Source organism: Trematomus bernacchii, unplaced genomic scaffold (genome assembly GCF_902827165.1).
Source record: "Trematomus bernacchii unplaced genomic scaffold, fTreBer1.1, whole genome shotgun sequence".
NCBI lineage: Eukaryota > Metazoa > Chordata > Actinopteri > Perciformes > Nototheniidae > Trematomus > Trematomus bernacchii.
Genome location: NW_022987564.1, coordinates 17253719 through 17314666, shown reverse-complemented (window position 1 = coordinate 17314666; position 60948 = coordinate 17253719). Strand labels below are relative to the sequence as shown.

The following is a 60948-nucleotide window of genomic DNA, read 5'->3' as shown; positions in this document are numbered from 1 at the left end:
TGGGAGTGCGGAGGAAGCGGTCAGCCGGGGCCCTGCGGTCCTGCTGGACTGAGGAGATCAGCAACATTTCTCCAGGACAGAGGGAGTTTGGACACTTCAACTCATGGACAGTGAGTGGGTGATATATATGGAGCCACAATGAAATTAGCACACTGTAATGTTCAACCCACAGTGCGTTAAAGGCGTATGTAGCTGTAATTAAAGGTCATTTTCATTTAAATCTTTCAATATTCATTTGACATCATTTAGCTTGATAACAAAATACTTTGCAGTGTTTGAAATGACTTGTGCGAAAAATAATAAATAAAAAACACTTGACATACAGTATTAAAACCTTTACTCGGACATGATACAACAACAGAAACAAGATTTAGAATTAATGACTGAAAAAGTATTCATATTTTTTTCTTCTTCTTTCAATCCCCGAAGCACACGATAGTCACTCAGCTCCATGTGTACGATGGAGTCGGATACAAACAGGACAAAGGACTGACACGAGAGAAAGAGAGGGTGACATATTCCATTTCTGATTTTACAGTTCTTGCTTTTGTTTAATACTTTGTCGCCTAATAAACAAAATATGAATATCATAGCTGGAGAAGAGGGAGACACAAAGAAACAGTGTGAATTGTTTTTTTAAGGTGAAGAAGAGTAGACAATTAAGGAAGATTCGAGTTCTACCAGAAAATAGGTTCTGCTTTTCTTCTTGAGCGACTTAACGACACCTGATCTGAGTTGTGTTTCAGTCCTTACCTCTTTGACTTCCAAATATCATCACACCTAAAACATGATCAACAACCTCCTCTTTAAAGTGAGCAATCATATTCCTTCCATCAAGTTCAATACATGTAACCAGATTCTGCTCAGAGGTGCCTCCTGCAACCAGACCTCTTCACTGCGTCTTCAAAGAGCCACGGTTTCTCCCTCATGTTCTAAATGGTGGTATCCAGCTGCAGCCACATGTGACTGACACAGTAGAACAGGACACAGTAGAACAGGGCGTAGTAGAACAGGACACAGTAGAACAGGGCGTAGTAGAACAGGACACAGTAGAACAGGACACAGTAGAACAGGGCGCAGTAGAACAGGGCGCAGTGGACCCGATTGCAGAAAACAACCAAACAAATGCAAATAAAGAAGAGCAGGGCTAGGCTATCCCTGTTTTAACCGTTCCCTATTTGCATTTCAGTCATATATGCATTTCCCTGTGTCATGGAAACCAGAGCAGACGTTTTAAGGGCCGGGGGGGACCCTATAAAAAAAAAAAGCACCAATGAACAGCGTGAGCACCAAGAGGGGGCCACACACTGGTGCACTACTGTCTCCAGCGAACAGCCCTTCCCCTCTCCACACAAACTGTCACTCCGATCCTCTTAGGGTCCCTCTTTAGTATGCACTACACAGCCTAAGGTTAGCACACACTCTTTAGTCTGCAGCACAATTAACACAACATACATGACAAACAAGCACAGGGGACTGAGGCCCTGCATTAAAAAGAAGAAGCCCAAATCGGCGTACAGCTTGGCAGTGATAAACCAGTGAGGGTGGTACAAAGGCGGCATAGCACACACTGCCTCCTTGATCATAATGGGATAGGCCTTGGCTCCAGGGGGCCTGTGTCAATAGGTACAAATGCCGCCCTGATATCTATTCTATACACGATGATCAACTCTTCAGTCACAGCCAGCCATCTTATTAAGAAAAGCATGTTTAATCAATGTCCTTATTTTCAGAAAGCGATTCATTTCAAAATGTAACAAAGATGGCGACAACAATACTGCTACACAGTCAAAAGGTCACAGCATGCGTCTGCCTTGAGTGCACACCGTTGCAACGATAAACATTTGTGGGCGGCGCGGTGGGATATAGCGGTCTCCCGCGGATCGTCGCTGCCATCAAGTAAAGTAAGCAAAGAGGGACACGCGGCACTGAATCCCTTCCTTACAGCTCTCCGATGCTCGTCCCGAGGAAAGCTTCACATCCTTTTCAAAACAGTCCAAGAATAAGAGGATTATTTTACAAAAACCTTTCCAATGCAAAGCCAAGTTCAGCCCAGTGAGTGGACGAGCATTTGTTAGGGTTAAAGTAAAGCAGTGGAGACGGGGTAAAGTGGAGGAAGGGAGGAGGCCGTGTTGATAAAGCATCAGGTCAACACAGCTTTTCATCAGCCCTCCAGCTTGGCTCCTCTTCCTCTGTGCATCAAGTCTATCATCACACCGCACATCACCACCAAAGCTATATTATCTGCCAGTCAAAAGGCGTAGCTGCAGACAGATTCCTTACACAAGTGCATAAAAAGCATACACATGTGGCCACACATACCCTATAACAAATGTTAAAAAATAATTAATACCCAACCACCAGCTCTTACTCAAACCGTCGGCCTGATCAGCAGAGCGGCAAGTGGCTTAGCATTCAGAACCTGCATGGACTTCTCTTTCAAATGTGTTTACTGCATCAGTTCATTATTCTCTTAATGACATACACTCGTAGTGCAATGTTAAGAAATATAGAAATTGGGAATTTTTAACACATTGCTGTTATTTATATGAGGGATGGGAATTCTAAATCCTTTCACTGCCAATTCACTTATGTAACAGATAAAGCAACAATGTGCAGCAATTAGCATACTGTTACTTCTTGATGATTCTTGGCATTTGCTCAGTCAGCTGTGTGCATGACTGGTTTAATAATTAGTCCCATCTCCAGGTATGAACATGATGCAGTAGAACTCCAAACACTAAAATCCTGCACACATGATAAAGTCAGCCTACTCTCTGAGAGACAAGAAGGTTGCACTCACATTCATTCCAAACAGTCTTAGGACAGCTGTGCTATAATCCAGATCACAAAGCTCAACGTTTGGTGGCCACATATTCCTTGTTCACTCAAAAAACTCAGACTGCTAGTTTAGGCTAATCTGAACACTCCAGATACTAAAGCACTGAGACCACACCGCATCTTAAACAGTGCAAGAATGCTAGCAAATGTCGGTGCCCGTCACCTAAACCATAAGCTTGGCACCAGCTTGCGTTTCTTTGCAGACACTCCAAAATAATGGATCAAGGGGTCGACTTTTCTCTACATGTAGGAAATGAACAGACATCAGGAGAATACTTCATATGTTGAATGCATGGATGGAGAACAACTGAAACAACACTTCTATGGTTAGACCAACACACTGACATTAAACAAAGCCACCTGTCTTACAGGTCATCTAACTGCCAACCTCCAATCCGCATTTCATGGGGGAGGCCAAGGGTCCTCTTTCAGAAGTATTTGGACTATCTGCAGTGCAGGAAGCTCAATGCTAATTCTGGTCAAAGTATTTCATCTTACCTTTCATCTTTTCACCAGCCTAACTGATTTCTAAAATACAAGAGACACTGGCTGTGTTTTGTAGAGTACTAAGATTTGTCAGCCACAGTCAAAATGTACAAGCTGGTGTTCATTTTCCGTAGTCTGCAATAACATAAGGGGTCTTAAAGTAATAATAAAAAAACTCTACAAGGGAATCCTGCATCTTAAGAAGAAGGTTCAATAAGTGGAGAATGATTTTCCTGTGTACTTGCATACTTTGTTTGCATTGATGTGAATCAAAAGTATTATTTAGCACCTGGTAGAGGACAGCTGTACCTCTTCCCTGCAGAATGATACTGTAAAATATATGTTGCTAGTTGCTATTAATTGCGGAGCGTATACCTAACAGAAAACGTTAAATATGAACATAAAAGGTAATAAATCTGTGTGAAACCCCAGTATTGCTCACCTTTGAGCATGTGTACATAGATTATTTCATAGTTTATCTCCTGATCATGTGGTAGCTGCATTTCATATTTCACTGTGACGCTTCAGATTCAGTTGCACACAAATTTCAATCACAGTAAATGCCAAGTGCCATTGTCAATTAAATCCAGCCAATCAATTACCAGGAACAACAGGAAGCATTGGCAGAAGATGGTGCAAAAGCAGCAGTGAGGTGTGGTTTGGCCCTGGGCTCAATAATAATCATTTCTTGTTGATGTCCTTAATGCTAATGTTGATTCAACAGCAAAAAATAGAGCTTTTTAATTTGACATATTTCACATTCACATTGACTGTGAACAGGCCTTTGTTTCTACACGAATCCTGTGTTTTTCTTTTTGTAGTATTTACATCAACTGTACAAAAGTTGCAAGCATTGAGCCAATACACACTGAATAAAGTTTCCAAAGTTGCAGGTAGTAGGTGTAGGATTTCCATTATATAACTGATATCATTGTTGCATTACATGAACGCGACACGCTAGTTATTCAGCCAGGTGCATTGTTTACCAGACTATATTCACATCCAGCAATCCTTCATGAGTAGCAGGATAGCAGAGAATTTGATTGATTGATGATCAGGTGAAATGTTGCATTACTGCCAATTTGAAATAATTTCATCTGGTCTTAACAATTCTTGCTGCTGCTCTTAGTGTAGCTCTTCTTGTTGAGTCTGGTTTTACATAGGGGACCGGCTGCAGCATCCTAAATACAAAGCTGTGTGATGCAGAAACTTTTTGATTTTCTTCCAATGGGCAGTTGATGTAAAGAAGATATTTTGGAATAAAAATAGACTGTCAGCTCGACTGGGTGTTTTGACAGGCGATCATACCGGCTCAACTGTTTCAAAGGGATCAGTCCCAAACTTCCTTATTGTCTGAACAGGAACTGGGCAATCATTTAGCATGTTCTATAATAAATCATCACATCTGATTCAACAATGATGCAATAATGACAAAATCCTACACATAGTAGCTTCAAGGTCATCTTAGGTGTCTGAGAATAGATGGTCATTTCTAGGAAACAGGAACATTTACACAGTAACAATTCACAAAAGTGCATAAATGACCACCAGCAAAAGGAGGATTTGGGAGAAAAGGAGATACAAGAAACTAGGATTTAGTCATGCAGGAAGCTGTACTTCCTGTGAGCCTCAAAATGATTTCAATTGCCAACCAACTGCCCAAATAGAGAAAAGGATGAAATCAAAACTAGGAAAAAAAAACAAAAATTCAAGTCATTCTTCTAGTCTTACAAAGCCCGCTGTGCGCATCACGGTGGGAGGGACACAGCTCGCCTGTTAGACAAAGTGCTCCCACTCCCCTTTTCCTGGATTTCAATGCCTTGGAAAAAGCTCTCATTTCATGAGTACAGTACTTCAAAAAAGAAACTCAAACCAGTTTCAGCATGAATATATATATATATATATATATGTATATATATATATAAAAAAAAGCATAAAATATTTCAATATTTACGGGATTGGATGAACTCACTGGGAGGCTAAGTCTGGCTGATCGTTAAAGGACACCTCCTGACCAATCAGAAGTGATGATGATGGACAGTTGATTGAGATTGAGCACCGTATGTTAAGCTAAAACCATACATGAACAACTAACCGGATAGTGAAGGATAGAATATATAGAGGTGCAGCTAGCAGTGTAAGATATTACCGAAGTGAAAATGGGGAACGTTTACCAGTTACGCAGAAGCAAAAACCCACAGTGAGATGAAGATGTGAAAACTGAAGGCTAACTTAAAATTAAGACATTTACTGTACATGTGTGACAAGAAGGGGGGATATATTCCTTGATTCATAACCCCTATGGTGGAAAATGAGGGATAACGGTTAAAAGAGTGTGTGTATGTGTGGTAGCATAATATTGTATCGTTGCATGTCAATTGATGCAAGTTAATATCTGCATGTGTGTGTGATGATAATAAGTCAGTGACATGGATTATGTGTGTGAGAGCCGGTACATTAAAACCAGCAGGGTGCTGCAGTTAAGCGAGGCTCGTGGAGAGGAGCCGTAGACCCGATGTGGGGGGGGGCGTGTTGGTGATCCTGGTGTGCATCGGATCCTGAGGGACCGAACCTGGCTCCTCTAGGTGAGCTGGTGAGGCGCCTCCAGCATCTCCATCAGGAAGGTGTCGATAGGCGTGTCGCCGATCAGCTTAAAGAAGAACAGGTGCTCCAGGCACTTCAGACCAATGGAGCGCAGCGCAGGGAGCCGGAGGAGGAGCTTCGCAAACCTGCACGACAGAGGGAAGGGTGAGAAGAGCAGAGTTAGAAATGATCTTAGAACGTTCACTGTTGGAAAACGTTATCTGGGCGTAAAACAATTCATCATATCCTGGCCTTCAGTCAGCTGGGCTACATCTTACTTTTGAGTGTAGAACTCCAGAGTGAAGCCCACTTTAAGACCACTTTTAAAGAAATAATATTGCATTCATTAACTCCATTACATTTCTAGAAATCTTTTTATAGTGAGTTTAGAACATGGAACCTAGCTAACAAACTATGGGATGAATAGAGACCATAAATAATTTGATCCGGTGCCAAACATTTGGATAAAAGAAAACTAATAGAAAAGATAATTTTTTAAGAAAACACAAACCTTTAAGAATGGGGACACTGCGCCTTTTAAACTTACTGTTGCTAATCTAAAATGAAGGGATTCAGCAAGGGCATAGTTTATATCTCGCCTCAAATGTTTCCATCAACACATTATGGATGATATAATTTGGTCTTGTGGCTTCTACCGGAGCGTATTCCATCTTTTCACAATATCATGGCTTAGGACATAAAACACAATCTTCTTCTATGATCTGAATGGGACGTGTACTTCCAGAGCCTCACTGTTGAGCTGTGTGTGTGTGATCCTACCTGCCCTGCTGATCGGGGTATTTCTGTTTGCAGTAAGACTCGAGCGATGCGTACACCCTCTCTCTCAGGAGCTCCACCTCACTGGGGATGGACAGACCCTTGGCATCTTTAGATGAAAAGAAAAATGTACATTAACATTATCTCTGTACTGGAATGAAACACATTTGACATGTTTGCCATTTAAAACGTGGTATTTGGTGATTTTCTACATTCTATCTGTCCGTTTACCTGGGTTGAAGAGGATGATTGCTCGAAGGCACCCGAGCTCTGTCTTGTCCATTTGCATGTCTCTCATCTTGCTTACAAGCTCTGTCAACACCCTGCAGAGAGGAGAGGAGAGGAGAGGAGAGGAGAGGGGAGGAGAGGAGAGGAGAGGAGAGGTGCAGGGGTAATCCCAGTTGGAGACAGGAGGACAATCCCAGATTAGGGAAGAAAGGACAGGAGATGGAAAAAGAGAGCAGAGAAAGCAATAAAAACAAGAGGAAGAAAGGGAGGGAAAAGGGTAAGAACAACAGAGAGGGACCATACTCTATAATCACATTGTTATTAATGGTTACATCTCAATGCAATGATTTTTTGTTTAAGCTAGTAAATGTATGGCTGAACTGCTGGTTCTGCAGGAAAAAAGAAAACATACAAGTTAAAGTAGAAGTTCAAACTGGCCAGGGTAGCAATGATTGTGCTTTTTCCTTGATCACCTTTGTGATATTTATAATTAGCTGTGCTAGCAAATGTTTGAAGTGTTTTGCTGCCAAAGGGACTAAACAGAACGGAATCCTTGATTTTAGGGAACATATCATTTCAAATTCAAGGATCCATGCCCAAATTAGGGTAGGTCACGAGTTTGGTAAAAAAGAAATATGTATTTTAAATCTGTATTAACACGAAGTTCTGACAAACACTGTTACATGATATGTGTTGCTGCAAGAAGGAAGACTTGGCCAGAGCGAGGGAGTGATCAAGGCATTGCGGTTGTACTTTAATGTCACACATTCATTCTTAAAAATGCTTCACAAATGCTGAAACCTAAAGAAGTGAGATGTTATTCCAGAGCAAGGCATACAAAACTAGAGAAAACATACCAACGTAAAAACGCATCAGCACATTCTCATACAGAAACAAAAGAGATTCAGAAAAGGTAAAGTAATGCCAGTTAGGCAATGAGTGCATATTCAATCTTTCATCACTACTTCTGCGCGCATGCCTTTAATATGGATGAAAGAACTTTGAAGAGTAAAGCGTAAGAAGTGATGGCCACCAGAGACAGTTGATTTGCCGCTTATCATCAGTAGCTGACATTTTGAAAGCCAACGCCCAGGCCCACAAAACCAAGTTTGTTTTTATTCACACACAGGACCATGAATACAGTTTATTTATTTATTTAAATTGCGATAATGGAGGATTATGAGATTAAGTGCACCAAGAGTGTATTTCATTAATGTTATTAAAAGTAATTATAGGACAGGCTCAACGGTGAATCAGGGCGTTTAAACACACTCTGACCTCACGGTGTGAAACAGTGTCCTCCACTGGAGTTTTATAGTATTTTCCCCACACTAATGCCCTGGAAAAGATAGCCCACACATTTTTGATTTGCTCTTTTTGGTCTGGTAAGGCTCAAGAATTGTCAAAAACCAAATGTGGTGCTGAATACAAATTTAAATCTCAGTGCTACTTTTTGTCACCATGACCTTAACCACACCCATTTGGTAATCAGGTCAAAGAAATCTTAGTAAATGTTCAGATAAGAATCTTTGAGCGGACACCGGCTGCCTTCTGCAAAGCTGCGGAAAGCCTGAAAGCATCAACCTGCGAGCTTTGCTTCTGTGTTTGTTTCAAGAGGAGGGGTTTAAGGAAAGTGTTTGTGTAGTGGCGTAATTACCTGTCAAATATGGCCCCAACCTCGGCATTGTGCGCCCTGTGTATTCAATCACAATGTGTTATTACAATGTCATTACACAGTTAGATTGTTATTACATGACTTTCTTTTTTCTGAGCTCTTCAGAAAGTCAGTGCTTACTTATGATTTCATTTGAAAAAATGTCAGTGGTACAAACCACTTTCTGTATGTATAAAACTGTTTTTAAAATAGTTTGTCATGGGGATCATTTGTTGTGTCTCGACTCAGTTTGATTTATCTTGCACCTGTACCTACACATCTATATGACTAAATGTGGACCTCTGATAAACATTGATCCATCATAATGTGGACTTAGATAAGTGACCAACTAACTATATTTAAATGTTATGAGGAGGTTATGATAAATAAAACGAGCCAAATGCATAACAGCAAAAAACAAGTTATTTAAAAGTTAAATACTATTAACCCCTCAAGTTTTTAAGTGTTCCTTGCTAAATCACAATACTTCATAAAAGGTCACTTAAAGTCCAACTGATTATTACGCTTACAAATTGTACCCGTAAATTGTCCTGTGTTTTCCTTTGAGAAGGTTCCTTTCTGGTATCGGTTTACATTGGTAGCAACCTTATTTCAATAGAGCTAATCAAATCATGCATAAAGCAGTTTCTGGGTCATTATATTAAAGGCAGAGCAGACAGTCACATTGAGCCAGACAGAAGCCTGCTGCACAACACAAGAGCCACACACTTTGAGCAACTCACACTAAAAACATGGCTTTAGCTTTTTTTAACGAGCGACGAAACGGGCAGTAACCCAGGAGATTGTAGCACACTTATTCATCCATAAATAAATAAAATATATATATATAATACATTTGAAGATCATGTTATTATTTTTGACTATATGGTTGATTCCAGTTGGACTTTAAGCAAGGTAAATTAACTGTGGCTATGTCTGAAAAAGAGAGGCTTGAGGTGCAAATTACACAAAACAGAAACCGGCAGCTTGTAAATCAAGAAAAAGAGAAAAAACAACTTTTCAAAAAACCCAATCGGTCGGATAAGAGAGGTGCGTACTATCTTTGTCATTGCTTGACTTTTTTCAGAATGTTACTGGTTGTGAATTTGGGGGTAGTTGTGGAGACAAGAGAGCCCCCCTGCGTAGAATGACAAAGGTAGTACATACCTACTCTTTCCAGTTTGTAAATTGTTGAGTTTCTTTATAGTTTTACGTCTTCTCTTTGCTCAATATTTATTGCAAAATATGTTTCTGTTGTGTGGTTGCGGTGTCTGAAAAAGTAGTTTAGTATGTGTGTTGTTTGGTTTAATGTTATTGCACTTGTGGTCAGAAGTTTACCTCAAGTAATGCAAAGAAAATACGTTCTGATATTTTAAAATGTACATCCTCCACAGTTAAATCCATGGCTTAAAATAGAAGCTGACACAAAAGGCTGCTGCTAATAGAGAGCAGTGCTTTGAGAAAAATGAAAAGGTGTCAGAGGGAAATCATAAGGCTGCTTGCCATAGGCCTAGTTAGCTTGCTGCGGGACAAAAGGCAAAAGTATCATTTTTAACTATGTAAAAACTGTGCAATAAACAGTGAAGTGACACGTTGTGATATAGTTGGGGTTTGACAGAAAAATCCTCAATAATTGGAGCATTTTTCTAAGTCAAGGTAGGTGATAAAGGGAACAGAAGAAATGTTTCACTCAAAGCAGAACATTTTTATTGAAAACTGTCGGTGGAATTTACCCCTGGAAGATTCCAACAACTTCACATTATCACATTAACCAGCATTTATTGAAATCAAAAGTGTTAATTTATTTAACTCTGCATAAAAACAAAAATATATAGATATATATTTTTGTTGTGATATCTTTATTCTTTTTTATTTAAATGTCATTAACATGCAGTATCACTTTTAAAGTAACACATGATGGTTGATGTGATAATGCAGAAGGCTGAAGAGGCCATGGCGGTAATAACGGTTATGAGATGTTTTCTGTTGATCATGGAATTAGTATACTGGGATCACAAGAAGCTTGTTTTAGATTACTGCTTACTGCACATATTCTTATTTCATAGTTTATATTCTATAATTCATTACATTCTATTTAGCTGTAAATTACTGCTTTATTTTATTGCTATTTAACTATATTGTATTACAGTGTCCTTAAAGATTTCTTGTTTTATATGGAGATTCTTTGTTTTATATTTTATGTCTGCACCATGACATCAAGTCAAATTCCTCGTATGTGTGAACCTACCTGGCAATAAACCCGTTTCTGATTCTGATGACTCTAGACTCAGTGTACTTAATGCCACCAATATATAGAAGCTTATATAAACACATAGACACAGTAACATTTCTATATTATTATTTATAGTAACTTTGATCATGGAAAGACATTTTTTACAACATAGTGTTTTTTTATGATGAGATCACAAACAATTATTCTTTTTTTATTTCGCAAAACAATTATTCCTTGGTCAGCAGAAAAGAAAATGTAAAACTAAGATATATACCCATGGCCTCTTCAACAATCTGCACAGTAATGGGATTACAGTAACATATTTTAAGGAACTTTAAGGGATACTCCTATTATTTATTCACATGTTAGTATTACATAAGCCAGCCGTTATCACGTTATCAAATGCTGCAACAGGTGCTATGCCACTGTGTGTGTGTCCAGGGATGCAAACTCATCAGGTATGAAAAAGGTGACAAGGATCCGAGCCCCCCGACCCCACGGAATATCGGCTTTAAAATGAGGAATAACAGGATTTTAGCAGTCAGAACAACTAAAGCAGTTAATAATAACAGAAACGCCAAAGAGTCACATCTAATAGAAATATATAAAAGCATTTATTTTAATTGTGTAGCAGTCAGTTTATAATTTTGGCAGCACTGTTGAGCATTTTGAAAATGTATTTTCATGCCTCTGTGCAAAGCTTAGTCTTTCTATCTTTATAGCCACTGGTGTAAAGTAACTAAGTTCATAAACTCAAGTACTATACTTGGGTACAATTTTGAGATACTTGTACTTTATTTATGTATTTCAATGTTTTGCTACTTTGTTCTTCTACTCCACTACAGTTCAGAGGTAAATGGTGTACTTCTACTCCTCTACAGTTCAGAGGTACATGGTGTACTTTTACTCCACTACATGTATTTAATACCTTTAGTTACTTTACAGATGTGGATGAATGATGTGAAACATAATCAAGTGTTAAATCAGACTTTAGTTCCACCTGGAGTAAATCCACAAGCTGCAGTATTCAAAGTCATTCAAACTAGCTGCACCTTTACCAGCTTTGAGAACACTTTCATGATCAATCATTATAAAACATATCATATATATTATTCTGAAATGGACCAATCTGCACAACGACTACTTTTACTGTCGCTACTTTCACACTTTTGATGATAATACTTTTCTACTTTTACTTGAGGAACATTTTGAATGCAGTACTTTTACTGTAACAGAGTATTCCTACACTCTGGTACTTCTACTTTTACTCAAGTACAAGACCTGAGTACTTCTACTTTTACTCAAGTACAAGATCTGAGTACTTCTACTTTTACTGTCGCTACTTTAACTATATTTTGATGATAATACTTTTGTACTTTTATTTGAGGAACATTTTGATTGCAGGATTGTTCCTACACTCTGGTACTTCTACTTTTACTCAAACCTGAGTACTTCTACTTTTAATCAAGTACAAGATCTGAGTGCTTCTACTTTTACTCAAGTACAAGATCTATACTTATACCACCTCCGTTTATAGCCTATGAAAAAAACTATTTGAAAACGAAGGCTAAAGCTAACGTTAGCAGATAGTGACAATGTATGCTAGTTAGCTAGCTCAACGATAATATTGCGACAGGAACACTTTTCAGTGCACATCACGCTCTGCCGCTCCGACAGGGAGCTCTGATCTGAACACCTGAACGGCCCGTTCTAACAGCTGCTCACCAGCGGTCCAGTCTGTGCCACAGTGACTCCGGACCGCACAGTTAATATTAACGAACGCACCCGTAGGTAATGTAGCTAATTAAGCTAGACCATCATAGCGGAGCGGCAGAGCCTTATTATACATCCATGAGCAGACCCGACAGGCAGGAAGACTCGAGCACACAGCTCGCGCTGCATTATAATATATAAAAAAAGAACACCATGCGTGTCATGATGGCACATAACAGCTCGCGGCCGCAGATTACTCCGGGTCCCAGACCCCCCCCATACCCCAAAAATATTTTTATTGCAGATCTACATGAATCACACAAACGACCTATTTTGGATTCAAAACGGCGAATTTCGCCGAAAGGTGACAAGTTTGCATCCCTGGTGTGTGTGTGTGTGTGTGACCATGCATGGCTATGGGTAAGCATTAGTCACCAGCGTCCGCGGCATGCGCTGTCACATCCAACGCAGAACACAGCAGCTGCAGCCAACCAGACATGAGGACACAATAAGTTCTTACCCCAGCCACTAATGTAGCTAAACCTGAGTAATTCATATGGATAAATAAAAGGCACATATTGTTTTTTTTATTCATGAAGCTCTCAGGATTGATGTGGATTTACAAGGTGATTTCAAAAAGGAGAATGAGGATATCACCTGGATTCTTATGGTCAATCTATTACAATCCTAACACCTAAAAAAGGCCTTTAAGAAAGCACGTTTCTATGGTGGCATGTCCTCTCCAGTTGGGTCAGCCACCCAAACCTCTGAATGCTGGGAAATCACTGATGTTTCTGTCAAAGTGACACTGTTTGTGCATTTATGCGTTTGTGTATTACCTGTCAAAGATGGCTCCGACGCCTGCACTGTGAGCACTGTTCCTGTGGACATGCAGGCCGGTGGCCAGCAGAATCCCGTCCTTCACCGAGATGGAGCGATGGGAGAACGATGCAATCAGAAGTTCATTCCAGCCTGTTAAAGAGTCAGTGTCTTCATTAGGGATGCTCTGATCGATCGGCCGCCGATCGATATCGGCCGATATTCACTCTCGACCGATCGATCGGTGCTCTCTATAAAGGCCGATCAGGAGAGCCGATCACATGACGTAAAATACATGACACTTTTCTCTGTGCACGGCAAAACAAGCTCGCCAAAATGGCTTCACCAGTCTGGCAGTATTTTAAGGTGTCCGAAAAAGACAATAAAATAGCGGTATGCAACGTGTGTGAAGCAGAAATCCCTCGTGGTGGAACGCAACAACGACAATTTAATACCACAAATCTCATTAGACATTTGAGAATTCCTCTCGTCAAAGAATACGGCGAGTATGAAAGGCAAGCCAGCGCCAAGTCAGTAAAAACTCCGTCATCCACTCAGTTGACAGTTAGTGACACATTTAAACGGCAGGAACCCTATAGCAGGGACAGCAAGAAGTCAAAAGAAATAACAGCAAAGGTAATGGAATAGTAAATAAATACATAATGCTACACAACAGAGTTTCCGTTAGAAAGCTCTCCCGGATCACCTGTAGCTCCGCCCGCGGTGACTGACCGGTGACACACACTTCAAGTTAGACCTAACACACTTAGCTATTTTATCTACCTCTGGAACTACCTAAACTAATTATAAATATATTTATTCTTCACTGTCGGGTCACTGAGACAGATACTGACGGGCTGTCAGGGGATGGAGAGAGGGGGAGGAAGAGAGGGGGAGAGAGGGAGAGAGGGGGAGAGAGGAAAAGAGAGCGCTCCCGCTAATTTCTCCCATGTTATTATCCAAAGTTAATGTAAACTTGAATAATGTACTTCATTTTAATGTAATAATTATGTTGGTTGTTGTTTGTGGAAGCGCATCATGTATTTAAACATTTATCTGAACTTTTCGATCCGTTACGATTATAAACTGAAGCAATATAAAAATGAGCCCCATTAACTGAGTTTTAAACATCACTTTCAATGGAAGATCCCCATAGCCCCCACCCACCCTATGATCGGATCGGCGATTGGTATCGGCCGATACTGATTTCGGTGATCGACCCCAAAAATCCTGATCGGAGCATCCCTAGTCTCAATATTTCTAGTGAAATAAAAGTCTAAATATTCTACAGTTTTTTTGTTTCATATGCTTCACATAACAAAAGTATTGTTCAAACCCTCTCATTTGACATGGCTGTAGGAGACCATTTAAAAAAAAAAGTATTTCTTTAGTACTGAGTCCTCCAGGTTTTTTGAGATTATGGACACTAATATTTAGTTCTATATTTTGAAAGAAAAAGGCAAAGACATACACCAGATTGCCTGAAGACTTCATCAAAGAAAGCAATATGATGTTAGTATAATGTGTGTATATATATATATATATATATATATAAAATATAACAATACAGGGTTTACTACTTAATCCGTTTTTAAATGTAAAATATTGGATTTACATTACAAAAGCAGTGTTTGTCTAACATTGTCTAATGTTTTGTGCAAGGTCATTAACATAAATTACTCAGACCAACTGCTATATGGAATCACAGTGGTATTAAAGAACAATTTGATGGAGGAGCGCAAAACCCCGCAGTAATTGTTGTTTTGTAACGCAACCATTTCATTGGTTTTTCCCCCCCTATTTATTTTCTTTATACATGTTCCCTGTACTGTTGACACTGCTTTGTTGAATTGGAAAATATGAAAACATGATTTTCTTTTTTTTTTGTATCCCTATTGATCCATGAACCCTTGTTGAGGGAGACCCACCTGCCCGCAGCAGGATGACTTGGTCGTCCAGGGCCAGCTCAGAGAAGTGAGGGATCCTCTTAGCCCACTCCACCAGGGTGAAGAGCTGCTTGTCTGCGGCCTGACAGATGTTGGTCACTGGATCGTTGGGCTGAAGAAAGCAGATTTAGAGTTTTGGGAATTATTTCATCTTTGAACTACAAATATAAACTGAAAATCATCAAATATTTGAAAAAAACAGTCATTACGAATTTTGCAGAAAGCCCCTCAAATGGATGCATTTTGTGGTTCATTTCCACCATTCAGACTACTCACAGAGCTGCCATCTGAACTTCCATCAGCATGAAGCTCCGTCTTCTGCTCTATAGCCACCTCCGCTTCCAAAATCTTCTCCACCGGCATCTCCTCGTTCACCACGCTAGTCGACTCCACCTCGCCTTCTCGTTCCCTGTTCCTCTGCCGTTCCTCTTGGACAGCTGCAGGGGTGGAGGGAAACAATGAATGAAGGACAAGAAAAGGGAGGAAGAATAGGATGATCAGAGAGGAGTAAATGTTGGTGGGAAGGATGGGTGAATGCAGGTCAATAGGAAATAATGAAGGAGCGGGAATGGTACAAAGGTGAAGGAATGGAGGAAGATAGAGAAGAGCATAATTAGAGACAACAAGAAGAACGCAGCAAAATAAAATAAATAAAATAAAAGCAGTGGAAGAGGAAATGACCGAAGGATAAGTAGAATGTGCCACCAGACAACCGAATGGAGAAAGAGAGAGGTACAAACATGACGATGAAGAAGTTGCATACAAAAAGAACAGGGGGAAGTAAAAGTGCAAGACCAGAACAACATAGATGTGAAAACAAAATACAAATATATACAATTCATAATAAGTCTCTCATGCTAGCTTTCATACTTCTTTCAGGCCCACTACCAATATGGATGGAAATATATTTACAGCAACATTCAGGAGGGACTAACAATCTTAAAGTGAGCATTTTGCCAAAAAGGAAACTTTTTTTTTCTTTTTAATAAATAAGTGTATTTCCTTAATCCCTTACACAGATTAACAGGACTAGTTTTTGTTTTCATGAAGTTCAAGAAAGAAGGTTGCTGTAAAAATGCAAGAGCAATCAGTTCTACTTAAGTGCATAAACATCCAATGTATAAACCCCCCCATTTGGAAGTTTTGTTGAATCAATCATTTGACAAATTATGGATGGAGAGTTTATCCATTTCTGGATAACTGCATAGGATGTTTTGATATACAGTACAGCTTTTCAGGTGATCAAAGATGATTTGGAGGAATTAAATATGTCATCCTATTTAATATTTTGTAAAAATATGTGTTTTTTAAAGTCAACCACCCACACACGTCAGTAGACAGAGACTCAGGTTATGTGACTGGCCAGGTCAGTGAAGAACTTTCCCATGGTTGCACTTGCATTTAAGGTCAATGTCCTAAATGTGTATAATTTTTTACAAGTCCTTAAAAATACCAATGTGAACTCCCTTAAACAATCCAAGCTGGTAGTTGCAGCATACATGGGGAATCCTTTCTAAATGTTAAATAAGTAATTAAGGTACTGTATTATCTTCCAGAGAGCTTTGTAAAGACATTTGTTATGTTTAGTGTTTTGGTCATTTGTACAAATAGCAGCAAACCTATCTTGATTGGGAAAATCTATTTAAAGTGACTTCATTACGAAACATGCACTATTATTCTGATGATTCACTGATTATCAATGTGTCCTGAATCCTGTATGTATGAGCAGAGCAAAGCAATGACTTGATATTATTACACTTGATACCACTGTCATCCTGCATTGGTCAGTGCGTCTGTATTAATAAAGGAAACAAAAGGCGAGCCAGTCGTTTTGAGAAGTAGAATTGTCCCGGAAAGCTGCCTTTTTCTAAGACAACACATCTTGATGGATGAGAAATGAAATTAACATCTATCCTTCCTCTACAAGCATTTAAATATCCATAAATAAGAAGCATAATGCTCATGGACAGTAGTAGATTTAGGGCAGTGCTTCTCAAAGTGAGCGCCCCCTAGTGGTCCGTGAGTATATTGGTAAGATTTCACATTTGAAATAAATAAATAAATTTAAGTTTTCCGCACTCTCGCGGGAATATCTCCACAATGGAGTGAGCTTAAGTTTCACTTTCGATTGCATGATATAGCCCAGCGCAACACCTTCGTCACGCATGTTGCCACCTGTTTGTACCATTTTTCAGGCGATTTGTAATCTGTTCTAGAAAAACGATGTGTTTTTTGGATATTTGTGGAGTTAGGTGGTCCGCGAGTGTTTTTTTTATTGGTTAAGTGGTCCTTGGTATGAAAAAGTTTGAGAAACACTGATTTAGGGTAAAGGAGGATGACGAATAAAAAGAGTATGCATTCTAAGCAACTGTCACTGCCTCTGTAAAAGGTTTTTAAAACAATAAGGGAAGGGATTTCTTTGAAAACTGGCAACAAAGTCTGGAAAGACCTTTTAAACTAGCTCCTTTTCATAGATGTAAAATCTCTGCTTCTGGCTCACTCATACAGACAGACACACGCCTCTCCCTCCCTCTTCTCCTTACATCTGTCGTTCATCTTGGCCACTACAGAAGGAGGGAGGGGGGAGAGAGAGAACGAGAGGAAACAAAAAGAGGAAGAGAGGGGGAAAGGGGGTTAGTTTTTGCAAGGCGTACCCACCCTTATCTCCCTCTCTATCACTCTGTACTCGTTCTTTCAATGCACAAAATAATACTGACTTATTGTCAAGCTAAAATAAAAGTAGCCCAGTCATTTGCTAGGGGATTTATTCCTAATAAAATTATGTAATATAAGAAAGCTCATTACGCGCTACAGTTAGCTCGTACCGACAGCGCCCGACAGATCTTTGCAGTTTGTGCCTGCTTTCTTTTCAACATAAAGCGCTATGAGCATGAATGAAAAGGAGCTATATAAATTCACAGGCACTGTCACAACGCATATTTAATTATGGAGTTATGGAGTGGACAACTCTTAGATTATGATAGGAGTTTTAAAGTAGCGCTGGCCGATATTTCAATATGATAATTTATCGTCTTTTAATGGAATCAAATTGTGAGGAAGACATAAATCAAGATAATCTCAAGTATTTCAAGGGGAACTATTTTCAGTACTGTCCTTTTGTTTTTGCATCATACTTTACTGTTCAGTTAAATGTAATTAACAAACTTGACTCCAACTGGCAACCCTCATTTCACAAAGCTGTCCAACCCTCCAGGCTCCATTTCCCCAGAATAAACACAGCACAGGACAGGGCTCTCTCTGTGTGATAATGGTGGACAATAAAAGGTCCACTAAGAACTCAAATGATAGCTAAAATTATTTGAGTATTTATTTACCTTTTTATTTATTTATATTTTGCACTTAAGTTCTTAATTCAATTAGAATAAACTCTAATATTTTTTATATTTTTATAATTATTATTTCGTTATGTATAAGGGACAGGGCATTTCATAGTTTAACTGCACACTGAGGGCCACCAAGGATCCGCTAGTTGTGTCCCTCAGTTTTAGGCAAAAGAAGACTTCTCAAAACACATCTGAAAGAGCCATAAAAATGGAAACCCTACTGGCGTGTCCTGCAGTACGATTTTAAGTTTTATCGAGCAAGCCCCTGAGTTGGGAAAAATAGTTTGAAAGAAAAGTTTGCAAAACAGTCAGATTTTCTATGAGGAAAAGTAGCAAAAGACCTGAAGATCAAACTTGCCCACTGGGAAATTAAAACCAAATATGTGTGTATTAGAGTAGGAGCTTTTCATATATGCCCCTCCCCCACAACTACTATTGGATCCTCTTTAACAGATTTGGGCGTATTAGATTCTGTGGTTTATCCGTTTATCCAAAACAAACCGCTTTCGAAAGACATTTCTGTCAGCTAAATAACTATCATCAATATCAAATACAACTTTAAAAACCAACGTTTTTTTTTATCATAATTTTATTTGCAAACCACAGTGTAGTGCATTTAAGCCTAAAATTGTGTCCGTGGAAAGGTGAAATGACCTCATTTGTAGGGTCATGAGGCAGAAGGGGCTGAGCACCGGCCATGAACAGGTGTTCAAAGTGGCCTCTGCTCTCTTACCTTCTCTCTTCAATGCCCATGGCCAGGCACTGTCTGGTAGCGGCAGTACTGGCAGCGGGTCTCTGTCTCTTATCGACCAAAACAGTCTTTAAGTCCCGACAGGTGTAGCTCAAGTCTTTGCGCACTGTGCGCTTGAAGAAGCCTTTACAGCCCTCACAGCTGTAGACACCATAGTGCTTACCTAGAGGATGAGGGAAGGAGGGAGGAAAAGCACCAAAGAAGTAAGACAATAGCGAGGACAACTTGTTTGAGAACTGATAAAGGATCTCAGGCCCTGACATCTTCTAATTTGTAGACAAAGAAGACAATGCAAGGCAAAGAAGATAAAATTGAACTAGTCTATTCACCGGATGATCTGTCTCCGCAGATGGCACAAAGGCGTTTCTGGGAAAGCATCGGCCCTGGGCTTTGGGGCGACAGCTGATTCAAGCCAAACGGAGGTTTCACATCATCGGAGCTGCTCACTGCATGAAGCCCTGACATGGACACTGTTGAATTTATCTGAAAGAATGACAGAGGAAAAGGTCAACACAAATGCGAAACAGTTTGGCCAAATCGCTCCTGAGGCTGTACTACGAATCCAGTTCAACATACCCCTGGATATGTTTGAGTCATCTGGCTTAACTAACCCAAAACAAGGCGCTCTCGCTAAGCGGGTCCTACGACGCTGGTTATGAACTCGTTAACTCAAGCCAGGGTTTCTTTGTTGCGGCTTTCACACCAGCGCTTTTCCCTTTCTAGCTCCGAGCTAGAGCTTTTCTGGTTCAGCTCCGGTTTCCCTTTTCTGCTCCCGCTTCTGTTCACCACCCGCCCAGAGCCCGACTGGTGCTGCCGCTGCTGCGTCATGACGTCACCGTTTACATCGCTGATTTGCTCTCCAACGGCGCTCACAACAACAACCGGGGACTGCGTCTGGTCGATGATCGGGTTGCTTTTAATCATACGAAGCCAGATTAAATTAAATAACGACTTCTCCAACCTTATACTTTTCTCCAGAGTGCCGTGGTTCATTATTTATTAATGTGTTTCAGCGGCATTTACCGACCGCTGCAGTGCTGGCTGCTCTTCCACGGGAGTGTATTCTCCCGTTAGCTCCGGGTTAGCTCACATGGCAGCGGCCGCTCTAAAGTATTCACTGTCTGACTGTCACACAAGCAGCTGATACATATCCCCAGTTCCCCTTAAGTGAAGGGTGTCAGTCTGAATTGACGCTGTTTGGCATCACAACGCTGTTATGAAAGTTTCTCTGGTATAAAATGGGTGATGTTAGCATAGCAACCGAAGCTAAACTGACTACTTGCTATTGCTATCCTATTGTGGCATAAGCCGTTTTCTACAGGCACATTTTACCGGCGTAATTTTTCATTATGATTCTACTTGTGATAGTCGGACATGACAACCTGTGCAGCCCATGTATTGTTTCCATCCGATAGCTGCTATAATAACAAACAAAACCTCTGCCTGCTCTCCACAATGATCAATAACAGCGAACGGATGGTCAAAGTAAGGTACAAATAAACAGAATCACACGAAGCCTGGTTAGTGTTGCCTGACTTTATAAAGTGTGTTTTTTTTTATAAGTGTGTGGTTGCCTTCTAGTCACTTTGCTCAGCGCTACTGCTTGTAGGCAGGCATGACGAGACTCTTCAGTCGACCCATGTTCAGGGGAGGTGGGTTTAGTTTCCTGCACGCCTCGATGTAAGAGAGACGTAAGCGACGCCGCCTCTTAGCTCCGGGGTCTTGCTTCTAGGCCGACAATTTTTTGGAGCTGGAAACGAACTGGATTCCGGAGCTAAGAGGCGGCGCCGCTGCGGTGTGAAGAGGAAAAACCGGTACTTTTCAGTAGGGCTGTGCATCTTCACTGGTCTCACGATTCGATTACGATTATCCTGTCAACGAATCGATTCAATTCGATATCCCGATGCATCACGATGCATCACGATTCATACCAATGCGTTGCATCCTCAATTTTCTATATTACTGCACATGGCTTATTTTTCATCAATGCACAGCAGACAACAGGAGTACAATAGCATATACAAACAAAAATAGTGCATGTGGGAGCACACTTACATTCTCTGTCTTACTGTTACATAAATCCCATGAATGTATGAGATTAAGTTAGCTTCATTATATCTCAATCAGTGATTAAGTGAATAATACAGTTTCTATCGGGTCACTATCAGCCTGTCACTCATTATTTTCAGGGAGGGGGCGGGGTTTGGAGGAATGGAGAGGAGACGGTGATCGCGGAAGCTTTCCTCCTGCCTTCACAAACTTTACACATGTATATATCGTCTGAAAATTGCTAGAGGACATTCATACTCTGCAATCCAAGACTTAATTAAATCCACCAAAAACCTGACATGATTGTAACGCGATTATTTTTGAAAAACATAAATCCTTGTGTCTCTGAGCCGCAGCGACACGGAGTGATTCAGAGCGGGTCCTTCTGCTGTTGGTTCTGGACTGGTGTTCTTGTGTTGGTGGATGAAGCAGACTGCTCCGTGTTTGGTGTTGCTGTGCCGCTGTCACGTCTGTTCCCTGATCTCTGCGTCACCGACCGATTTGATATTAAAGTGACAGAAAAAAAAACGTTATAGTAAAGCCGCGGCCGGAAAATCAGGAAGCAACGTTACTACGCTATAATCGATTATCTTCCGTCTCTGCATCGATACCGAATCGTCCACGTCCGCATCGCAATGCATCGTAGAAACGATTATTTTCAACACCCCTACTTTTCAGGCTCCAGCTCCGAGCCGGCGCTGAAAACGCGTTGGTGTGAAAGGGGCATGTCTGGCTGAGGCCCCGGCTCCACGAGGACGAAAACGGGTTGAATCCGCATATTTCTCATGCGTATAGCCCTCTAAGCTCGACGACGCCGTAAGGGAAACGTAGAAACAGACCCCGCAAACGACAACGGGTCCAAAGGTGGATAGATCTGGGAACGGAGCGCTCTGGGGGGTCCAACGGGGCCGTGGAGTCGCCTATACGGTCATTCGTTTTCATAGCCCCGCCTCTCCCCCGCAGGGTTGCTATCGTGCTCCAGTCGCTACTGACCATGCTACAGTTCTTTGTGCAACATCTACAGGAGCTCCTCCTTGAATTCAGATTATTTATCTTTATCTCGATATGGACATAAACGCGAGTGAAGTCTAATCTGACAGGACGGAGACACGCAGCTCCTGCCGCTGTGATGCAGCGGGAGCAAAACACACACTTCAAGTCAGATCATCACCCTTAGCTATTTTAATTACCTCTCAAACTACCTAAACTAGTTATAAATATGTTCATTTTTACTGTCGGGTCACTCATTACTGGATCAGCTGCTGCATGAGACAGACACTGACGCTGTCAGAAGAGAGGAAAAAGAGACAGGCTCAGTGTATTTGATGATTATATATCATTATATCGTCGTTATTCATTTGTTTTAAAGCTCAATAAATAACAATGAAGACCTTTGACCGGCACTTTTATAATTTTGTCCGGAAGATTTAAACTTTAACACACGCTGACCGGCGAAAAACTCTGCCCGGTTCTGTCGGCCCCCACCGCGGAGAATACACAGAAGTGCAGCCATGACAACCATTCTTCTTCGCTGCTTTTGTGGAGGAAGTTGCTGCTTTTGTGGAGGAAGTTACAGCGCCACGTACAGGTTCGGCATATGTACTGCAGCTTTTCCAGCGTTTGGATGTAAACGGAGCCGTCTCGTGGAGCTTGACACAATCCGGTGTATATTGCGTGGGGACGGAAGGTTTTTTGCGGTTGCATTTGCGTTACTCCGATGCGTTTTGCCGTATTTGTCCTCGTGGAGCCGGGGCCTTAGTGCGCGTTCACATGAAAGGGGCGGGGTTAGCAACATTTGACCAATCACAAACATGGACAAGCGTACTGACAGCGCAGCGTCATACTTCCTGAATGAAAAGTAAACTTATAATATTAGACAAATATGAAGAAGTTAAACTTTAAACATCCATGACTTAAACACTTTATCCAGGATAAAAGCCACATAGTTCCACCTGCAAGGTGAATACAGCTGGTAAAAAAACAAGTGTTTGAATGCGTACATTAACAGGTTTATGATATCACTGCCCCGTCTAAGACACAATCTGACTTTAATTACATTTGACTCGAGTGTTTCGTCAACTTAATGTGTTGCTTAAAATAATACTTCTGCATACAGTATGTGACACTGTAAGTGTTGCACGGCCAGATACGGCTCAAGAAGCTGACTCAGATAAGGAAATATATGATACATTATGATGTGATATGAATGATAATGGGACACATCGACATCTGCACTCACAGTGCCGCGGACTGTACGTAATGTTACTTTGATCCGGTTACTTATGCTGTGGCAGATATTTAAGTAAGCTTTCTTAACGCTAATGTTATATTAGTCAGATTGCTCTGAAGATGGGAGGGGATATTCTATTAATTTTCACGTTCACACAGTCAGTTGAGTTTTGCTGGCCGTCTTTCCTGCAACAGCAGTTTTTCTGTATTTCCTTTATCCTGTAATATGACTTGATCGCTTTAAACTCCGCACACTGAGCTCTGATTGGTCAGCAGGCGGTGCTTTCACTGAGTTGATCTCTTATCCTGGTCCGGAGCAGGTTTGCCATTCAGCATAAGTTACCATGGAGATCTACCCCGGTAAGAAATGAACCAGCGTCGTAGGACCGGAAACCCAGAGTTAACCCTGAAGTTACCTCGCTAAGCGAAAATCCAGCTTCGTAGTACAGGCCTCTGGTAGACACATTTCTATGATGATGTCTATAATGGAACAGGAAAACAACTGCATGTATGTATGTTTAACTAATATCCTCCAACAGTCCTCTCTTACCTGTGGGCTGCTGATGGGGCCGTAGCCTATTGATGGCGTGCCAGGTAGGCAGGGGGAGCCCAATGAAGAGCTGATGACAGAAAAGGGGGAGCCGATGCTACTGATGGGGCTGTCGACCCCAGAGGTGCTGATGGGAGGAAGGGAGGTCATGGAAGCTGCGGATGAGGGAACCAGCGGGGGCGAGCGCTGGCCTGAGGGAGGGGAGGACACAGACGAACTGTCTGGGCTACGGGAGTCTATAAAGAGATGGCAAAAGGGAGAATATGCAAATAGAAAATCCAATCATTAATATCTCATTCATAAATTATAAGGATTTTTGTGTTTGAAATATAGTATAATTTAATACAAATAATTTGGTGCAGAAAAGGTTAAAGCTATAGATTAGAGATAGAGATATAATAATAATAATGGGATTACACAAATTAAAGCTTATATACAACCAATAATTTGTATATATAACGATCTATCCCTAGTAAAAACTATTTCTTCAACTACAAAGCATACTTGCCTTTTGAAATATTTCACTTCAATTAAGAAATTACAAAAAACTGTTGGCTTTAGGTCCATATGGGGTCATGAGGTAATGTTTCCAGTGAGGTTAGGAATTATTTTTTGGAAGTTTGGGGTATTTTTTGGTTTTATGAGAACAATGTAATTGATAGCTAGTTGTCAATGGAAACTCAATGGCAGTACTGTCTTTTATGTGACCTCTAATGATGCTAATGACAGCCCTTTCCTAAACATCAGTTTAACCTCCTCATTGTCCAATAAGCTGCTTTGGTGTGAAGATTCAATAGTTTGTTGGGTAATAAAACTGCAATGGACAACAAAGGGCAATATTTGGTTGATTAATTATTCTCTACATTTCAGATGTACCATCTGTTTCTAGTCAGCGCCTGAGTCTGCAATCAAAGGAAAGTTGTTCATTTAAGTTTTACACAAGACTTGTTTGACTGTAAACGTTTTATTTATTTGTTTTCATTTATGCTGTGGTGGTTAGTATTGTGTTTGGCTTTTCTCTGCATCTGGCTGTCTACTGTATTTTTACTGCTTCAGGCTGTGCACTTGGTTGTTGTCTGATGTTATCTATTTTTCTTCCTTAAAACAAATGACTGACAGTAACGGCCATGTAAATACTTATCAACTCAAATGACACAAGGAATTGTGGTTTAAACATGACATTTCTTTCCATTGTTTTTTTTTTTTTAAATGTATTTTTGAAGTCAAGGTGCATGGCAAGATGGGTGGGAAACCAATGTGTGGCAAGAATGACACCAACACTTTCATGTTGTTACATTACTTTCCTGATGCAATGTCACTGTAAGGTGTTTAGGATCAAGGGTAAATTAAAACTAGACCCATCAGTGAAATTAAACCAGACATCACATTGAAAGCAAGTTACATTAAGATGGCATTTCAAATAATCAAGTTATTCAAATGCACTTTGCTTTGTTTAGATAAATGGTGGGATGTCATATGTGCCACAAAATTACCCACCATTTCCATATGTCTAGTTTAACAACAGTTATGAGATATGTGTAAGTATAATCAGTAAAGTAATAGCTAGAATTCAACATTAGTTAAACATGGGCATTTTTGTTTACATTCACGTTGTTGCATAGCTGATAACAAAAATGAGTGCTGTTATTTTCTCACCTCTACTGTCTCCCATGATGGTGGCTGGATCAAAGGGACTTGTTGGCAGCTGCACACCAAGGTGCTTTGCGTCTCAAACAGCCTGCTATCAAACTCTAGACCGCGGACTGAGGCCCGGGCCGGAGTTGTTTTGGGAAACCAAAAACGGGTCTGAAATTCCAACACATGAGAGAGCTGCGCATGAGACAATGATGTGGCACAGAGAATGCCAATTTTGCCTTAACATTGTTCGACAAATATTCTATCCCTCATGAGTCATGCCATTGCAAGGATATGAGCTATATGCTTGTCAATTTAAGTGCTTCTGTATTTCATCCATTTTTTGGCATTAGATGTGACGTTACAGCAGTAGTCTGCTAAACTCATGGCTAACAAATACACTATGTTTAAAATAAAATAGTAAACATTATAATAACAGCAGAGACTATCTATTACAAATATGTTCCACGCAGTGAGGAAAACGTCCCATTATATGATCTAGATGGAGCCCAGACAGAAAGCAACAAACCACGGTTCTTGCAAGCTAACGTTAGCCACTATATAGCTCATAGACTAGCTAACACTTAGATGGGCCAACCGTAAAGCTACGTAACTTAACTTAGCTATCTTCTTTGAATACACAATTCACAATTATACCATATTGCGACATGGTGTTCACGGCAAACGTGTCGTTAAAGTTACATTTTGTTGAATTAATGCTATTTCTGGTGTAAGCTGGCAAACAAGCTAAGTGCTATAGCTAGCTACGTTTAGCCTCCTAACCTAGCTAGCGAGCTAGTTAGCTCTGGAGGAGATTAGAGTGCCAAGAACAGACCATTTTAGAACTGGTTGCTCCACCTATGTCTCATTTCCCTAAACATAACCTAGCTACATGTTGCAAGATATTTTGACGGCAAATAAATACGGATTACTGACGGTTTAGCGGCACAGCTTCTTCGTATGAAAATATGTGACGGCTAGGCCCCGTGTGTGTCTGTTTCTCCCCCCACTTTGCCTCGTAGTCAACCCTCCCTCCCCCTGCAAGGATGAAAACATGATGATGGTGGAGGATTTGGCTTAGTGCTCTCGAACAGTTTAACATTGGCTCTAAATCACTGCAAAACACTGCAGCCCGGGTTGCTTAAAGGCAGAAGAAGGGATGTGTGTGTCTCACATGTCAGTGAGGGAGACTCATCGAGAGCAAGAGGTCAACAGGTCAAGACAAGTTCAGCTCAGTGAGTGTGTCATTTGCTCAAAAGGTTATTGGAGGACATTGGTAAACCTGATGTAATGGAAAACAAACAAGTATGATAAATCACATTTGTATTATCAGTGTTCAAATAGAGAATGATATCTGCTCATCTTATACTTGAAGGAGCGGCAGACATACAGACTGATGATGACTGGAAGCTGCGGAAACCTTTGTAAAAGCATAAGTCGCAGACTAATAAAAAAAGAGGAAAAGACAGATATTGGAAGACATTGGATTTTCAATAAATTCACATATCGATATGTAGGTTTACCTCAACTCTACCTTTAACTTTATCAATTTATATTTTCTGTGTGACTGGGTGTAAAACGCAAATGTCTGTTTGTTTAAAGTGCTTTATAAATTAAATTCTGGCTTTTTTGTAACAGTTTTTAATTGTTAACATAGATATATGTATATATACAAAATATTTTGTCTCGTATCCAGAAGACATAAATTTAAACATTATAAAACATGTATATCCTCACCATCCAAATAACAGTAGGCCTACACCTATATTGTGGCAACATATTCATATATATATACATTTGATCTAACTGTTTTCACTAGCTAATTGGACAGCGTTTTTTAAATGCAATGTCAAGCAAATCCTTCAGGTAAAGATGGTTATGTAAGATATGTAAAATGTAGCATCACTTTTAAGTGTCTCCAAAAAAAAAAAAAGGAAATGCATGGATGAAATGTTTTCCTTTTAGGATGCTGGAAGGGTAGCACAAATTACTGTGACAATAAATAGTCCTAAAATCATGTTTGGCCATAGGCATAGCATAGTTACAAGTGTTTTTTTGTAATAATCATTAAAGGTGGGGTAGGTAAGTTTGAGAAACCGCCTCGAGATACACTTTTTGTTATATTCCATGGAATGCTCTTAACATCCCGATAGCAATGAATATCTTAAGTGCTTTGACAAAAAATCCATTAAAACATTTCATCTGTGGAAGCCGTAGTACTGTAAAAAGCACGACCAATCATTTTAGCTGGCCCGGCTAAAATAACTGGATGGCCTACCTGCCTGTCAGCCTTCCATCTGTGCACAAACTTATCTCGTGCCCTCATTGGTCATGTTGGTCGTGTGTGTTGGAGGAGGGGCTCTGTAAGGAAGTGGCAGATTTTTTCCAGTTGTGTATTTTCAAATTCTAGCGCACTCGAGCTGGTTTCTCCAAAATTACCTACCCCACCTTTAATTATAAAAATACAATTATTTATTAAGTTTGTTTTGCATCACCCCATCTGTAGCCTACACATGTTTTCCCTGCCTTTTTTCAAAAATGGCAAATATGAATAATTAAAAACATGTGCTTGATTAGGGAGTTGTTTAAACTGTTAAAACTGTTGTGCTTGAAAGCTGCAGCTGTGCTTTTAGGCTCCAGCCATTTATCATGCTTGATCGCCATCGAGGGGGCTAAAATAGCATTACACAAAGTGCTGGACCCTTTTTTTTCTGGAAGTGTTTTATAACATACATATCACATTACATTCTACCCATTTACAAAATTAAAGTTGTATACACCTGTGAATACACTGTGCCGAAAGATATTTTCCTTGATATTATTAAGTTGATTCAGACAAAGTAATGGATAAGTATATATAATGATCACACTTAAAGGTAGGGTAGGTAAGTTTGAGAAACCGGCTCGAGATCGCTAGAATTTGAAAATACACAACCGGAGAAAATCTGCCACTTCCTTATAGAGCCCCTCCTCCAACACACACGAACGCGCACATGACCAATGAGGGCACGAGATAAGTTTGTGCACAGATGGAAGGCTGACAGGCAGGTAGGCCATCCAGTTATTTTAGCCGGGCCGGCTAAAATGATTGGTCGTACTTTTTACAGTATTACGGCTTCCACAGATGACATTTTTTTATGGATTTTTTGTCAAAGCACTTAAGATATTCATTGCTATCGGGATGTTAAGAGCATTCCATGGAATATAACAAAATGTGTATCTCGAGCCGGTTTCTCAAACTTACCTACCCTACCTTTAACTAGCAAATGTATTTTTGAAGTCACATAGATGAAGCAGACAAGTAAAACAATACAACCCTTATTTCTTACTAGCGTTTGTAATTTGTTAAGGGTTTTTGTCCTGCTAACTTTTCAAGAGAATAATTACTTTTCTGGCAATTGGCTCAAGAAGAAGAAGCACAGACAATCACAACTGCGTTTGAAATTGCATTTTTATTATCAAGTAATCCTCTGCATTTTCACCTGTAATAGGAGAGCAATATGAATGATGACACACACACACACGCACGCACGCACACACACACACACACACACACACACACACACACACACACACACACACACCACACACACACACACACACACACACACACACACACACAAACACACAGAGGGAGAGAGTCGGCTACATAAGATAAGAGACACATGAAAGCGACAGTTGGGAGACATGGATGTTGCAATAGTGTAAATAAAAATGTGGTCTTCTCCCTCGTATTTGGTGTGGCAGTGAATTTGGTATATTTTGGCTCGGCTTTCCTTGAAATAAAATAAAATATTTAATTAATATAGCATTCACAAATCCTTCGCAGTAAGTTTCTTTCTGAATCACTAACACACCATTCTACCAACATGGAAATAAACACCATACAATTAAAAAAAAAGTCAGCTTTTCATTTTAAATCCAATGAGCTGAGACAGAGCAACAAAAAATATGTCACCGTCCAAATATTTGAACTTACACTGTCTGTTCCTGCATGTGTGTGACCATGTGTGTGTTGGTGTGAGTGCTGCGTGAGGGATTAGCCTCAGTGTGTGTCCACCAGTGATTAGCCTGGTCAGTGGGCCTGTTGTGCATTCACTCAGGACATTAGCATATTAATGCAGCCTCCCTCTTGATCTCCCTCCCTCCCTCTCTCTCCCGCTCTCTCCCGCTCTCTCCCTCCCTATAGCTCTTTCTCTTTCTCTATACATATTTCCCCGAATGAGTTGTCGCTTCCTGCAGCTTCAATCTATAAATATCACCAATTTACGCCTCTCGTGCTGTGAAGCAACGGACTATTTCACCACACAAATGTCAAGGTGCCTGGTCTTCTCTTTCCCTCCAAAAAATGTCCTCTTGTCCTCCTCTCTCTCTCTCTCTCTCTCCCCCGTCAGATCTTTGCCTTTTTTTTCATCCTGCTCACCGTCTCTCTCCCTCTTTCTCACACCACCTCATTCAAAGCCTTTACTTTCTCTCATTTTCCCTTTTCTCTCTCCAAGTCTGGCCCCCTGAACTTTGTCAAACACAGGATAAAACACATAGAGGCAAATTCACAGGGGCAAACACAGAGAGGGTAAGTACACACACATACGCACACACACCTCCCTCTCCTCGTTCACTCTCCTTTTCTATCACTCTCACCCCTACCACTGCGAATTTAGCAAGACCCCAGACGCCGGTGCTGAAGAGCAAACCGGACACATTCAACTGTTTTTAACACGGAGAGAGCAGCACTTTCTGCTCCTTCAACAGACTCCAACCCCTATCTCCAAAATCTCCAAAATGGGAAACACCAAATCTTCAGAGTCATGGAATATATGAGTGTCTAGCTTTGCGCCTGAACAGAAAAAAGTAATATTTTTGAAAAAATTCCATCTGCACTTAAGATATTTCTCTTCTCTTCTAACCCTAACCCTAAACCTGAAAGCAATACGTTAATCTCAACCCCAGCCTATACATCCCTGTTGAAACTGTACAAAATAGAAGTTTACAATATTGTTTTGAATTATGGAGGACAGTGTTTGCCATGAAGTATGTGGAGTCTTGTGTGAATAATAAATTGCTTCCTCTTCCTACTTGGCTGCTGTCCTGCTGTCCACCTGTTGTCTCTGTGCTCTAATAACTTTTCAAACTAGTGATGATGATAATTATTGTTCACCAGCCTGTCTTAATCAGGAAGGCTCTGTCAAATAAATGTTTTCTCATGTTTTTCCTACACACCTGAAGAGCAGAAATGACTGGTTGCATCTTGTTGTTCTGTTACAAGTTAAAGCTTTGAGCCAAAAGATTTTGCAAGCCCAACTTGAAACAAAACTAGAGCTGACCTCCAGAAATGTCAACAGAGTCTCTCACAGGCTTTACATTTACATAAACACACACTCTCCCTTATTCAATATCTCCCTCGCTTTCTCCCTCTTTCTGTTTGTCTTTCAGTGTCTCTCACTTATGCACCCACAAAGCCACTGCGTTGTATCCCGACCACGGTGGTCTGTGCCCTCGCTGATTTTCAGAGGTCAGGGGCGTGATGTCCATGCACAACTCCTGGTTTCACAAAGGCAGACGCAAGAATTGCGTTTGGACAATCAGCTCCGGACCCCCGTACTTCTCTTGGACATCGGGAAGTTCTCATACTCACGCACGCTTGGCTAGTCAGACGGATGGCCTGCTTCGCTGACTGGGGACTTAAGGATGCTGAAGTCAATTAAGCTTCAATTTACTGAAGTCAGTGAGGGAATGGTGCCATTCCATCCAAATATCACTTCCTCCATCTGTTGAAGTTCAGCGTTTGACCTCCGCCTCGCCTCAGGTCAGCTCATATCTATGGATAAGAAGGAAAGGATGGTCAGGCTAGAACAGAGGAATGAGCGGGAAGGCAAGGAGAAAGAAAGGAGAGAAAAGGGAGAGGGAGTAGGCTCTAACTCATGCTTGTCCTCTGTGTGGGTGACACCATGATGAACGAAGGGGTCACCACCCGGGGGCAGGCCCGTCCAAAAGGAGCCGGTGATGTGACCCTTTACAAAAGAAGGAGTGGGTCCCCCAACGGTCACACGGATCAAAGAAGACAAAAGCCTGAGATGATAACTCAGCGCAGCAGTAGAGCGTATTATTATCAGACACATGAGCTGCTGTGGTAGTAAATTTAACTGAGGCAGGGGGGTGGGAGGGGAAAAAATCTAAAAACTAAAAAGTAAAGCTCTGACTCGCCCTAATCTGATTTGCCATATGCAACATTTTCTCTTTATCTGATTCGCTCCGTGAGGTGTTTTCTCTTTCTGTGGGAGCCCGTCTTTATCCAAATGATGTGGTCTTTGGTGAGGCCTGGCCTATTCATGGGAACCCCATGTGCTGTGTGCCCACCATTGAGGTGCAGAGCAGCATGGCCACAAAGGATGGCAGCATTTCAGAGTCCTTTCCTTACAGTTAAAGTCTCTGTTGAGAACAAAGTTTACATTTAAATCGCAGAGCCAGAAAATCCACCAGAGTTAAAAAAAAGAAATCACTCTTCAAATGTTATTTGAATGCTGAAATATAAGTGTGTGTTTCTGTTCAAGTAGTCTATAAAATTACTTTGAATTCATGTACATGGAAGTAAATACTTTCTGTCATGAATACCAATGAGATATGAAAATGTTCCAATATTGGAAAAAACTTTGCATCAAAGTTTGCTAGGTGTCGAATACCTGTATTAAAACATGTGTTCTCTGTTATCTAATTCAAACAAAAATAGTTACTACATTTTTCTGATAGAAACAGGCAGTGATGCTGGTCTTAAAAGAGGCCTGGAGGCCCGAACTGATCTGGTGTACACTTGTCTTTAGGTACTGCCACCACACAGGCTATTTGTAAAAAAAGACCTGCACTGTTAAAAAACAAAAAAAGGTTGTAATATTTAAATGTACAACAGTTAATCAACTCAAAGCTAAAAGACATGAAGATAAAAGCGAAGTAGTACCCAGTGTTTGGACCCTTTGGGGCCTAAAATCTGGATCAAGAATTAGTGCAAAAAGCAGGAGACAAAGTCCTTCTCAGCCACAGAGGACCACAGATCCTTACGTGTGCAGCAGACACCCTCTCCTCTCATCCTCCCCTCAGGTCTGGGTCGAGTTCTGGTTGTATCGCTGTCGACGTCTGACCGCACTTGTCCTACTTCTCCATCTTTCCCTCTCGCTGTCTCTGCCTCCACTGATCCTGCGTCCTTCTCCCTCCTCTTCTTCAACCCTTTCTGTCCGGCCCTCCCTCTGCCTTTACATTTCCTTCGCCCTCTCTCTCTCCCAATTTCCCCGCCCTCTCTCTCTCCCCCCCCCCTCTCTCTCATTCTCTGTCTCTCGCCCTCTTCCTCTCCTCATTTCATGCAGCGCTGGGGTTACCTAAGAGACTGGGCTTCAATGGAGAAAATCTCCTTTGGTACAATGAACTGGGCGAGAGGCAGGGGGGAGGGAGAAAAAGGGGGGGGGGGGGGACAGGGTAGCATGGGGGGGTGTTGGACACAGGAGGGGTGAGGGGGGGAGTGAAACTAGAGGGAAATATATAGTGAGATGCAGATGCATTCAGGGATGGGATACGAAATCCCCAAAAATTGAATAAGTGGCTTCGCTTGTGTGGGTTGGCCTCAATGGTCAGTCTGTTGACGGTTGGTGCACCCCCCCCCCCCCCAAGTGCTACCCAGTCAGCCCAGGTGGTTTAGCTAAAACAATTTCTCATGGATACTCAATTCGATGGAAATATTTAAGTTCCACATAGTTTTGACGCCTATAGGACAAAGATGAAGGCCATAGGAGACCTTCGTTGTGTCAGTGGTCGCCATTTTGTTTGTTTACTTGTTTGTTTGCTCTCTACAGGGACAGCGAGATGAGACCCCGAGGTCTCTTTACAAAGACAAGTGTGTTTTAAGCAGTGTAAACCCTCTCTTCCTCTGCACAGACCCCATTCCACTGAGTAATTACACTATCCGGCTTTAATCTACTCACAGTGTCTCTCCGAGAGGTGTTCCCTAAAGACGGAGACAAAACACAAGCAACCTTGTTTAGAGGTTAGTTACTGATTAGCACCAAAACTGTTGCAGTTCATTTTCCTGCTGCACCTTATTGAGCTACTCAACGATGCCATTCAGTTTGCCGTTTGTCTCCGAGTTAGCAAACAGCTCCCCCGCTGCTCAGCTCTGTGTCTTTACAATTCTCCCCCCCAGCCCCTCTTCTCATCGGAGGATGTGAGAAAACAATAGGGCTAATAAAGAAGCAGAGAGATAATTACAGCGCAGTGATGAAGTAAGCGCTCCTACGCCCCGGACCATAAATACCAGCAGTGTGAAATGGGATATGTGGGTGACTTTGGGGTGCCTTTATGTGCTTTTCTGTGCCAACAACGGCAATTTATTCTTAATACCATGTACGTGCCGTGTACATGCCAGGGTGAATCTGGTATATCTGTGGTAATGACTCTATCAGGCCCTGATACCCAGAGGCCCCTGCCAAGGGGATTGGGGTGAATGTGGCACAGGAGGTGTCAAAGTTGGGTTGGGGGTGCAGTGTGTGTGTGTGTGTCCAAGTATGTGTGTGAGACAGTGGAAGGAACGAGGAGGGGGGGAGGGGGGCTTAGGGCAGATTGTGCATGGTACTCACCCTTTTGCGGGCGGGGCTGAATGAAGTTATTTCCAGGCCCCTGTCCATCTGTTACCGTGGCAGCAGCAGTGACCAAGGTGTTGCCATGGCGAGGTGGACACAAAAAGGCGTGGCGTGGGAACGGGTCCAGGGGTCAGGAGTGAGGGTCAGGGGGTCAGGGGTCACAACCAGCTGGACAGCACACAAGAGGAGGCCGGGTGAGAAAAGAAGGAGGGAAGGTTTGGTTTTCTTTCTCTTTTTGGCCCTTTCTTCTCTGGGGTTTTCACTCGGGTGGGACACGTCCGAAGAGTGGACACCACTGGACATTAACATTGAACTGGGGCGGTTAGATGAAAAAGAGAGGGGTGGGGGGATTGTAAAAGGTGAAGGGGAGTGAGAAGGGCCATGGGGTTCACACAGTGGGGCCCCCACAACGTTCAGGCTTTGGGAGGCTCGCCCGCATTACGCCTCATACCTACTGGTGTCTAATCGCGCATAGCATTTGACAGGCAATTGACTCTGTTCAATGTAAGCGCAAATGCCACTATTGAAAGGTTGTGGACGACTGTGTGTGCATGTGTGTCTGTGTGTGTGGCCTCGGCCTGCACTTCAGCCAGATAAGTGACACCCTGAGAAAACAAAAGGCCATTCGACGACATTTAATTCTGGTCATTTCAAGCTCAAAACTGCTCGCAGACAATAAGACAAAATGTAGGCGGCAGATGAATAAAGAGAATATTTCCAAAAATGTTGAGGAATTCAATTTTTTACCTATAACTTCTCTATCATCCTTCTTGTGTCAAATGCTGTCCAGGCACTATGGCTTTGAACATTATGATCTCTTATTATTGTTTTGTGATGCGATCATAAGTTTGAGACTTGAAAGCCAACATAGGCAAAGTTGAAATACCAATTAAGTAAAAATAAATGACATTCAGGTGTGTTTTCTTTCTTCTCAAACCTCTAATGTACACAGCTGAGGCACACTGTTAAAGTCCTGCTTCATTGGCAGAAAAAAAGTTTGTTTTACAATGCTCCATAAGATGAAAGAGTGAGTCCATGGGGCTGTGTAAAAACAATTATATAGACATAGTAAGTTACTTACACAGATTTTGCGTGTGATTAACAATAAGTTAGAATTACCTTTTTTTCTCCACAGTATTATAAGTTTGGCAGTCATGATAAAGCGGATATCTTGTTGATCACAGGAAGACTTCCTGTGATCACCAATAAATAATCTAGCAAACCTACAACATTCAAGATATGAGAGTGTCACTATTTAAAGGTCCCATATTGTGAAATGTGAGATTTTCAATTTATCATAAAAGAAGATTTAAACTGCTAAATAAATACTGTGAAAGTTACGAAACATTCAATCAATGGAGAAAAAACACAGCATGTATTTATAAACTTAACTTCAAACTTCTGTCAGGACTGTCTTACAGTTATGATGTTACAACCAGTGATACCAGAAATGTTGTAGTCAATATCAAAAAGACAGAAATTCTCCAGCTGCAAACATCTAATGTTCACTAGCTCTCCTCTGCCAATTTCAACGATTGGTTTTTCACGATTTATAATTATAAGGAAAAAAAGTGCACGTTTCCTGGAGGTGTGTGTAGTAATTTTACTGCACCCCGACCCCATTCTCCTGCAGCCCTGGGAAGCCCTTGTGGTGCTAGAGGTCATTACAATACCTGTGATGCTGAGAAAAATAAATAAAAGAGTACCGTCAAGTGACATCCCTAGTCACAACTATAATATACATATTATTTCAGTTTCTAACCTTAACATTCTGTCTCTGTTTATTTCCAGGTTCAGTCAAAGGGTGCCTTCGTAAAAAGTCACTCTGAGTGCAGTCTAACACAAACTGGACTTTCGGTTAATTTGGAGCGCATGCCATAATGAAGCATGTGGTTATTCAGAGCAGGTAATTTCTGGTGTGGCAGAGACTACTCTGGGCACTCTGTCTGAGGAGAATGTGCAGTAGAGCGCCACACGCATTGAATGTGTCAACGTTTCTATTGCCATACTATTCGAGAAAACGGTAGATAGCTAATTACCTTACATTTCATCTTCTAACATTAGCTATATGCATATGTTACATTCTACAGACTATCATGTCAAAAGTCAAAGTTTTTAAAACCCGTAATGCGAAAAATTGATTTTTTTAAACATTATAGCATGTAAACATATGTATGTTATGAAGTATGTATGTGAAGAAAAAAACACAATATGTGACCCTGAATACATTAAAGAAAATACAATAATAATAATTAATATATAAGACTAAATCAGCCAAGGGTTCCGTAATGATGTTACATTTTATTGTATAGATGTAAAAATGCTCATCTAGAGGGGATACGAGTCTGCACTAGTGAGCAATGGGTTATCTAGGTGGAATGCTGTCACCTGTAACTCAAGCAATTAGACCTAAACATTACCTGTTATCTAATGTTCTCTTAAGAGCCCCAAGCCTGTTCAGGTCTCAGACTCGAAAATGACATGCCCAGAACAAATGACTATATCTTCACTTCTAAAAGGGGTAAATTAAAAATCTTTTTTCTCAAAGCAATGATAAACCTGTGAGTTGGATGTAGATAAGTCAGAATCAATATAGATGTTTTTATTTTAAAGTAGATTCAGATTGAACATAGAAAAAAAATGTAAATTGTAGTTTCCGTCCAAAAAACCCCCGTATACTTATAGTGAAAACCACCCTTGAGTGATGGGATAGTAGACGAAAAGCTTTAGGAATCTAAACTATAACATATAATAAGTACCCTGTATCAAGATTGATGCAAAACAAGTGAAATGTGACCTTTTTAGAGAGGTTTAGAAAAAAAACCCACTTCTGGGGTCATTTTGGTGTATTTGCCATATCTCTGGAACCCATGGTCGATGTTGGTGATTGACACCTCTTTTGAACGGTTAGAGCCAATAGAATCGAGGGGAAGTTCCTAAATCCATCTAAACATTACCCATTGGTGAATGAGTGATGCGCAGCCAGCAAGCCCAAAACCGGAAGCTCTCATACACTCTCGTAGCTCTCATAGCAACTATATATGAAAACTACTCTTATTGAAATACATGTTATGTTGGATTATCAGTAATCATTTCAAAGTGACACAGAGACATTGGATTAACCATCAGCAGCGTTTTTATGCGTTTTAATTCCATTAAACACAACTTTTGAAAACAGCAAAGGTAAGACGTATTTGCCGTTTTGGCTACGTAAAGCTAAGTTGTGTGTTGTCTGGTTTTGCCTTCGCTGCGGTGAGTTCTGGTTGCACAGTGATGATACTTATACCATTGGAATCTGTGGAATCTCAGCTTTCATATGATATCTTGTTTGTGCAGATCCGATGAAGTATAAAATATTTCTACCGTGAGTTATGTGCTAAGTGCGTTAGCACTCGTTCGCTTAGTGCTAAATCAGACGCTTGGCTTTAGAGTTGTGTTTTGATTCGGTAAAGATTTTTCATATCGTCAGTTAGCTGAGTTTCTTCCCGTTAAGCGGGTATGACACATTAATAGGTTGTTAAATGTTAAGAAGCCCTGAGACACAGTTTCGTGAAAAAAAGGGGGCTATGGGGCTTAACAGGTTTTAACATGTTACCTGTTTATTGCATGAACCAAACACCAAGGCAAAATGACTTGTAAGTGAAAGTCTTCTTGGAAATAACACTTTTTCTGATTCTGACCTCTAGCTGAGTTGTCAGATGTTAAAAATCTATCATGAAAATGTCAACGATTTTGAGAATGTGCCTTTTTTTTTTTTAAAGACATTTGCTAGTTTTTGTATATGCTATTCACATGACACATGCAAACATTAAAAAAACTAAACTTTTGTCCTCATTGCACCATGAAATACCCTCCGAACTTTAAACAGATTTGAGGTGAAGCTTCATGAAAGACGGATGTAGCGGCTAAAGTTCTGCGGAACTACAGCAGCAGTAGAGATTGAAATGTCCACCTGCTCCGTAGCGAACAGAAGTAGACAGCAAAACCTTGAGCCGCATCAGTGGATAACACATTATGACAACGTGGATAAGAAGTCGCTTACAATGCCATTACACACACTAGAACACACACACACATGCACAGAGTAAATACACAGGGCCTCTTTAGACTTTAATAGTTGCGGGGATCCATACTTCTCCTCAGAACACAGTAATAGGATTAGGAGCAGCCTTGGGAGGACATGGCAGGCCAAGTCCAACGCTCCGTTTGACACCTTTTGTCCTCGAGCCCTGAGACGCAGATCACAGCAATAGGATGAGGGACAAAGGCTTTTGAACATTGTGTTGTAGCTACAAATATACCCTGATGGGAGAACGCTGAGCTTCTGGTTCCACAGCGGACAAAACGAACAGACAGCAATTTTGACAACTCAATCAATTTTTAAGATGAATTAATGTGTCTTGTAAATCAATTAAATGGTCTCCTAACTTAAGTGACGCTACATCCTACAATGTTTACATATTTATCAAATGTAAAATGTGTAAATCTGTGTCCTTAATTTTACATTAAAAAAATTGGAGGGAAAACGTTACAATACAATAGAAAGGTTATATCAATCACACTGATTGTACATATAAAGAGTATATTTGATAAGATGCTTTGGCCTAAATAATATCTCTTCTTAATATTATGTTGTACCTTTCAATAATGTTGATCCATATAGATCCAAACAAATACATGTTTATTTTTTATTTTTTTATTTTATATAAATATATAATATTTTCATTCCGTTGTTTAAATGTTCTGGCTTTTTTTCTCTCTTGTCATACTTGTCAGGTGACTTATGTAGCTTTTTATAACCATGCAGTTCTTCTTACTCTTAATCTTAAACAAAAACACACCTTTCTGACCTGTAACATGCCTTTCACTACACAGTATTTCTAATGCTGTCAGTAACCCAATATTATATTCGTTTTTCAAGTAGTATTTCATATTTTAATGTCTTGTCAATTTGTATACGTTTATTCCTGTTCTTTTGTATGCATTTTAACATGGATGGGATTTGTCTTGTTTGGATGTTGTTGTTGAAACTGTTATTCAATAAAGTAAAAAAATGTTCAACAATTAGCTGGAAGACAGTGTTAATCTTAATCATAAAATAATTACTCAAAAGTTGCTTTAAGCTTAGTTAAACCACTCGTTACCTCTCGACTGAGCAGATATCTCAGAGATAACCTGTGATTTTATTGTTAAATATGTATTTAAAACCATTTCACTTGTGTAACATCACCTTTGATTTCACAGAACGAAGCCCTCAGTTTCTCATTGTGAAGAGATAAAGGGCATGCACCTTGATTGTATAGTTATTTATATTTACATTTTCTTATACTGCAGGAGGTTCTGTTGCACTGAGAGCAGCAGCTCATCCTCGGATCGAGCAATTATTGGCATTCCCAACGATCTCCTCACATCCCGTGCCATGACGAGGTGACAGAGTTTCTCTGTCCTCTCCCCTGCCTCTGCACTCCGGGAGAACGACCAAAAGCAGTTTTACGACCAAGAGCTGCTGACCATCACTTCCTGCCAAGAATCAGAGAGACAAGGTTCAAAGTGATCCCAGGCACACAAACCAACAGTGCAACGAGGAGCGCACATGAACCCTGGCACACAGGTTTTAAGATTTAGTGTCAGGTGCATTCACATTAATACACTCAATTCTTCAACATAATGGCTACAAATCTTTCTAAAACGGTGATGTTGTTCATTTGGATGTCTGGATGTGAATGTTTGGAGACATTTCACTGAAGGACAGCCAACAGGTGGATGTAACAAGTCCATATCTGTTATCTGGGAGCTGTCAAAAGGCATTCTGTGAAAAATACAGGTGAACTTTAAATGTTTGGGGAGAAAGTGTGTTGAACAATTACAGCACCTATCACAAAGCAGACCTACAGTAAAGCAAGTGGCTTCTCCGTTAAAAAGAAAAAGAGCACAACAACAAAGGAAATTAAATTGCTTGCTGTAAATCCAGCGTCAGAAGAGAATAAAGTTCAATCACTGTGCTGAGTAGAGAAATGATTGAGGACCAAAGTGTGAATGCTCAGATTACATAAAGACATTCAATAAGACAACACTACAAACATTAACAGCTCTCAGTTACACCAATATGTAAACCACATAAAGACAGGATATCTGAATTGCTTCATGCTGTTTTTTTGCACACAAAAAATACTTTGTTGTGTCTCAAAATCTTGTTTTATACACAGTTCTACTTAATTTGTTAGTCTGAGATACTTGCATTAAGAAGTTAACTAATTATAGCAAACAGTTGTGCAGTTTGATTTGGTAAAGCAATTTGAACTGCCCTATGCAAGGTGGTATATAATAAGTTGTGTTTGATAAGTTAAAGCTTAGAACGAAAAAGGAGTCTGCGGTGGTGGAGGAGGCGCAGCAAACAACAGCAAAAGCATGCTCACATCACAGCAGAAATTATTTTAGATTATTAGCTTTGAAAGTACATTTTCAAATAATTATTTAGGGCAAATGTTGGTTCAGTGCTAACATACATCATCGCATTATGCAGTCACTCCGGAGAGCTGGTTGAACTGCAGTTTTCTGTCAGAATCAAATTTGATAAATGGGATGCTTTAAACCAATTTTAGAAAAATGAAGAGTAGTTGGTATTGCTTGAAATGAATGAAAACGCTGGTTTATTAAGTGGTTTCTTTCAGAGATTAAAACATTTGATGTTTCAAATATGAGCCCTATCAACCATTTATCAAATAAGTGTCTACAAAATAAAATCAAGACAGAATGCACTTTCCTTAAATAGTTAATGCCACACTCAGGAACATGCTGTTGTACATTAAACTGTATATACTAACATTTCAACAGCAAATTGTGGTGAGGCTAAACACATGTTGCTTTAAACTTCTTGACATCTTCGCTCTCTCTTTCCAGCCCTGAAAGAGATCCTGATGAATCAATTTGAGCGATAAAAAAAAGGAAGGAAATGGCATGGCAGAGATGTGTGAATAAGAGCCAGCGGTCAGATTTGATTACAATAGGAAAGCACCAGAGAAAGGAAAGCCTTCACTTTCAGCAAGTCATGTCTTTTCAAGAAAAAGCTTGTAATATAAATGTGTGAGTGTGTGATTCTGTCTGTGTGTGTGAGAAAGTACGAAAAAAAAGAGCGGTGCATGTGATTATTGGACGAGGGCCGGTCAGGGGCCGCAGGGCGGCCCACAGACGGACCCAGAGAAAGGGACATTTACCTTGAACTCCAACTGTCCCATCTCTGGGGCGGGGTCAGGTATTGTAGCTGGGTCTGACAGGGTCAGGAGGGGACAAGAGGGGGAGACAGGGGGAGGCGGGTGGGGAGCAGGGACAGAGGCTGCCCCCGGGGTCGTGGGGCGCTACCCCTGTGGGGGGCCAGAGAACGTGGGGGCAGGGGGGGAGGGAGAGTAGGTATTGGCAGATTTTCATGGGGTGCAGATGCTCAATATGCAGATGTCTAATCGAATTGTGCGACGATGAATTGGTTCCCTCTCCTCATTTGCATCAGGACAATCCCCGGCAGTGGCTCAGGGGTCAGCAGAGCTCCCCCGGACAAAATGAGCAGCCGGCTGCAGACGCCCCTGAGGACGTGTGAACTTGAAGTAGACTTTACTCAATGACAAGATTATTGATTGATTCAAATTTCTGTCTGTCTGTCTGGGAGTGCATGTGACATCTGTCATTTCAGTAAAGATGTCGTTTCTCTAAGTATGAAATGGAAAAAGCGTTTATTGTTCTTCGGTGTTTGGCCAGCAGTAGACTTGCCATTATTAGTGAACAGGGTTAGCGTTTAGCCAAAACAAACACTCAGATGATGCCATATTATTGACATTATGTTCTTATATACTGATTGTAAAGTTCCAGATTTAAGTGTTTCAGGCCAAGAAAAAAAATAAAATGTAAACCCGGACAGGGCGAAGATTAGAAAATAGGCTTGTGTTGTTCATGGTTATGTTTTGTCCTCAAACAAAAGGGCAAGTCTCAATTTTTTGGTTCTTGTTTAAGAAAAATACATTTAACAAACAGCCACAACCAGCATACATTTGTTGTCATTTCCTTGAGCAGTCACCCCAGGAACAGAAGCTCTAGAGGCAACAAGACCCTCAAGCAGACTGAAGATGCAAAACAAAACCAGAGAGCAGCCCTCTCTAAAAAGAGAGCCCCACAGATAAAGCTTCTCTGTGATAGTATTAATGAAGTTAAAGCCATAAAGAACACAGCAGAGTGAGGGAAAGGAGGCAGAAAAGAGTTTCATTTAAATGTTGAAACACCAATGGGCTGAATTACTTTTCAGATGTGATTTAGAGTTGGAACAAACACATATACACTCACTGGCCATTTTATTAGGTACACCCGTTCAACTGCTTGTTAACGCAAATATCTAATCAGCCAATCACATGGCAGCAACTCAATGCACTTAGGCATGTAGACATGTTCAAGACAACCTGCTGAAGTTCAAATAGAGCATCTGAATGGGGTGATTTAAGTGACTTTGAACATGGCATGGTTGTTGGTGCCAGAAGGGATGGTCTGAGTATTTCAGAAACTGCTGATCTACTGGGATTTTCACGCACAACCACCTCTAGGGTTTACAGAGAATGGTCAGAAAAAGGGAAAATATCCAGTGAACGGCAATTCTCTGGGTGAAAAGAGGTCAGAGAAAATGACCAGACTGGTTCAAAATGATAGAAAGGCAACAGTAACTAAAATAACCACTAGTTACAAACAAGGGATGCAGAAGACCATCTCTGAACGCACAACACGTGCACCTTGAAGCAGACGGCTACAGCAACAGAAGACCACACCGGGTGCAACACCTGTCAGCTTAGAACAGGAAACTGAGGCTACAATTTGCACTAGCTCACCAAAATTGGACAATAGAAGATTGGAAAAATTTAGCCTGGTCTGATGAGTCTCGATTTCTGCTGCGACATTCGGACGTTCGGGTCAGAATTTGTCGTAAACAACATGAAAGCATGGATCCATCCTGGCTTGTATCAACGGTTCATGCTGGTGGCGGTGGTGTAATGGTATGGGGGATATTTTCTTGGCATACTTTAGGCCCCTAAGTACCAATTGAGCATTGTCCATCCCTTTATGACCACAGTGTACCCATATTCTGATGGCCACTTCCAGCAGGATAATGCACCATGTCAGAAAGCTCAAATCATCTCCAACTGGTTTCTTGAACATGACAGTGAGTTCACTGAACTCAAATGGCCTCCACAGTCACCAGATCTACATCTTATAGAGCACCTTTGTGATGTGGTGGAACGAGAGTTTCACATCATGGATGTGCAGCCGATAAATCTGCTGCAACTGCGTGATGCTATCATGTCAATATGGATCAAAATCTCTGAGGAATGTTTCCAGCACCTTGTTGAGTCTATGCCAAGAAGAATTAAGGCGGTTATTAAGGCAAAAGGGGGTCCAACCTGGTACTTGCAAGGTGTACCTAATAAAGTGGCCAGTGAGTGTATATACCAGCATTGACACACTCTCACAGGGTGAGTGAAAGGCAGCAAGGACCCAAATGCAGAGAACTGGACAGACAGGGAGAATGTAGGGATTCATTGCGATGGTGATCGTAGCTTAATAGCTTGAAAGCAATGTCAACAAGAAAAATGACTATCTGACAGGGAGTGGAAAAGGCATGGTTAATGTTTGCAGGGCGGATGAGGCAAGTGGGAACAGGTGAGCAAGTGGGTGGAGAAGGTCAGGTGACTTTGATTGGAGGGAAAGCAAGATGGGCATCTGGTGAACCGGAAGATAATGGGGGGGGGTGTGGCTAAAGGGAGAGAGAGAAAGGGATAATGTGATAAACATTGTTTAAATAACCAACACGAACCTGCATCGATTAAAACAATTATTTATTTTTACAGAGTGAAAATAAAATGCAGCTAGAATTATTCTGGGCCCAGAGTGACACAATGTTTTGACCTTTGCAATTTTATTTAAATTGTTCTGTAAGGTCCATAAAACTGTGTCATTGTGATTTGGTTATATCTACACTGGAAAAACTGAAGCGTTGACTTTAATTAAATATATTATGTCAACAAATGTCACATAAATGTATTAGGTTAGTTGAAAGCAATATTATTAAGTTGAACCTAATATTTTCGATTCAAACGGAATATTGGGTTATTATCAGTCCATAATAAAATGGTTATCAGAGTGGTGTCTCAGTACAATAAAAGTAACTTTTCCCAGACACCCAACTCACGTGGTGGGGCGTGGAGCTTCAGCAGTTGGAAGCTGTGAGTTTTGAGAGCTTCTTTGAAGGATGTGAGAGTTTTTGCATGTTCGACTGCGACTGGGAAAAGAGTTACGTTGAGATGGTTCTCTATTACACTTAAAAGTACTTGTTGGAACTGAGGCAAACTGACATTTCTAAATCTTGAAGTTGTAGGCTAGCTTGAACGTCTGTGATTCCATACATTTGATGCAACTTTTCTGATAGATGCAACATTTACCTTAAATTAAAAGGTATTATGTTAATTTCTGTGCTGTTCTGAACTACCTTCACTTCCTGCTTCTCCTCCTGGTCACTAAGTTTTCCACATTTACATATAAACATAATGCCTCAAAACATTGAATAAATCGTGCAATGGAGGAAAACATCTTATGAATATGAATTATAAAAAGTTCTATAGTTTAATTTCAAATTGTAATGCACTTCTGGATCTGATATTCTACAAACAACATACTATATTTACTATAAAAGTAAACCATAATAAAACCCAGTGTTACGCCAGCGAAATGCTTGAGGTTCGAAATTCCCTGGCAGCTCTTTTCTCTGTGCTGACTTCTCTCACAGCAGCTCAGGGTTACGTTGCTCTCTAGTGGTAACATGGGGAAGCAGTTGCACATACGCCTAAGCCTCAAGATTCAGTGCCTTTATTGCCATGTTGAATTGACCATGTAACACGTTTTTGAAACTCTTAAAAAAGATAGCAACTAAAGATTGAGACATGTTGTTTCTCTGTAAAATATTTAAGTTGACTCTACCGGTTCCTGTCAACATTTTTTTAACATGGAACTCAATGGGAGGAACCTTCAAATCCTCTTTTAACTACACCGTGCGCCAAATGCTACTCCTTCCACATACTTTGAGCTAGAGACTTCATTCCAACTTTAAAATGATCACAATACATTCAGCTATTAGAATCCTCTTCATATTTTTGATATCTTTTACACTTTTTGAGATATTTAACTTAGTTTGGAGCTTGGTAGAGAGGCCTTTTTCAGATTTTAACATTAGTGTGTATTGCGCAGCTTAGAGTGCGTGATGTCCCATCCCGGTTCCCAAGAAAACAAGGATCACAGGATTAAATGACTACAGACCCGTCGCCCTGACCTCTGTGGTTATGAAGTCCTTTGAGCGCCTTGTCCTGTCCCACCTAAAATCCATCACAGACCCACTCCTGGACCCCCTGCAGTTCGCCTACAGAGCCAACAGGTCTGTGGACGACGCTGTCAACATGGCCCTTCACTTCCTCCTCCAGCACCTGGACACAGCAGGAACCTACGCCAGGATCCTGTTTGTGGACTTCAGCTCCGCCTTCAACAGGATCATCCCGGCTCTGCTGCAAGACAAGCTCTCCCAGCTGCACGTGCCCGACTCCACCTGCAGGTGGATCACAGACTTCCTGTCTGACAGGAAGCAGCACGTTAGGCTGGGGAAACACGTCTCTGACCCCCGGACCATCAGCACCGGTTCCCCTCAAGGCTGCGTTCTTTCCCCTCTGCTCTTCTCCCTGTACACCAACAGCTGCACCTCCAGTCACCAGTCTGTCAAGCTCCTGAAGTTCGCAGACGACACCCCCCTCATCGGACTCATCTCTGGTGGGGACGAGTCTGCCTACAGGTGGGAGATGGACCATCTGGTGACCTGGTGCAGGGACAACCACCTGGAGCTCAACGCCCTCAAGACAGTGGAGATGGTTGTGGACTTCAGGAAGAACGCAGCCACACCCGCCCCCATCACTCTGTGTGGCTCCCCATCACTCTGTGTGACTCCCCAGTAACTGCTGTGGAGTCTTTCCGCTTCCTGGGCACCATCATCGCCCAGGACCTCAAATGGGAGCAGAACATCTGCTCCCTCATCAAAAAAACACAGCAGAGGATGTTCTTCCTGAGGCAGCTGAAGAAATTCAACCTGCCAAAGACAATGATGGTGAACTTCTACACCTCCATCATCGAGTCCATCCTCACCTCCTCCATCACCATCTAGTATGCCGCAGCCACAGCCAAGGAAAAGGGCAGGCTGCAGCGGGTCATCCGCTCTGCAGAGAAGGTGATCGGCTGCAATCTGCCATCCCTCCACGACCTGCACGCCTCCAGAACCCTGAGGCGGGCAGGGAAGATAGTGGCCGACCCCTCCCACCCTGGACAAAAACTGTTCACCCCCCTCCCCTCTGGCAGGAGGCTGCGCTCCATCAGGACCAAAACCTCTCGCCACCTGAACAGTTTCTTCCCCTCCGCTACCGGCCTCTTAAACAAGGCCCGGCCCCCCCACTGACACTTACCCCAGCCACAACATAGTCTCTATATGCTTTACATAATGCACACAATGTTCATACTGCTTACTGCACATATTTCTTGTTTCATATTTCATATTTTATATCCTATAATTCATTCATAGAATTCTATTTCTATTGCTATTTAACTATATTTTATTACGTTGTCCTTAAAGATTTCTTGTTTTATATTAGATTTCTTGTTTTATATTTTATGTCTGCACCATGACATCAAGTCAAATTCCTCGTATGAGTGAACCTACCTGGCAATAAACCTGTTTCTGATTCTGATTCTGATTCTGAGAGTGGAGGAGAGCTTGAAATTCGACTTCATATTTTTTTTTAAACCTGCCATAATTCCCAAACCCTACACTCCTTGGACATCATTTTTCATGAAAAACGTAGGAAAACCTCTCCTACGTTGAAAAATAAAAATAAATTAAGAAAAAATATTAAAGGTCCCATGTCATGGCCATTTCTACTGATCATAATTCCATTGTTGAGGTCTACTAAAATAGATTTATATTGTGCAATTTTCCAAAATCGCATTGGTTTCTCATACAGCATCTCTGTATAGTATGTGTATTCACTCTCTGTCCTAAACGGCTTGTTGGAGCTCCTGCCCCCCCCCTCCCTGTGAGCCCAGTGGCTGTCTGCGAGACAGCGAGACATAGCGAAACCCAGCCCGAACACACACACACACCCGCAGCCTGGCTGGGAGTTTGTGTGTGTGCTCACACACCGTATTCTTTTCTAAACCACACACTGTTATTTACTCAACAGTAAGACACAATTATCCTTGTGTTTATTTATTTGTTTGATTGTATAATGTCGGACTTTTGCAGTCCGTCAGGACCATGGGTCGGAGCAGCTCATTCGAACACAGGAAGCTGTATTTTCAAAATAAGAGTTCATTTTAATATTATGTTTGATAATATATTTTTTATTAACTAGACCACTGAGTCATGTTAAGACCATATTTTCTGTCGGTTTGGTGTTACAAATATAAAAACAACATATGTGTGGATAACAAAACACATCCATCATAAACTAAACTGGAAACAGCAGTATATTTTATTGTGTTAACACTGTAAACTTGACAGTTTTTTAACCCGCACCGCCTACTGGTTAAAGCACGTTATTGAATTGTTTTGTTGAAATTATGTTATATTTGATCAAAACATTTAAATATTAAGAGTACATACAAAATAGGGGGAAAGTAGAAGGTCAATGATAGAAATATAGAATAGAAAATATCAAGAAGATACTGTAGTGATCTCTACAATAAAAAGGTTTAGTGCCGGATGTCCAAAGATATTAATAGGAGGTTTTGCAAAACAGACAAACTAATAAGGCTTTATTTAAACATTAAAGAATTCTTTAGGTTAAGGTCTTCTTTTAAATAAGAAAAAAGCATTGGGGGTATCTACAGATAAATATTAAGCCTGACAAAGTACTTAATATATTGCATGGTTTGTTTTGGGACTTGACAATCAACTTTCCTGCAATGTTAACTATGTTCAAGCACTTATTTTAACTGATATTATACATATGAATTATACTCTTATAAGATGTAGTATAAGAAATGTGCAGAATATGACAGTTTAATGGTGGAGGTACACACATATCGATAGATGTCTTGTAATGTACTGTTGAGGAACCTGCGGCCCAAGTTTTTCATCTCCGACCTTGTCAGGTATTGAACATTCAATAAATAAAGAACAGAGAATTATTAAATATAAAACACAGAATTTGTGTGATTATACTAAATGATTTACAAATAAACACCACTGCATATTTACAACTGTTACACATGCGGCTGTAACGAAAACATTTCCAACTTGGGATCAATAAAGTATATCTTATCTTAAGATGATCGATGGCTACTGCCATATTTGCAAAATTTGCCTCTGAAACTTACTTCCGGGTGTAAAATTCTCTAAAGCAACTACTATGAGCTGCTCGGTCCTGACGGACTCCAAAAGTCCGACATTATACAATCAAACAAATAAATAAAGACAAGGATAATTGTGTCTTATTGTTGAGTAAATAACAGTGTGTGGTTTAGAAAAGAATACAAAATTAGAAGGAAAAATCGATTAAACAATACAGATTTCAGTTTTCTGAGCCCCTACTCTCTCCCTAACTAACAGCAACAAAAGTCAGAAATTATTCAACTAAAATAAAGAAGTAAAAACAACAAGTGTGGCTTGACATTGAGTAAGAAAAAGGTTGATAAACGCTGTGAGAATGAATCTGCGGAGAGCATTTCTCCGCGATCCCAACTCGTCTACTACATACGTTTAGGGAGCTCTATGCAAGTCAATGGGACTCCCTGATAGTTGAAAGTCAACGCTAAACGGGCCCCCCTTGCATTGGAAAGTGACGACAGGGACCCTGACATAACGTCAACATAGGCCGAGTTGGGAGTGAGAATGTGTTGGCTCCGACCGTCCACACTCACAACAACGGCCTATACAGACATAAATAAACCAGCGACTGTATTCGCCATGACACAGACAGTCTGTGGTTTGTACTTGTTTAACTTTTGTCTAGTTTCTGAACAGATATGAGGAGCTGTGAGCTGTGAGCTCTGAGGGCTAACAGCTAACGGCTGATGTTGGTTTTGTGTTTCGCATTGAAGATGACGTCACGGCTCCGCCTACACTGCGTTACTACTACTACCCCAGTTCCTAAACTTAAAGGTGGGGTAGGTACGTTTGAGAAACCGGCTCGAGATACACTTTTTGTTATATTCCATGGAATGCTCTTAACATCCCGATAGCAATGAATATCTTAAGTGCTTTGACAAAAAATCCATAAAAAAATGTCATCTGTGGAAGCCGTAGTACTGTAAAAGGCACGACCAATCATTTTAGCCGGCCCGGCTAAAATAACTGGAAGGCCTACCTGCCTGCCAGCCTTCCATCTGTGCACAAACTTATCGCGTGCCCTCATTGGTCGAGTGCGCGTTCGTGTGTGTTGGAGGAGGGGCTCTGTAAGGAAGTGGCAGATTTTTTCCGGCTGTGTATTTTCAAATTCTAGCACACTCGAGCTGGTTTCTCCAAAATTACCTACCCCACCTTTAAATGGAAACGCAGCATAAAGTGAGACTGGCCTAACAAGGCCTAACGAGGCCTAGCCATACCGTACTAAGCCGAGCGAGGCCCTGCAGTGGAAAAGCGCCATTATAGGCCCACTGCCTCTGTGCAAAAACCACATTTATGCAATTTAAACGTGTCAACAATCGTTAAACCCTTCATTCATAAATGTATATATTAGATGAATTCACTCCTTTCACAGTTTAATCAGGGAATCAATTTAGAAACCTTTTTTCGTCGGAGAGAAACTCCCTCTGGAGGGAACTTTGGGATTTTAGCCTTTGCAGACCATTTACATGCAAAAAAACATATATAACACAGGAAAGGGAAAACCCCCAAAAGCATAATAGGGCCCCTTTAACTGACAGACTGTTGTTAGCGGATCCCAGTTTAACGCAGTAACCGAGAAGTGTATTAAATGTAAGCTATTTAAATTGACCGCAGATTATTAGAACATAATGCATGCATTTCATGTCAAGTTTAAGGATGCACAACATAAGTCTGAAAAGCCACCTTTGGCCTGTTGACTGCACTTTGGGAAACTATGGTTACAATATAGAGTTAAACTTTGCACTTTGGGAAACTATGGTTACAATATAGAGTTAAACTTTGCACCTGCAGCTGATGTGTTAAAAAGCCTAGCAAACATATTTGCAGGCAAACAGAAACAGATGAAGCTGTACTCAGACAAACATAAAAGGCCTACTAATATGGAGTCCACGTACAACCGTATTCAGAAAGCTTCTCTTATTGTGCACATAATTCTTTAGAAAGTCCTTTTCTTTCTTCTTCTTCAGACATTTGTGTCTTGTCCAGGTTCACATCATGTCTGTTAGCAACAGCCAAAGTTGCTATTGATCTTCTTTTTTTTTTTTTACTCGTGGAGACATTTAAAATATAAATATATATATATATATATAGAAAATATATATATTTTCATATTCATATTCATATATATATATATATATAATTCATATAGGCCCTACATCAGTATCATTTGGACACATAATGGTGTTACTGAAGAAAAAATAAATAAGTGAAAGTATATGCTACCCTGCATGGATAGTGGCAAACAAGAATAACAGGAAATAACTGAGTCCCACTGTGATCTTACCTGCGGATGCAGTGTGACAGAAAAGCAACCACAATAATGTATTCATCTTCTTTTAAATCCTAAAACTTCTTTTAAATCCTAAAACTTCTTTTAAATCCTAAAACTCAAGAGCTAAACTATAGCATAAAGTGCCAATATACTAAAGTACTTTGAACTTGTAGACTACTTGAGTAAAAGTATTTAGTTACATGTCACCACTGTATAAGAATGGCATGTTGCTGTCATTGACTATTGTTGCAAACAAACAAAATCAAACAAAATCAACTTTTAATTCCTGAAAAAGATGCAGCTTTGAGAAGAAAAAAAAACATATGAACTATATATATTTTGTCTGATGTTTCTACAAATCTATCAAATATATTATGGTGGAAGAAGTACCTAGATATTGTATTTTAGTAAAAGTAACTATACCACAGTGTAGAAATACAAACTCATTTGCATTAACATTAACTATAAGTACCAACATGAAAAGTTTGATATGCAGAAGTGACCAATTTAAATCATACTTCCCATATCATACTGCTGAATTATAATGTTTTATTTCTAACGTTTTCAGTTTAGTTTTAGGCTAATACCATTCCAATGTAAAACATTTTTTAAAGGTGTGGCTCATTTCAACGTGATATACTGCTCTGTAGCTGGACCTGCAATAATGTATCCTGGGAAGGTTTTCCAGGATACATTATTGCAGGTCATTATTAATTACTAATAATACTGTTAATACTTGTTTATTCTCATTCTTTTTTTCATTAGTTTCATTCCTGTGTATATTCCATGTGTAATATCTGTGTTTATTCTTATTATGTTACTGCCTAAACACATGAATTTGCCTACGGGGATTGTTAAAGGTCAATTTTATCTCATCTTACCTCGCCCCTTAAATACATAAAGGTCTATTATTTATATTATGTCAGTCGCAGACAAGCGGAGCAACATCCTCTTCTCCTCCAGGATGCTCCTGCCGTCTCGCGCAGCCAAAATAGGTGAGTCTCAGATACAACATTAATCTCGCGATATGTCATTACAGACCTATTGTATTTTAATAAATGCAATTTTACCCAGTAGCCTATATAGGAGTGAAAAAGTTTAAACAATTATTCCTAAATACGTTTTTATCCTATTATGATCGCTGAGGGAAAATAAAATCAATCTTTTTATCTAAATAGAGATAACGAGGGAGCACAGAAGGAGGCACATTTAGGAGTGGAATGAACCTCGCGAGATTTCGTTGAGTTTACTTGAGTAAATGCCACGTCTTAACAATAGCATCCACGCAGACACAAGTACGCGTTTTATCAAACGTATTGCTCGCAGGACAGAGAGTTATCCAGCGGCCCAGCAGGCAGTGATATCTGACACAATCCGGTGAGAAGTAATTGCTTGTTTTCTATTGTATGTCGCAGTCAATAATTCTGCTGCAGCAACATGTTAGCAAGTTGTTAGCTAGCTAGCCAGTAAAGCTAGCAGGCTTTCTCTATAACTTGTGTGATGCGTGGTCATTGTTTGATGACTGGGGCTTTCACTGTTTGCAGTTAGATTACATGTATTTAACACTTACGGATTATCCGCTTTACACCAACATCCTACGAGGAAGCTGCCAGCAAATAAACACGATCAAAAACAATGCAAACTCTAAATCAAGCTGAAACAGATGTTTGTTAAATCCGCTAAGGTGTCGTTACATGACTGCTATTGTAATTACAACTGTATTGCATTAACCGTTTTGCATTAGCGCAATACACCCAATGAATATGTTAATTTTGCACAACTGTAATCATTAATCACAGCCTATTTAATCAAATACAAGTTACTTGACTGTTTCCATTTGATGCAACTTTATACTTCTGCTCCACTACAGCTGTAGTTGGTAGCTGTGGTTACTTACTTATTAACACAACATGTAAATAAATTATAAACCCAAATGATGATGTCTTATGCGCTTCATGAATTCAATTAAACTAGCAATGAGTCTAACTATGAATCCAGCAATTATTATAATCCAGTGAAATAAAATGATATACAAATTTCCCCGTAAAGGTCCATTCTGCATAATCAGTACTTTGGGTACTTAAAGTAACTTTATATTATTTTAACACGTTTACTAGTGTTTTTTTACTTAAGGATGTTTTTGAATGCAGGGCTTTAACAACTAAACATGTACAATTACTCACATCTTTTAACACTGGTATTGATATGTTGTAGTACTTCTTCCACCACTGGCATTCATGCAGTAAATGCAATCCCCATTTGAATACCTGCCATGTTGGTTAAACTGACTGATCCGATTAAGTAAGAATAGTTCTTCAATAGATAGGGATAACACCCCAATCTCACTGATGATGCGCTTGTGTAAAGGGTGAAATGGTGTGACTGAAAATGCTTCCATGACTACAAGGGGCGGCCACCTTTTTATGTGAGTGAACACATCTATCCTCGAGAACACGGTTTATTGGCTGATGATGCAATTCCTTTCACAAGGTGAGGTAAAGAAAATCCACTGCAGCTGTATCTTTCTAATCAAGCAGTGGCCGCAGTTGCCACACTTGCAAAAAAAATCAGTACATTCAAATGTTGCAGTCATTTAGTGCTGTAATACTTCAATTTAAACAGTTCTAGCATTAGCAACTGTTTGGTTCCTGGTTCTTTGCTATCACAGGGAAAAAGAGGGATTTTAGGCCCTTTCTTAACCTGCTGACAAGTTGTGCATATCTAGGCACTTGCATTTATTACCATCATTCAGCTGCTAACAGGTCCACATGTTGTATCCTTATCGTAGATGTAAACATGACCACTACATAAAATCATCAGAATTCCATTGTTTTTAAAACATTTTTAAATTCTCTCTTCTTCACTTTTTTCTCTTTGTCATAGGGGATACCATGGGCTGTGTACGTCTGCTGGCACTGACACTGGCCGCATCTGCAGTCCTCCTGTTAGCCTCCCATTCAACCACCGCTCATAGCCATTCCCATGGCGACCATGGACACGGCCACCACGGCCACTCTCACGATGACCTTGAGGATGTGAAGATGTTCCATGGAGCGAGCAAGTGGAGCGCCGAGGCTAACATCCCTCTGGAGGAAGAGGAGCACCACGGGCACGCTCACTCTCATGACCATGGACACGATCACGGGCACGCTCATGATCACGGACACGACCACGGGCACGCTCATGATCACGGACACGCTCATGATCACGGGCACGCTCATGATCACGGGCATCAGGAGGATATTGTCCGGGTGCACAAGGAGGAAAATGGACACGTGCACTCACACGGAGGGGAGAGGGTGAAGAGGGAGGCAGAACCAGAGAAGAGGGATACGTTGGAGCTTTGGACACAGGTGAGGTCACAAGGTTAGGCTAGGAACAATGGGTTGTCTGTGTGAAATGTGACAAGGAATATCTGTTTTATATTAGTCTCTTGGAAAAGAGATGCAAAGTATTTTATGTAGCGGTGGTGCTGCTCAGAGTCGCATTGTATGAGACGTAGTAAGCAGCAGCTTTCAGGTCAGATCGGTTTCATCCTATCCAGATACACAATTTAAGTAGGAATCTGCCAACCTTCCTGGAAAAGTATTGGCATGAGGAGCCAGTTTAATATAAAAGCCTTTTTCTGGAACACAATACAGAATTTTGGAATTCTTCCTCTTTGTTTTCTTGCTGAGCATTACATTGGGAGATTGATACCACTCCCACATCTGCTTGTTAAGGCTGCAGGAAGTCACTCTGGCCAAGAAATAAACCCGCACAAAACCCAGGCTCACTTTTCCTCTGTTTGAAGTACATTTTATGCTGAACATGAATAAGCTTCTCCTGGCTTCAGCTTCACAACTCACACCTCCGGCGGAGCTTTTCGGGCATCCCTGTGGAGGCTGGGGACATTGAACCAGAGTGGGCGGTGTTCAAAGCCTCTATTGCCGAAGCCGCGGCGGGGAGCTGTGGTCTCAAGGTCTTAGGTGCCTCAAGGGGCGGTAACCCTCGAATCTCCTGGTGGACACCGGTGGTCAGGGAAGCCATCCGACTGAAGAAGGAGGCCTTCAGGGATTTGTTATCCCGGGGGACTCCCGAGGCAGTTGCGGAGGATCAGCACCTCCAAATCTGAGGCCATGGTTCTCAGCAGGAAACCGATGGACTGTCCACTCCAAGTAGGGAATGAGTCCTTACCCCAAGTGAAGGAGTTCAAGTATCTCGGGGTCTTGTTCTCGAGTGAGGGAACAATGGAGCGTGAGATGGGCCGGAGAATCGGAGCAGCGGGAGCGGTACTGCAGTAGCTTTACCGCACCGTTGTGACGAAAAGAGAGCTGAGCCAGAGGGCAAAGCTCTCTGTCTTCCGGGCCATTTTCGTTCCTACCCTCACCTATGGTCATGAAGGATGGGTCATGACTAGGGATGGGTATCGTTTGAAATTGATCGATTCCGATTCCGATTCCGGTTCTGCTTATCGATTCCGGTTCTTATCGATTCCCCGTTTCGATTCCAAAATTGTAAAAGAAAGAGGTCAAACGTTTATATAACAAAAATATCTTTATTCTTTTAAGCTTTAACTGACATTTTTACAAATAAAAAATATACATGCAATACAAATGTATTGCACAATAGCTGTGCTTTATTTTAACTGAGCTATGCCTGTGGCAAGCTATTAACAGGCATTACACTGTGCCTTGTCTTTTTCTTTTTTAGTGTAGTGGAGCCTCACTTTAGAGCGTTTACCGCGATCCATCTTTGGTGTTATCAAGTGACTGAGCTCGTGAACTGTCTACAGGAGGGCGGCGGGAGCCTCGCTGCGGGGCAACTGTGGACCTCTGTCGCCTGTCAGCACAATTTACATGATGGCGGTTAAAAAAAATTAAGGGCGGTGCCGGTCGTCAGCGTACCGAGCCGGCCGTCAACGGCCCGCTGACGGCCGGCCGTTCTGTGATTCTCCAGAACACACAGATGGCCAGTCCGCCGCTGGTTACCCTGTATTCCACCGGGTCACAAGCGGCTGAGATGGGTTTTCTCCGCAGGGTGGCTGGCGTCTCCCTTAGGGATAAGGTGAGAAGTTCTGTCATCCGGGAGGGACTCAGAGTTGAACCGCTCATCCTTCGCGTCGAAAGGAGCCAGTTGAGGTGGTTTGGGCACCTAGTAAGGATGCGACCTGGGCGCCTCCCTAGGGAGGTGTTCCAGGCACGTCCAGCTGGGAAGAGACCGAGGGGTAGACCTAGGACCAGGTGGAGGGATTATATCTCTTCGCTGGCCTGGGAGCGCCTTGGAATCCCCCAGTCAGAGCTGGTTGATGTGGCCAGGGAAAGGAAAGTTTGGGGCTCTGCTGGAACTGCTACCTCCGCGACCCGACCACGGATAAGCGGGAGAAGATGGATGGATGGATGGATGGATGGATGGATGGCTGGCTGGCTTCAGCTTCATATTTAACATATTTCATTTTATCAATACTCTCATCTTTTTCCCTGCAATAAACGTATTTCCCCTTATAATAAAAAGCTTTTTTCATATGCTTTGAAGGCACTGTGATTTAATGAAATTGCCATTCAAAAGCCATTCATGTTGTCTCAGTATTACATACTGTGCATGTTATTTAGTTTAACACCTCACTGTAGAATAATGTATTTTTGTGGAGTCATTGTTATTGATCAATGACAAAGCACATTTGTGCTTACAAATGAACGCTCCTCATGCTGTTATAGCATAGATTAGCCTCACACAGATCACCGTTCTGCTCCTTTCCCCCTCTAACTCCGGTTTTCTCGTGTCGCATTGTGGTTAATTCACAGTTTGATGACGCTAATGCAGAATAAATCTCTCATCCCTGTCCGCAGGCTATCGGAGCAACCCTACTGATCAGTGCGGCCCCTTTCCTCATCCTGTTCCTAATTCCAGTTCAGTCCAACAGCGACCAGCACCAGAACCTGCTCAAGGTGCTGCTCAGCTTCGCCTCAGGCGGACTGCTGGGTGACGCCTTCCTCCACCTCATACCACACGCTTTGGGTAGGTAGTGATCCCCAGAAGTCGGCTCAATTGTTACTGACTTTTATTACATTCTCCTGTTGGCTTAATTGTGTCAAGAGGTGTGTTCAGGTGCATTTGTGATGTAAAACATGCCTGGTGTTATAAGAGGGCTAATGCAGGGAGGTTTTGTTCAAATTAAAGAGAGTGAGGAACCAAACTAATGATTAACAGGGACGCAGGGGATTTTAAATACCCGGTGACTTTTTTTCTCACAGCTCATGTTTACTTTTCTCTCTGATCTCGTAGCTCACTTTTACTCCCTATCGATACTTCAGCATCCCAACCATGGATAGCCACAACACTTCTTCTGTTCTGCAAACACGGACATAAAGAAACAATATTGTCAGTGAGCTAATGACGGCAATGACCAAATGCTCATTGAAAACCCAGACATTGTAGCAGGATCCTCCGCTTGTCTGTTTTTATGTTGATGTCTCTTCTTGTGTGTTGTGCACAGAGCCCCACTCTCACCATGGAGAAGAAGATCACGGACACTCGCATGCAAGTGAAGAGTCACAGGACCACGGCCACTCCCACGGTACGCAATTACTGCCTATTCTCTGAGTGTCTGTCCTCAGATGATCCCAGGTGTGGAAATACGTAAAAAATAAATGTACAGAAGCCAAAGAAATACCCTATTTTGACTTTATAGATGGTGACATGTACTGTCAGCAGGATTAACATGGGACGTCAGTACGTTTCAGACTCTGTTCATGCGTCACAGTTCTAACCTGTGTTTCCTGTCCTCTTCCTGCACAGGGGCTGCCCACGGTCACACGATGTCCGTGGGTCTGTGGGTTCTCGGTGGGATCATAGCCTTCCTGGTTGTGGAGAAGTTTGTGCGGGCACTGAAGGGAGGCCACAGTCATTCCCACGGCCACTCACATGGTACGCCGATGTAACCTGACGGAACACACTCATTGTTATATATCAAATATTCATATGCAGGACTCAGGTTTTCTGAGTCTGATCATGCTAAAGATTGCAGTTTTTCCACACTTTATTATCTATTTGCATTATTTTTGTACAGTATGTCCAGATAATTAGCCCAAATGCCTTTAGAAATCTAAAGCCTCTTTACCTAGTATTGTAATATTCAATCTGGGCACTGAGGCTAATTTGTACTCTCTTGTAACATTCCCAGACGCTCCCAAGGAAAAGGACAGCGATGGAGAAGATGAAAAGGAAGGAAAGAAGAAAGAGGGAAAAAAAAGCAAAGACAAAGCGGTGTCAAAGAAAGAGGAGCCAAAGAGCACAGGTGAATAAAATGTAGATTTTTCCAGATTGACTTATGAACCAAGAACACTAGCACCTTCTGCTGGTCAGACACTACCATGTCTGAAATGAGGAGTGATTATATATGCATTATAGTTTCCTTTTGTTGTTTAATTAAAAAGTTTAGTCCTATGTATAGGAACTTCCTTTTTTCTAGTGTGGAATACAAATGTGAAATGTACCTAAGGGTAAGAGATGGGTTATTTAATGCAAAGACAGTTTTTATTTCTCCAATGTCCTGAAAGTGGTATCTCAGGAACACCTTGAGGGAATTTTTTGTATTTCACTTTGTTCTCAAGCAAGAACTGATTTGATTTTGGTGGTTAAAGGTCAAGGTCACTGTGACCTCACAAAACTGGGTTTTGGCCAACTTCCTGGGGTAGTACAGACATGGATGCAAACTGCGGCCTCACCAGCAGGCGGAGGTAAACAGCTGTGATGGGGTTATTCCAGTTTAATAGATGAGGGAGTGGTTTCAGGTGTGGCCAAGTCACTTTTTCTGGGGCTGCAAACACACGTTGGCTTTTATGAAACCGTCAGTCATCTATGTATCATAAGCTTTTAATTTGCCTGTAGGGTTAAAAAATCTAGAAATTGAAACTTAATCTTCTTTTGGCATCACTTCAGTCAGTCTTATTGGCACTGGTATGTGCTGCTGACATAATTGATGCCACATGTATGTGAATAACGTGTCCTCCATCTAACAGAGGGCCACAGAAATGCTCCCTGACATCGTGTCTGTAGTTGGAGACTGGAAACAGTGTGTTCTAATCCTCATTTCTTCTTTATTGTCTCCACTAACAGACATCAAGGTGTCGGGTTACCTGAACCTTGCAGCTGACTTCACACATAACTTCACTGACGGCCTGGCCATCGGAGCGTCGTTCCTGGTCAGTCCTGCGGTGGGAGCCGTCACCACCCTCACCATCCTGCTGCACGAGGTCCCACATGAGATCGGAGACTTTGCCATCCTTGTTCAGTCCGGCTGCACCAAAAAAAAGGTAGCTGATAACTCAAGCTGCAGCTTCATCTTGTCCAACACAGACAATAGGCAGGATCCTGAAGGAAGTCTATTGGCCCAGTCTTCTGTAGACCCAGTCATCAAATAAATGGACTTTGCTAAATATAGATTTATATAATACATTTGACTTTGTGAAATATCACAGTGATCCCCCCTTAGAATAAAGAGCCGGCAGCAAATTGAAATTTGTAGGGCCTTTAAAGAATAATTGGTGTGTAATTACAGGTTAAATGTTTTCAGTTTCTATGCATATTGATTTGAAAATAAATGTTTTAATCAAACTTAATTTGTGTAAGAGATTGTGAAGAAAAAAAAGCAATTGTGTTGTAGTTTTGGAGACTCTTAAGACTTCAATCATCCTCTTCCTCTTTCCCATCAGGCCATGTGTCTACAGCTGCTGACGGCTCTGGGAGCTCTGGCCGGCACATCTTGCTCCCTATTGGCTGAGGGCGTGGGCGCTGCGGCGACCGCCTGGATCCTGCCGTTCACTGCCGGCGGATTTGTTTACATCGCCACGGTGACCGTGCTCCCAGAACTGCTAGCGGGCCGCACCAGTTTCGGCCAGTCTCTGATGGAGATCCTGGCCCTGCTGTTCGGAGTGGGCATGATGGTGCTGATCGCTGAGTACGAGTGAGACGGAGAGAGAAGAGGGTCAAAAGTGGTTGAAAAAAAAAATAATGCTGGTTTTAAGTAGAGTCCAATTGGATTATGATTTGTCAGAGGTGTTTTTTTGTATTGCTTCTGTTTTGGGACGAGCACCACCTACTGATGGGGAGTGGATGATTTTTGTTATGTTCTTTTAGCGTTTCACTTGCTGATTTGTTATACTGTATTTTTGGGAGAGACTGAGAGCTGGAAAGTAACGACCTGATGGAAACATATTTTAAGGACTGCTTTTCATTAAGGGTCTACATCAGGACTGGATGAGAAATATTTCTGTCCGCTGGTTTCACAATTTACTCACCGTGTTCAAGACACCGATCGTCAGCTTCACTTTTACTGGTGGCCGGTTTCCAAGAGTGGCTTAAAGTAGATTCATCTTCCAGCACATTTTCTGTCCTTTTGCTAATTAAATCTGCATTTCAGAGTTGGGTCAGTGAAAGGGAAGCAATGGTCAGGCTCCGTTGTTCTCACTACAGTGACCGGCTCGTTAACGTGTCTGTCTGGAGATGATGAATGTTAATATTTTTACATTCCACAAAATAAAAGTAAAAGTTGTGGCTTCTACAGATGTACTCTGAAGTCATTCAAATCTTTGTCAAAGTAACAAGCTGTTTTAGCCTTTACCATTCCTACACAATCTACTGTATAGTTTATTAACTAACGATGGATAGTCAAGGAGAATACTGACAGCTGTGATGAACATCCCCAATAAAGGTTTATCATTTCCTGTGATTACTTTGCAGCATGTTTTCTAATTAAAGGCACATACTTTTAAATGTAATGTACTGCTATAG

The 60948-nt window shown here is 41.1% G+C and overlaps 2 protein-coding genes across 2 annotated transcripts; one reads left to right on the top strand and one right to left on the bottom strand.

Moving 5' to 3' along the window:
* Positions 1–320: 320 nt before the first annotated feature.
* Positions 321–26876, bottom strand: rxrba (retinoid x receptor, beta a). The gene is given in 12 exon segments (XM_034124219.1): positions 321–6056; positions 6691–6796; positions 6919–7010; positions 13355–13487; positions 15263–15392; positions 15557–15717; positions 19358–19370; positions 19372–19538; positions 19705–19858; positions 24204–24439; positions 25860–26009; positions 26775–26876. Coding segments are annotated over 11 exon segments (1356 nt in total). The 5' UTR covers positions 25876–26009; positions 26775–26876; the 3' UTR covers positions 321–5908.
* A 25534-nt stretch (positions 26877–52410) lies between these two features.
* On the top strand, positions 52411–60886 carry slc39a7 (solute carrier family 39 member 7). Its single transcript, XM_034124882.1, has 8 exons — positions 52411–52554; positions 54061–54530; positions 57006–57174; positions 57653–57733; positions 57955–58083; positions 58340–58453; positions 59275–59471; positions 59871–60886. The coding sequence occupies exons 2-8, from the start codon at positions 54069–54071 to the stop codon at positions 60123–60125; spliced, it is 1407 nt and encodes a 468-aa protein (XP_033980773.1). The 5' UTR covers positions 52411–52554; positions 54061–54068; the 3' UTR covers positions 60126–60886.
* Positions 60887–60948: the final 62 nt, after the last annotated feature.

Excerpts from the sequence above, each read along its gene's own strand:
- slc39a7 (XM_034124882.1), top strand. The coding sequence starts at position 54,069 with ATGGGCTGTGTACGTCTGCTGGCACTGACACTGGCCGCATCTGCAGTC. Across the intron at positions 58,084-58,339 it reads TTCCCACGGCCACTCACATG|ACGCTCCCAAGGAAAAGGAC; the intron begins GTACGCCGATGT and ends TAACATTCCCAG. Across the intron at positions 58,454-59,274 it reads AGAGGAGCCAAAGAGCACAG|ACATCAAGGTGTCGGGTTAC; the intron begins GTGAATAAAATG and ends CTCCACTAACAG.